The sequence below is a fragment of the Hyposmocoma kahamanoa genome, unplaced genomic scaffold (genome assembly GCF_003589595.1).
Source record: "Hyposmocoma kahamanoa isolate Upper Pololo Valley unplaced genomic scaffold, ASM358959v1 63, whole genome shotgun sequence".
Taxonomy (NCBI): Eukaryota; Metazoa; Arthropoda; class Insecta; order Lepidoptera; family Cosmopterigidae; genus Hyposmocoma; species Hyposmocoma kahamanoa.
Window position 1 is genome coordinate 7,086,418 of NW_020653851.1, and position 72,089 is coordinate 7,158,506.

At 36.1% G+C, this 72,089-nt stretch overlaps 3 protein-coding genes across 14 annotated transcripts; 1 reads left to right on the forward strand and 2 right to left on the reverse strand.

Annotated features, from left to right (window-relative positions):
- Positions 1 to 15,790: 15,790 nt before the first annotated feature.
- Positions 15,791 to 18,298, forward strand: LOC113229997 (peptide chain release factor 1). The gene is made up of 2 exons (XM_026463713.1): positions 15,791 to 16,838; positions 17,553 to 18,298. The coding sequence occupies exons 1-2, from the start codon at positions 15,876 to 15,878 to the stop codon at positions 17,796 to 17,798; spliced, it is 1,209 nt and encodes a 402-aa protein (XP_026319498.1). The 5' UTR covers positions 15,791 to 15,875; the 3' UTR covers positions 17,799 to 18,298.
- Positions 18,299 to 18,558: 260 nt separating this feature from the next.
- Positions 18,559 to 33,576, reverse strand: LOC113229995 (voltage-dependent calcium channel subunit alpha-2/delta-3). 11 transcript variants are annotated; one of them, XM_026463702.1, is made up of 29 exons: positions 33,266 to 33,576; positions 33,021 to 33,102; positions 32,450 to 32,825; positions 32,235 to 32,366; positions 31,888 to 32,147; positions 31,564 to 31,710; positions 31,366 to 31,479; positions 30,539 to 30,721; positions 30,182 to 30,316; positions 29,293 to 29,385; positions 28,832 to 28,888; positions 28,135 to 28,161; positions 27,232 to 27,312; positions 27,080 to 27,154; positions 26,899 to 27,003; positions 26,714 to 26,785; positions 26,429 to 26,634; positions 25,814 to 25,968; positions 25,096 to 25,158; positions 24,912 to 25,005; positions 24,498 to 24,530; positions 23,868 to 23,978; positions 22,835 to 23,102; positions 22,232 to 22,351; positions 22,017 to 22,142; positions 21,801 to 21,912; positions 21,074 to 21,091; positions 20,051 to 20,454; positions 18,559 to 19,087 (listed from the first exon to the last, which is right to left on the reverse strand). In XM_026463702.1, the coding sequence occupies exons 1-29, from the start codon at positions 33,367 to 33,369 to the stop codon at positions 18,989 to 18,991; spliced, it is 3,852 nt and encodes a 1,283-aa protein (XP_026319487.1). In that variant the 5' UTR covers positions 33,370 to 33,576; the 3' UTR covers positions 18,559 to 18,988. The 11 variants fall into 11 exon arrangements, with proteins under 11 accessions (XP_026319487.1, XP_026319486.1, XP_026319492.1 ...); XM_026463701.1 differs by having other exon boundaries at positions 31,360 to 31,479; XM_026463707.1 differs by lacking the exon at positions 28,832 to 28,888 and having other exon boundaries at positions 31,360 to 31,479.
- Positions 33,577 to 33,900: 324 nt separating this feature from the next.
- Positions 33,901 to 58,994, reverse strand: LOC113230126 (voltage-dependent calcium channel subunit alpha-2/delta-3). 2 transcript variants are annotated; one of them, XM_026463904.1, is made up of 19 exons: positions 58,341 to 58,994; positions 56,119 to 56,200; positions 50,002 to 50,112; positions 48,597 to 48,894; positions 47,692 to 48,233; positions 46,701 to 46,926; positions 44,204 to 44,340; positions 43,232 to 43,270; positions 41,503 to 41,649; positions 41,122 to 41,196; positions 40,773 to 40,954; positions 40,193 to 40,387; positions 39,311 to 39,471; positions 38,962 to 39,235; positions 38,570 to 38,870; positions 38,345 to 38,485; positions 36,034 to 36,142; positions 35,514 to 35,947; positions 33,901 to 34,082 (listed from the first exon to the last, which is right to left on the reverse strand). In XM_026463904.1, exons 1-19 carry the CDS (start codon positions 58,415 to 58,417, stop codon positions 33,978 to 33,980), a joined length of 3,636 nt encoding a protein of 1,211 aa, XP_026319689.1. In that variant the 5' UTR covers positions 58,418 to 58,994; the 3' UTR covers positions 33,901 to 33,977. The 2 variants fall into 2 exon arrangements, with proteins under 2 accessions (XP_026319689.1, XP_026319688.1); XM_026463903.1 differs by having other exon boundaries at positions 38,231 to 38,485.
- Between the last annotated feature and the right edge of the window lie 13,095 nt (positions 58,995 to 72,089).

Here is a 72,089-nt window from a genome sequence, read left to right on the forward strand (position 1 = left end):
ATCGTTTTAAGGAACGTTTAAATTGTTTACGAAAGTTAAACAATATTATGTATATTAAATTTCTGCACGCTAAGGTTGGCTTAAATTCTAATCACCAAATCCAGTAACAATAAAAAGGCTAAATGTGTAAGAAGAGATGGATAGCAAAAATGTGTGATGTTATGAATATACAATGGTAACAGGTACATAGTCTCTGCCTACCCTAGTAAGAGACAAGCGTATTACTGTGTCTATGATAAAGAGAGTGTAGTTGGTAGGTTGCTGCAGAGACGAGACGTTTACGGGAATCCAGGGTTGCTTCTCTAACTCTATATGTCTAACAGTTCCAGCACTTGCTGGTGTGCCACTTGTTCGCGAACCTGCACGAGGTAAGATCTCCACGCGACCATAGATAGTGCGATCACTGTGGCAACATACTACTCCAAGTCTATACCTATAGTCCTAAAATAAGAAAAACATTGACACAATAAGAAGAAGGTAGAGTACTATTTGTGGCTTATGTAAGTATAGCGTACCGCAAACTCCTGAGAGTTTTACATTTAAGTCTTTGAATAGTTCTTATCATAAGTAGCTTAGAGATGGTTTAAATTTTAATTATAACTTTGAGTGTGCTGTTGATTAGCCATAAACTGTAAAATACATCCTTGTGTAATGACTATAAAAACATTTTTTTTTAATTTACTTCATTTGCAGTAAAAGTAGTAAAACGCATTCATTCCCGTTACCTAAAAACATAAAATTACTATTCATAGAATGTTTGAGAATTTATTCGTCTTGGCTAACGATGCCCACGAACTTTTGCAGTCAGGTGTGAATGCCTTCTAACATTAATGACGCCCTATAACACGACGAATGAACGTATAATGTACTAATATTAAAATAATCATAATTGTTGATGTAGCTTAAATATAATGTGGCATTAAATAGGTATCAAAAAGGTATGAAACAGATCTAGTATTTCGTGATCGGGGCGGGGCCGTATTAATGCGCACGATACCATCTCGCTTTGAGCTCGCCGGCCCATTGTGAGAGAAAAGTAATTCTTAATAGACAATGAGAGCGGCGTTTAGTGGATTTATTTATGTATACGTTATTGGTGGTGTTTTCGATTAAGGTAAAATGTAATATGACCAAGGAGTTTGCATGTATACTTGAAAAGGTTGTAAACCATTATTTTTTTGATTTTTATTTTTATTTTAGTAATGAGGTTCATCAGCAATTGCTATATCGATGTATTATTTTACATTGGTAAGGGTGTTTAGTTAGATGCACAACTATTTAAAGATGAGACACAGCTTACATTAAATTGAGCAGAGTAGTCTTAATATTACAATGTATTCTACAAAGAAAAAAAACAAACTGAATATAACGTTAAAATATGATAATCATATATTAGGGGTTAAAGTATGAAATTGCCGTTTTATTGCAATAGGTTCTTTGAATTTTCATAGAATCTTCATGGTTTGAGGTTTTCGAATGAAACTTTTTTCAAATGGTTTCTGTGACTTTTTTTTTTAATTTGAAACCTTTGAATATCGACTTTCAATTGTTTTTGTTATTCAATTTAGACAAGAAAGATGGATACTGCGAAAATTCGAGTGATTTTTGAATACGAGTTCCGACGCGGAACTAACGCGGCAGAAACAGCCCGCAATGCGTTATTATTCTAAGCCCGCAATATCAATGCTGCGTTTGGAGAGGGGTCTACTAATGAACGCACCGTGCGATTTTGGTTTAAACGCTTTCGTGATGGAAATTTCGACTTAAAGAACGAGCCACGAGGAAGACCGCCCGCACAGGTGAATAACGATGAATTAAGAGAGATAGTGGAAGCCGATCCTAGTCAAACTACCCAGGAATTAGCGGCATGGTTTAACGTTACCTAGCCCACAATATTGACTCACTTGCGTCAAATCAATAAAATAAAAAAATACGAAAAATGGGTGCCTCATGATTTGACTGATCTGCAGAAAGAAACGCGTGTTGAAACTTGTGTTGCCTTGTTGAACCGGTACAGAAATGAAGGAATATTGGATCGAATTGTAACATGTGATGAAAAGTGGATTCTTTATGATAACCGGAAAAGAAAAATGCAATGGCTGACCCCAGGTCAAATGCCACAACAGTGTCCTAAAGCAAAACTTACCAATAAAAAGGTAATGGTAACTGTTTGGTGGTCTCAGCATGGTGTTATTCACTATAGTTTTCTCCGATCTGTTCAAGCAATAACGGCAGATGTCTATTGTGCCGAACTCCGAACCATATTGACAAAACCAGCAGTAAAACAGCCCCGACTCATGAATCGATCTTCACCATTATTGCTCCACGACAACGCGAGACCTCACACAGCACGAGAAACCATTTTGACCCTTCAGGAACTGCAGTTAGAAACCATTCGTCATCCTCCGTATTCACCAGACCTTGCTCCAACGGACTACCATTTTTTTCGTGATTTGGACAATTATCTACGTGACAAGAAGTTTTCTTCCCAGGAGGCAGTACAAAATGCTTTCACACAGTTTGTGCAGTCTAGATCGTCGGAGTTCTATCGCAAAGGCATTAATAACCTTCCCATTAGATGGCAGCAATGTATAGATAATAATGGCAACTATTGTGATTAAATAAATTTGTTAAAAATTTAAAAAATAAACAATTTAGATTTTCAGTACAAATCGGCAATTTCATACTTTAACCCCTATTACATCCTAAATGTAAAGGTTTAGTGTAATATAAATTATTGCAATTAATGCTAAGAATACTGGTAGTTTACTTGATAACGATTGCCTAACGTGCCGTGGCCAGGATCACTGCAATAAAATAGAATATACTTCGGCCCACAAAAATGTATTCCATAGTTAAAAGGTAAAGAAAGACTGTAACAAGAAAAAGTATATAAAATACAGGTATAACGCTACAAAACATAACGTACTTAAATACTAAACGTGAGACAGACTCACCCCGAAAGGGCCGAGTTATACAGAATTAGAGATTGGTATCAACATTAAAATTGGCACATGATTCAGGTTTAGAAGTATTTATGTGGTCTGTGTGCTTAGTACTGGTAAAAGGGTCAAAATTAGACGCAATTAATAATTACAACCAAACTGATCGCTACAGCGATTGAGCAGGGACTGACGACGGAACCAAACAAAATGAGAATGGAGAGGCAAAGGAATTAAAGAACGATTCAAAATTTGAAAACAAGGGACCAGGAGCCAGAGAAAAGGTGATAAAAAGGTGGGATGACGATGTAAGGAGGTCACATCGTCACTTACTTATACGTTTTTGTAGTAGTTGTGAATGAGTTCGTCCAAGAAAGTACTGCCACCTTACCTATTTCTGCTGCCGAGCAGTAATGAGAGCACTACCACGTTCCGGTTTGAAGGATGAGGGTGTAAGTTATATTACAAGCACATTGGGATCAACTTAAGCCACAGGGTTACGGGCGCTGAGTGCCACTGTTGCACTGTGCGCAGTTGTAGTCAACTGCTATGAATAGGCGGTGTCATTTACCACCAGTCGCACGGCTTGTTCGTCCCGTCACTTGGTGTCATAAAAAAACCAACACTATGGTTAATTATGAACTCTCGTAAAGCTAGCGACACTAAAATTTTAATAAACTATTGAAATTCTTATTTATGGCATTGGTTATTACAACTGTCCTAAGCATGAAGCTCAGCGTGCTGTTGACTGTACCTACTTAACTACTTTTCTTGTATGCCAACATCTTTTTTATAATATATGTAAGGAAACAATTCCCTAAATATATAAATAATAAACTCAAAATTGTGGAATTGAAAAAACACGATTTGAAGGTCCAAAAATTTACCGAATGAAACCAATAAATATTATTTATGTTCTCGTTTATAAATGAATAAGTAAATATTATGTATAAAATAAAAATAATCATATTATTCACAACAAGATCCCTATTCTTCACTATTTTTTTAAATTTTCAAATCGTTTTTTTTTCTATTCCACAATTTTGAGTTACGATATTTAGTATGTATGTAGTATTTGACTTAACGTGCGAAGTATTGGTAAAACTAAATGAGAAAAATTTGGTTATTTAGAGAATTCTTCGACTAAGTTTGAGTTACTAAGCTGTTGAGAAAAAAAAACAGTAATGAAATCTAACTCCGTGCTCTTTAATATCAGAAAGAAAGAAAGAATGAAAAGAAATTTATTCGGCCCAATTCATGTGTACGATTACAATATTATCATTACTATTTTATGACCAAAAGTGAAATATATATTACTGTGACGTAGTAAAGTAGTCTTTTTATGTGTAACACAGACAAAGTAAGCAAGCAATCATATTAAATAAATTATGTTCAGCATTCATGTAATAACATAAAAGTTATAGAAGGCGACACATTTTTGGAGGTTATCTGAAAACGACCTCTTCGCGCTCACTAAAACAATCGAATAAAGCGGTAAAAATGTATTACGTAACACTAGTTGCAAAAAAAAAGAAAAGAAAACGTCTTAACCTAGCGTTACTTCATAAAAAGGTTATTATTTTTTGCCGAATAAAGACGTAATAATCGTTTACAATTTAGGTAAACGTATAATTTTAAAATGAACAAAAAATTAATTCGTTTTTATTAAATATGTCTGTATACATGACAATTAAACAGACACATTATACCCGTTATTATTAAAATATTTGCCGCTTTTATTATTACCAAATCTTTAAAGTCGGTCTATAAAGCCATTATGCATGTTTAAAGTTTTGTCTTTAAAATTGTCAATTTGATAATACTTCTATTCGGCTTGGGTAGCGATATATAACATATCACACGGATAGAACCTACATATCTAGTCATGTTGCGACTTATCCAGTTTATGAGTTTACCCGTGGTCTATACACAATCCTCCAGGCCAAGATATATGAATCTTGGCGCTAAATCATGCGCAATGAAACCCCGAACCACTTAATACAGGCGCAGGCGCAGCGCAGGCGCAAAAACAACGCACGGTTTTTGCTCGTGAACGCCTCATTACGCGCCGTTTAAACGCTGCCTTTATTTATGATGCGATTACTCGTCATTAGCACTAATGACAGCTCCCGCCTTAGAAAATAAACCATAAATTGTTTTTTATTTCAAAGCACAGATGATACGCTATTATTTTCTATTTTCTTATTGGAATTGAAGCGCCGCCGCATTCATTTTCAAGTTCATATTATATTTATACATGTCGATAGGCATCTCCTATCGTAGCCACATGCACCTAAATATCGTACACGCTGTGTAAATACTTCAATTTATATGGGCAATACACAAAGTAAAACTTATTAACATCTCATGAATCTAGCCTAAGTATAGGCGTAAGCTAGTCACTAAACTTAATGTAGGTCTTTAAATTTTTTTCAAATAATAATCTTTCTTGTAAATCACCTTCAAAATGAAAGATTCACACGTCGTTTGTCGGCAAAATGGTCTTCTAGTTTATCACGCCAAGATCTCTATTACAAGTCACGATGACTATCAAATGTGTATTAAATTATATTGCATTTAATTCTAGCGTATTTCTACCGTCAATGTGAGAATAGTGTTGTGTTGATCTAGTCTCTTAGTCGATAAATGAGCCGCGAGCTGCCGCTAATCGCGCACAACACAAATATTTAATAACAATCCAAGATCCACTGAGACGACCACTTATCTCTGCAGCGGCACAGCGAAAATCATAGAGTCGCTTTGATCTATAATCCTATATGATGAAACAAACGAATTCAAGAATTGTAACCTATGTTGTAACAATTTTATTTGATATTCATTCTTTAATTCCATTTACAGGTTTGGGTTTCAATTTATAGGATCATGTTTCATATATGACCAAATTCTTAAAAGTACTCGTTGAAAGTTGTACATTATCTCATTTACATAGAGTTTAAATATACTCTTAAAAAAGTGAAACTGAATTAAAAAGTAGTGTACTTACTGTGTGCCACACTGTGCCCTATAAAATATTTTGTTAATTAGTACTAAAGACAACACATAAAATGTTTTGGCTGTCTCTATAATAGTCCCTGTTCGAATTATCGCTGCACGATTGTTAAACATTATTACGTCGGGTGTTGTTTAATAGAAACAAAAATATCTGGCGGCGCGCCTCGTGTTTGATCTCGAGGTGTTCGCCGTCGAGCGCGATTAGCCCGCTCTCAACGTATAATCAAATGTGCCTCGGGCTGCCAGTACCACGCACAAACTCGAACATAGCATTGACACGCTATTTCCATTGCTTCTTTGTCATTGAAGTCGATGATCCAAACTCGTATAGACCCAGTCATGAATACTGGTTTTATAGATCCTATGGGAGATCGATTTTAAAAAGGCGGCCACTTGAATGGAACGGCGGCCGGCAAGCCTCTCATTTGGCCGCCATTTGTCGGCCATTTCGGTGCACCGATCATAAATGGAGCCCGCTCCGGGTCACGTTAACATCTCGGGAGAAAACGTGAAAAATCACACTTCACCGCGTTAAATTATCAATAACCATCTACTTATAAGCCTAGGCGGTTTGAGTATATACAACATAATAATATACGTAAATACTACTTATGCACGCACTCCACTTTAAGAAACAATGAGTCATTATAGAGAATTCTGTGTTATATACATTTCATTACATGCAATTTCATGAGTATCAACTCTCTCGTAACAACCATTATGATACAAAATATATGTTTACTGTTTTTAATTCTCTGATAAACAAACGCAAACTCGCACACTTCCGTCTAAAATAAGTATCTGCGTATCTCAAACCATGAATCTCCGACTAACTATGGTAATACGTTAGGAGCCACAAACCGCACTGAGCGGGCGCGGGCGAGGCCTACGAGTTCAATTATCAGAGTTAACCGTCGGTACCTTCAAGTGTTATGAAAAACACCGCCTTGTAAACCTCTGTGGTGATCATCGCTTCGTCGGCACAGCGTCATGAAACCCTACTTAAGTCCCGCTCAAGGCGGGCTGTATATCAATCGGTTTGAAGGGGAATCTTTCAAAAATTACACAGCGCGGTGTTTCGCGGGCTCGCTAGTGGGCTAGTGATTTATTTATTTCACTTAAACGGCGTCGTAAACACTGGCTGAGCGGCGAGCGCCTAGCGTTGGCAGTGAGAGTCGCTAACGCTGCGTTGGACCATCTTGCCGGATATGACCAACCATCGTCACCACTAAACACTACCAAAGCGTTGCGGGTAACATTGCACCTTTTAACTATTACTTACGTTGCAATTAACGAAAGACTTTATTTCATATCAAGCTTGAGTAATTTGCATAAATATTGATTGTAAAATCCTTTCTTAATCATACATAATATTCATTTATACGAAAATCTAGCCCTCGCTTCGGAGGATTCTTAAGACTCAGTATTCCCTTTTCTCAAGCAACACTTTCTAACACGGTAATGCAAGAATGTCTAGTATAACTTTCAAAACCAAACACGCCTCAACTTCAGAAAGTACCGGCCACAAACTAATTTGCTTTGCCGTAATCTCCGCTAACTTGCAGATAATTAGTTTGGTGTTGAATCTCGCAGACGCCCCGGCGCAGCCAGAAAGGGACAGCCCTACGTGTAAAACACGGACAGGGCAACTTCATGAGAACCACATTTTTTGACTAAAGCTTTGAATTATTGTTTTAATAACTGACCATAACTGCGGTGTAATGAAAAACATGTGCGCCGACAAAAAGGAAAAAGAGGCGCGGAGTGCTTAAGTTAAGGGGAATGTTAGGAGTCGGAGATTCTTGATTTAAATAGTATGGATTTAATTCTTGTTGTATCTAATCTTGACCATGTTATGGGCCGGTGATGGGCGGTCTTTAAAGAAGTTCAGGCCATTGGGCCATTGGGCTGTTGCGATCGCCCTAATGAGCTTCTTGTAGATTAACGCCGCTTTGACGTGATGGATGAGATATGAAAATCTGTTTGATTAGCTGCGGCTTCTCCGGTCTCATTTGTATTAGGATTCTAATAGCCTTTTTACAACTGTTTTTATTCGATTAGTTTTTTTGAACATTCTACATTCTTGATCTGTATTTATCTTTAAGTACGGATAATTAGCAACTATTGTTAAGTTTCTTGTTCGTAACATACATGTATGCTTCAAATGCGATTGGTCAAGTGTAATTGCTACAAAATTACGAACTGCAATTCAATTACATATCAGTACGATGGCACTTTGATGGTTGGCAATTGCCCTGTTAATTTTGGAATAATTAAGGAACTAAATGCATTTGCGAGGAAAGGGAACGATTAGGAACGACTCTACCTTTGAACTAATTAAAAACTTAAATTGTAGTTAGCATTACTTTTTCATCCACTTGTTTCTCACGTAATTAAAATAGAATTTAATTATTATTTAAAATGAATAAAATTATTTAAAAAAACGTTGACATTGTAGAAGACACATAGTTTAGGAGATAAGATTGTAGCATTTAAACATTTTCCTGCGCCATCTAGTAGAGAGTAGTGATACCTTATATGTGTGTATGTGTTTCCTTTCATTATGTAGTCAATTAAAATAATTAATTATATATAAGAAGTTTTTCATTTAATTATTTAACTGTTACGCATGTGTAATAAAAATACGAATACCAATAATTGTAAAATACCAAAGAATAATTACGTGAATCCAGAACAAATCGTAACACAACTGCTTTTAAAAAGAAATTAATTTTGATTCAATTTGAGGTTGTTATACAACAGTCAATTTGCCACGTTGTTGCTATTCATGCTACCCCTTTCGCATTTTGTCCCCTGTCTGGCAACGACAATATGCTGACTGGGCTGCGACTTCTTGCTTAATGGTTAATCGGAGGGGACGTTATTTCACGTTTCTCATTCTACCCTATAATGCAACTTTTAGCTCTAAAAACACTTCTAAACTTTAGACGATAAGATCGAATATCAATGGTGATTATTTCGCAAGCATCATAAATTTTATAGCTTTTTAATACAGCCATAACAACACGACAATAATAGGGCAAATGTTTTGGTAAGTCATAAATAAATCGGACTGCGTCCCGCTGCTCCGCGACAAATTCAGTGACACGCATTGTTATATTGTTGTAAAAGATTGTGCGACTTTTTAGGGACAAATTTTACAACTAATTGACATTGGCACAAAGCATTATGGAGAATAAACTAATCATAAAGTGTATTGAAGTTATTTGACTTTTATATTTCTTCTTTCCTTTCCTGATTGCTTATTCGAATTCAGCAACGCCAAAGTGAATGAAGCTCCAATTACCGAAAATGCATAATTTTTCGTTAATTATTTGCATTTAGCAACTTCTAATAACAATTTTGTTTTGTATCAATCGTGCTAAATTAGTAATATATCTTAGTTGTGATAAAACGTGTATTTACATCGGCAATATGATGAATCTTCGATTCAACACTCAATTACGGAAATAATAGCAACAAAATCACTAAAATAATGCTAAAATAATAAATTTGTTTGCACAAACCATTTAGCTGTTTACTCTCTTAAAGTAATCACCCATTAGCTGCCTAAGTTTACTTTCACTGATCCCGACGTTTGGCAGACTCAACACGCGAATCTGTTTCGTTCACAATTATAGTTTTCAAATAGCTATCTTATTTCTAGAAAACATTCTTAATTTAAATAACCTAAATTTTGTTTAATTGAACGTAACATTATGTACGCGTAATAATTTATTGTTGAGTAGCAGTAGAGCTTTTGAAAGAGTTCGTCCAGAGAAGTACTGCCACCTTACCTATTTCTGCCGCCAAGTGGTAATGTTAGCATTACTACTTTCCGGTCTTGAAGGGTAAGGGTGAAATTACAGGCACTTGTCAACTTATGTCTCAGGGTGACGGGCGCAGTGGCAGTGCCCCTCACATCTTTGCGATTTAAAGCTCTGAGTGGCACTGCAACTGTTTTGGACAGGCGTGTAGCTTACCGTCAGGCGCACGACTTGTTCGTCCCGTTACTTGATATTATAAAAAAATATACAAAAGGTCTACTTGGGTAACTTCTTTTGAAATCCATGATTCGTTGCAGCTTGCTTAATTATTTTCTTGTATAAATATTTGCTTTTGCGTAATAACTATATAAATATACAACTTTAATACACTATTTTAGTAAAGCTATTCCTGTTTGCCTTTATTTGCATGAAACACCTAAAAATTTGTTGGCTTATCGAATTCTTATTTTCAAAAAATATATCTGAGTTTGTGTGAGCGCTATAAATCTCGTCGGTTAGAGTAAAGTGTGAAGTGTTGTTAGCGGTTATATTGCGTAAACGTGGGGTATTTATTTAAGAGCTGAGTGGTAGGTGCTGGGCAAACGGCACTCCGCGCGGCAATGGCCCAAAACTAATGTGGATTGCGGATTGTGGGCCCCACGTTCGCCATAAATCCACCCGCATGCTGTTAAGGAGATGACTGTCGATAAAACTACAATAAAATTGTAAATATAAAAACATTTTATGTGTCAATATGGGTTTATAAGTCTGTTTGTTGAAGATTTCTTCATAGATACAAACGCTTAATTATTTTACGCTTACTTTCCATTTTGCATTTGCAACATATTTAATAATAAGTACAAAATAATTTAGTATTATTATTCAAAACTACAAAGTTATTCACAACGTTGTTGTAATAAGGCCACATCTGCAAAATAAACTTTCAAAGATTCTATGAACGAAATTATTCGATAAATTTATTCTATTTAAATTGGAAAATATTATAAAACGTCACATATACATAATTTGTTCCATGTAATTTGTATTATTTTCATGCTTTTCATGTGATAAAAGCACTTTTGGCGTATGAACACAAATGGCTTTATTATATATAATATTATAAATTTAATCGTTATTACGTAGTTCAATCAAGAATTTTCGTCACTTACTATTATTGTATTCTTTCAGCCATGTTTAAAGTCTATTAAAGCGACTATATCTAAATTGCACAATAACTGCATATTTATCTTTATAAGATACGTGTAATAAGTATAATAAGTAATTAAGTATTCAACGGGAAGAGCTCTCTTGAAAATATATATGATATTATATAAAAAATATTTACACCGAAGATTCAATAATCTCTAACAATCACTTTTATCGTACCGGAATTTTCTCACTGCTATAATCTGAGCCTGAACAAAGGCGTCCACTTAGTTTTTACGAGGTTGTAGTGAATTTTAGTGAACCAATATTTGCGGCTGTTCTTGCGCGCGAAACCTTCCTTGAGGCAATTTACCCTGCTCCAATTCGAGTGAAATATTTGCCGCTATATGTTTGCATTCACTTCTTTGAAGTTCTTTACTCGATTTTAGGAAAATTACGACTCAAGGTTTGTTACAACTTTTGTAAGCTCGCTCAAATGTAGAAGTTGATATTTTTGCATTTATAACAAACGAATGATTGCAACAAAAAAAAATAAAGCACTGAACACCATCGTGACACCCATCTTGTCAAACGTGGTCTATAACAAAAGGAACAATATGCAAAAGCCAAGTCTTCCAGAGAGCGGTGGCAAGAAACATGGTAGGCATAAAAATAAAACAAAGAATAACTAGTGCAGATATTCAAAGACAAAAGAAGATAATAGACGCGGCAAAAAAGGCTTGTCGTCTTGACTTGAAATACCCACGACTCAACCATAGGCCGCCAGAGTGGCCGCGCCGACGCTCTGGAGGGACGATATCACCCAGGTGGGTAACCCTGACGAGACTGGCCGCGGAGATATCTTTCCAATAAAATGAGAATCGCATTTTTAAATTCGAAACTATAATTAGGTATTCTAATTTCATTTTAATTTAATTTTAATTTTGCATATTTGTATAAATGGAATGCTTTTTATATATTTTTTTGGAATAAAGGCTTATTATTATTAATAATTGCAAACCAATAAATCTATCTAATAGTTTACGACGTGTACAGCTGACCACAATTCGCCCGTTTGCCAGAACAACGTGTTATTTATATATGTCAATGTATTAGAGATAACACGTTGTTCTGGCAAGCGGGCGACATATATTTCACAGACTCTAGCCATAACAGCAGCAGCGCTCCTTGTGAAAGAGTTCGCCCAGAGCGTCCAACCTTACCTATTTCTGTCGCCAAGCAGTAATGTGAGCATTACTGCGTTCCTGTTTTGACGGGTAAGGGTGCTGGAGAAATCACAGACACGTGGGACTTGTCAACATATGTGTAGGGTGATAGGCATAGTGGCAGTGCCTCTCAGATCTTTGCGATTTAAGACCCTGAGTGGCACTGCAACTGTTATGGACAGGCGTTACGCTTCCCACCAGGCCCACGCTAGTTCGTCCCGCCACTTGATATCACAAAACTTTGTACTATGTTCCATCATAATCGAGTCACGTTACATTTTTTTAATAACAGAATAGTACACCTACACATCTTTTCATACAGGGTGTAACAAAAGTTCCGACTATACTGAAAAAAAAGAATGGATTCCAATAACGTCTCATTTGACGAATTCTTAATTGAATAAATCACAACAAGATAATGTCAAAATAAGGCGTTGATTGTAAACCAGCGATACGACTGTCCTGAACAAGAACAGCACCAACTGAAACACCTCCTTTCGCTTCCTGGCCTGTAAATGTTTAGTTATCTACTAACTTAAGTGTATGTAATTGTTTTTAAGGTTTTTATAGTTTTTGTTTTGTTTATAGTTGGAAGCAATTAAGAGAGATTTTATTTCATTATTCAATTCGTCATTTAACATTGTTACTGCAATAATTGTGATTGATAGGATTAGATGGAAACAAGTTACATTATCACCTAAAACAATATCTTGTTTTTTGTTTACTCATAACGGCAAACGTTATCAGCAAAAAATTATTTTGAATTTGCCAAAATTGGTTTGATTACCCAAAAAAAATGTGCGATCTGGATGTGAAATTTATACAGGCAACAAGAATTTACTTTGCGTAGATATTTAAAATATTTTATTCCTATATATATTATTGACGACTTTAACAGTGATGACCTAGTTTGCACGCGACTGTGGGAAGCTACTTATTAAATTATTTACTGCTGTACTCACTGCTTCACTGCTTCACTGCTTCTTTAGCAAAACTCAAGCAAACGCTTGAGTTTTGCTAAAGAAGCTATGATAGCATGTTGAGAGAAGGCTAGGTTCTTAAGTAGGTGGTTTCGAATACCATTTTGAGAACTGCACCGCAAAATCTTTTCAAATCATGTGCAATTTAGTTTATTAATTTATTACGCTTTTTACTTGAGCCTTTTCACGGTGTGAGGGAATAGGCATTAGGTATAAGAGTGCGCGCCCCATCTAGCAGGTAAAAACCGAAGTTAAATGTGCACTTATTTATTCTAAAATAAATATTTTAAGGCTAAGGAAGAACATCTTGATGAAACCTACACAATTCATAAAGTTTTGGAAAACGTATTAGTTCCCAAATTGCAATAGACCAGTGTGATGCACTGTGGCCTGAACGCTCTCCTGTTGTATGTTTGATCCCTTGCTACTTTGTTAAAAATATAAAAACCTCTATTAAGGTTTACAAAAAATATGTGGTTAAGTCGTTGCTTTTAATTCGCTAATGTAAAAAAGAAAATTATCACAAATGGCGCAAAGGAGTCGTGAGCTCATATAAATAGGTGGCAAGTTGGCAACCGCTCTAATTATTTAACAGCGGAATTGGATGAATGGGCCGCGGTCACTTCAACTGTATCCTAATTCTTTGGAAATTATAGAAAGTTTGGTGAAAACTAAAAGCGAGTCGCGATTATAGTAGCAACGAAATTCATGGCAGCTCATATCGAGCAGAATAAAATGATTTTTTATTTTTTTGAGTTATCATAAAAACAAGGTAAATTATAAAAAATCATTTAAGCTACATAAAAAGTTATTTCTGATCGCAAATGTAGTACTTATACGTAGAAATTTAAGGGGCTTAAAGTTCAAATGTTTTCTTTATTATTTCTTTGTTAAGTATGATACTAAATCATAGCATGTTTGCTCGCTTTTTATTATTGGAGACATTTTTGTACTTTTAGGGTTTACGGTTTAATTCATTTTTAGACTCTCATTAAATTGTTATCTTTTTCTTATGGTATCGATGGCATACACTATATTATATGACACTATGTACGGCCCAGAACTCAGCCGTAATCACGCCGCAAATGGCTGCCATGCTAAACTGTGCATGGGATATGTTTGCCATTGTCGTGAAAGGATTTTCCAATGCACGTAAGGTACTCGCCAATTATTGCCTAGGGTACTCAAGAAGTAGGTACTAGGCATACAATTCATACGTCATTGTATATTATATATTAACATTAAATGTTATCTATTTACATAACATGATTTTGTTTTTATCTGATAATATTTCCTTCGGTTACAAAGCTGCTACTCGAATCGCAACTTCTCACTCGAACTTTGTAAAAATGTAGGAAAATAGTATAAAATTGAAGTGCGTTTACATGTGCGTTTAAAGTGTACACCAGTCAGCTTTTGACTCTCACCTACAGTCGCTAAAGAAAAGGAAGCGATGCGGTCAAATGACGACAATAGCCTGTCCGACAGTCCGTAGTCATTAGCACTAATAACTCCATACGAGAGCTAAGCGTCCTTGCGGTCGACAGAGGAAGCTTCGAACCCTAATAATTCTATCAATAGGCTGCGGTCTGCGGCGAAGCCTATAGGAAATGTTTGAAATGCCTTCACTCGTCTATTCGTTACAATTGACACAGAAAGAGGGTGGCACGCGATTTTGTGTCTGTTATGTCATATAGTTAGAGATATTAGTAATTATATACGAAGGGCGGCTGAAAAGTAATCTCTTTTGATTATTTCCAAGTCAAAAACTATACTGGCTACTATAGTATTTAGATAGTATCTAGACGTATTTGCTATTAATTCTTTTTTCTCAAAATTAGCGTTACTCTTTTGTTTATTATGTTTCGCTTTGCAAGGACAGCATATCGGAAGAGAAAAGCAAAACGTTTAAAAATAGCAACTACTATTTTAATAGAATAATTAATGTCCTTTACGAACTATTATTATTATAATAGGTGCATTTTCCTAGGGATGTTGGGAAAAAAATTGCCGTGATCGTTTTTTTATTACATTCATAGATATAGTTCTATTAGCGACAGCTCGGAATTGCATATGTAGTGGTATTTGTGTGTTTACAGAAATTCTAAATATTGTGAATATTCATTTTCGTTGCAGGTACTATCAGCGAAGACGAGGTTATAGATTGATTATTTTTCAGCCGCCCCTCGTATATATATGTGTAGGTCTATATACGTACTTGCCACGGGGCGTATATTTAAAAAAGTATAGGTAAGGTATTTTCGAGTAAAAGAAATCAAAGAAACATATTTTTATGGCAAGTGTGAGTGGACAAGAAGGACCGGCTAAGTTTAACTTTGAGGACGTCCTACACAAAAGCAAGGCTAAGAGTGCAATACCTATACTGTTTGTTTTACTTTCTGTTTTAATTTTAAACTTATTTAATGAAAGGATGTCGAAGTAGTTCAATAATTCTATGGTGTGGATGAAATTTACATTTTTGGCGCCATCTAGTGTTGATTGCTTGTATTAAATTAAATAATTTTTTTTCGCTACTCGATAATAGATGCCGGTACAAAAAGCATGTATCCGAACTTGTTGCGTTTTATTTAAACGATATTAGCGAGATGTAATCTATTAATACGATAAAGGCTATTTGACGATTCAATTGTCATCTCTGTCCCACGATTAACTCGCCTTTTATTTATATTACGAAAAAATTTAAATTTGCAGCTGTTTTTCATAACCTTTATAAATTTTATTAGTTTTCTCAAAAATTACTATCAAAGAAATTGTCAAATATCGTCTGTAGTTTTAGTTATAATGTCTTTTGCACGGATATGTTACTTTCGAGCCTTGTGTAACGTTGAAAGGAATTCTCTGATATTTCGGAGATTCAACTCTCGAAAAACTGTAAATCTTCAGGATCCAGCGGTTCAGAAATATCTAGGATATTTAATGGTAGAACATGAAAATCTTTTGGTGAAGATGCGCGACGCGGAGCAGTCAAGGCGCCTGGTGGAGATTAAGCCCGTCGTTTCCGCGCTCGAACAGAGAATTTTCTTATATGACAGCATCGATTCGCTGAAAGAACTCAGTAAAAAGGAAGGTGACGATGAAATGAAAAAAATGGTAAAAGAGGAAGCCGAAATATATTTAAAACGTCTTAAGGAAATTGACCAAGAGTTACAAAACGTTCTTTTAGCACCGTTTTTAACGCAGGGCGGTGTTTTACTGGAAGTGACGGCAGGCGCAGGCGGCCAAGAAGCTATGCTATTCGCCAAAGAACTATTCGAAATGTATGAACACTACTCTAATTACAAAGAATGGGAAGTTACTATTGCGTCCCTTGAAAAGTCCGATATTGGGGGTATACGTAAAGCTTCAATGCTTATTGAGGGATTTGGCGTACCAGAGTTGATGCGGGTTGAAGCTGGTGTGCATAGAGTGCAGAGAATCCCTGCCACTGAGAAAAGTGGGCGCATTCACACTAGCACCGTGACTGTAGCCGTGTTGACACAACCTACAGATGTTGAAATTAACATACCTGATAAAGACCTGAGTATAGAAACAAAGCGGGCAAGTGGTGCCGGTGGGCAGCATGTTAACACAACTGACAGTGCAGTACGCATTACTCATATTCCTTCTGGCACTGTAGTGGAATGTCAAGAAGGAAGATCACAAATAAAGAATAAAGAAATAGCCATGCAGAAGTTAAGGACTCTTCTGTTAGAAAAGCAACATGAAGAACTGGCTTCAAAAATTAATAGTGAACGAAGATCACAGGTACCTTTACATATTTGTATATATTTCTTTTTTAATACCAAGTGACGGGGTTTACTAGTTGTGCCAGTGTGATGGACGAGCTACCAGGCGGTAGTTCGTTTATCACCCTGGTCACCCTGACACATAAATTGACATGTCCCATGTGCCTGTAAATATGTTTGTGTGTTATAATTCTTTTAGAACATTAGAATTTGTTTTCAGACACTCCCAATTACCTATTTGGAAATTACTAGAGAATTCACTATTCTATGATTACTAGAGCTATGGAAGTTACTCCATGGCACTACCCAGAACCCTCAAACCTGAACCAATTTAGAAAAGTCTTTTCTCAAATCTTGAACTCTCCTCAACCAGCTCTCACAATGCATAATTATTGGACTACCAATTGTCAAAATGTACTACTACTTAACGGTGACACTGTGGAAAAGGCTGTGAGGATAATACGGCTTACAAATTTAATTTTTCCAAATTCAACCACCTCTGTGGCCCCATCGTTATTAGTTACTTACTAAATAGTTCAACCAGTTTAAATAAATTTCTTGAAATTGGAGGAGAAGATCATTTTATTCTCTGGTATACATAATGCAGATCATTCTACTGTTCAAAACCTAAACCCTTTTCGTATCTTATTCTACTCCCTCTTCTGCTTCTCACTCCAACTTGCTGCAATTGTGAATCCAATTTATACTCTCAAACACTTCTCACATTTTCCAGGTGGGCAGAGGCAATAGAAATGAAAAGATCAGAACCTACAATTACCCTCAGGATAGAGTTACAGAACACAGGGAAGGTGGAGGCACGCAACACAGTCTGAAAACCTTCATGGAGGGTGGAGAACAGCTGGAGAAATTACAAGAGAACCTAATACGTGAACAACGGTTTCAAGACTTCATGGAAAATATAAAGGATTTCAATGCCAAGACAACACCAGAAAAAGATGGAAAAGCTGAAGTGGTTTAAAGTTAATGTGAGTAAAATTCTCGTGTAAATATTAATAGGTAACAGTTTAAATATTGTAAGAAAAGAAGACATTTTGTGGTTCCAAATATTTGTGTATAACATTTAAAATGTGTAAATATCAAATAGCAAAGTTTCATATAATATGTAGGTACATTACATGTTCAGCTGTTAACTCATTGATGGGCAGTAATGGCGTTTACCGTGAAATTAAATATCAAAATATTATAGTATGGAGTGCCCTGTCATGTATGGATCTTTAAAAGTAGTTGCCGCCTACAATGCCACATTACAGCACAAAAAAAATAGTAACAGTTTTGTGTATTTACTATTTACATACTGTCCATGAACGTGTTAAGACCATTCTAAATGTTCATTATTTTTTATGAAGTAAATGGAAACAAAATATTGATACAATAAATATTTTATTTTGTACCAAATAAATAAACACATTTTACAAGAAAGTAAATAGATCACATCTAAATTAAATAGACTATACTGTAATAATTATATACTGTAATACTGTAATAATTGAAAATGCGTGTGTTTTATATAACAATTAAGAAAAATCATTAAATTGTGTAACAACAACTAAATTCTCTTTAATTGTATAACATAGCTTTGTTTTAAATCCTCCACCCCAGTTGGATTAAATTATTTCCAGGACGGAATTAACATTAACCTTTTTCTGTAATATTTGAAATAATCGGTTACAATATCAATTATATATGTATTTTAATTTATTAGAATTTAAATTTATTACAATATGAAATTCAAAATGCCAATTGGTTATCGAAAGCTATCTAATTATTTTATTGAATTTTATATTTTACTGCTTGCCTGCCTTATAAAACTATGGAATTTAATAGAAAATATCTATCCAAATTGAATGTGTGATATGGATATCACATCTAATGCCTCACAATGTGGCACCTTAGGAGTTTTTTTCTAATCTAATAAAATAAATAATACATTTATGTCTGATATGTGGAAATGACATGTAGTTTACTAAGTCTACTATACCAACTAAGATTACGTCATGACAAAAGATTTCACAGACTAATAATAAACACAATCAAAGTCTTGTTGACTAGAACAGCAATTATATTATTTTAGTACCTATTACAAACTATCAAATTCCCGGGAACAAAATACATATCAAGCTTTAATTAAATTTTAAGACTCTTTAAAAGTTAAACCCAGTATTTGAACACGAAAAAAATGACAGATGATATCCAGAACAGATTGCCGGTTGGTAGAGTACCACGGCCGCACATATCGATGTTGCTTTCCTATAAAAAAGTGACAAACATATTCTTAAATATTGCAAATTGAGCATAAGTGTCATTAAAACCTGCACTACAGCAACCCATATACATAAAACTGCTGCAGAGTCATGAGTCTTTTCAGAGGTTCAGGTTGTATAATAGTATCACCGCGCATTGAATATGGGTCATTCAAGCAAAGTAATTTAGTATGACGAATAGAGGTGCTGCACGAAATATTAAATTTCCTTTTCCCTGTATAAACCGCACAGTATGCGAAATTACGGGAGGCATTACCGAGTTAAAGCTTCATCACTGGCCAGATGGGACTTTAACTCGGAACCTCCAATATGAAAGGTAAGCAGTAGAGCTCCTTATGAAAGAGTTCATCCAGGGTAGTACTGCCATCTTACCTATTTCTGCCGCCAAGCAGTAATGTCAGCATTACTGTGTTCCGGTTTTGAAGGATAAGTGTGCTAGTGAAATTACAGGCACACGGGACTTGTCAACATATGTCTCAGGGTGACGGGCGCAGTGGCAGTGCCCCTCTGATCTTTGCCATTTAAAGCTCTGAGTGGCACTGCAACTGTTACGGACAGGCGTGTAGCTTACCATCAGGCGCACGACTTGTTCGTCCCGTCATTTGATATTATTATAAAAAAAACATTCTCCTCACTTAGCTATCACTGTTTATTTACGAACGAACTACGATGATATTTCTAATCAGCCTTTAACAACTGCAGTGCCACTTCAAGCTTAAAATCGCAGTGATCAAGGGCACTGCCACTGCACCCGCCACACTGTGACAAAATTGACAAATTCCAAGTATAGTTTCACCAGCACTACTAAGAAATGCAACACAAAAAATGTATCCTGAACCAAGTTTCTCTAATGTGTAAAGTAACTCTGGTGTTCTGTGTATTTTCACTTACCTTTCAACACCATACTATTGCTGTCTTTTTTTATCTGTATTAAGTTTGATAGACTTACCTCAGTATGATTTCTGATACACGAAGCAGGCTGTTTTCTATACAGGGGTTTTGCATGTTTCAGACAGGGTAATGATTCATTATAGTTCACCTCCGTTGGTTCTACACCAGGTACTGTCACCTCTTCAACTGGGCACAATCCGTCCACTACCACCAATAACATATTCGTATAGTTGACCAGTTGGACGTAGAAAGGTCTTTTGCAATCGTTCAAAGGTTTATTCAATTTCTCGTCCAAATTGTTGTATTCTAACTGGTAAACATACATCTCTCTGTCACAGGGCGTCGGTCTAGTTCGATTGATAAGGACTAGCTTCTCAAAGTCGCGTTCAACAGCTTTAGATGCGGGCTTATTTGACATATCACCTTCATCTAAATCATCATCGCCCTCGTAATTCTGATAAGCTGGGGGAAAAAGGTGGATTTAGTATTGAAGAAAGAGCTGCTTTCACATGCACATAAAAAAAGAAATAGTTTAAGAAAAAGAGAAAAGTACATGCGAAGAGAAAAAGATAACATAAGAAACACACAATATGAAGATTGGTTGTAAAAATCAAGTAGATATAGCTGAAATTGAAAAACGTATACAGAACGTATTATGCCGCTTACTTCTAATAATTGACTATAAACAAACTATCTCGAGTAAACATAATTATTAGCTGTAGTCCCCAAACGTATCGAAGGATAAATATTTTAAAGCAGTCACAACATCAGGAGTTTAGTAGGCAATGTACAGTAACCATGCAGCATTACACTCCATTGCTATGTAAGAAATTATAAAATATACACATACTTAAAATGTTAAGTTATAGGTATCATACAATGAGTACTAAAATAATAATCGACAAGGTAGGAATGGCGTTAGTTATGCTAAAACGAGAACACTAGAGAACAAGAACGCTAAGGTACATGCACATTCCAGGGTTTAGTCTACGAGCTGGACAAAATCACTGACACGAAATTATTGATTAGTGCCAGTGCCAGGGAACGACACGTCTACAAGTGCTCGTACTATGAAACTCACCAGTGGGTGTTACATATTCTGAAAACAAGATGGAGCCGTTACTACTTTGAATACAGGTACAGCTACGTCCAATTATGACTCCATTGTGAAATTTTGATCACTATACTCGTTGTTTGTGAAATAATTGCTAATCGTGTATGGGTGAAAGTTTTTGTCACCCGCATGCATCTGATTAGGTACATTGAATACAGTCGTTTTTTTTCGTTTAGCTAAACGTTACGTAGATTTTAAGAACCTACAACTAGACAAAAACACGTTTTCTTTTACGAAATTAATCTTTTTTTTTTATGAAATTTATTTCTACTTATTGCTGTCGAAGGATTATTGATCCCTGGAAAGTTACGTGTGAGAGTTGTTGATAAATCTTGGAATCATTTATTATATAATTACAATAGTGTGAAGATTAGATATTGGCTGTTAGAACATTGATACATGCACAGAAACAGGGAAACACTGATTCTGACGTAAATACGGTTGCTTTTCTGCCTGAGAACATTGAGTGTTAAACATTAAAGTCGCAGAAAGCGATAGAAGATTATTCATCGCTATAAGTGCTCGTCGTCATGCAAAGTTGCACAGAACATGCTGACAACGCGCAAGGTAAACTAGAACAACATTGATTTCATATTAACAATTTTAACTAACATTTGATTGCAACGGACGATGCCAACACTGTCGAACTCAAGACCATGAAATATAGACAAAAAGATATTTTAAGTTAACTTACCATCGTCGAACGAATAGCTAGATGCTTGACCCGTGACTGTTGCTACAGAGTTCAAAAGCCAAGCAGTCGTCGTCAGGAACCATGTCACAATAAGCCGCAGATTTTCTAAAGGCTAAAATAATTTACAAACTCATAGATACAATTAGGAGAATTGTGTATTCTTTTACACATTTCTTTTAATTGCATCACGCAAATAATCAACAAAAATATAGGTACCGTTTTCAACATGGCTCCGAAATTTGTAGTTTTCTTTTCCCGGAAGCATACAGCCTGGTAGTCCACTACATGAACAGCTCTAAATACATCTTCATCTACTAGCTTTTTCAAGACATCTGGCCTTACCTGGAAAATTAGTTAATACATTAGGTATTTATTTATTTTATTAGTATGAAAATGGTCTGTACATCAAACCATTTCAACTGGCTACTCACTCTTCCGAAAAATTGACCTGTATGGTTTATATTTTTACTAACAACGACCCAAGCATTGCTGTCCACCAGGTAGCATTCCCAGTTAACCGAATCGCACGTTGTACAGACTTTGTGTTCACACTGAAATTAGTAAGCCCAAGTTAGGTAATTCTGAAAGTGGGCCTTTTTCCTGCCCATAGCAAATTAGACTAATACTGTAATATTAAGTTTATTGAATATCACGATGTTTTACTACCGTGATATTCAATAAACTTATTTTTTTTTATAATACCAAGTGACAAGTCGTGCGCCTGGTGGTAAGCCACACGCCTATCCATAACAATTATTAAAAGCTACATCTCTACTCAACCTGGCAGAGTGAAGAAAAATTTTCATAGATTTCTCACAGATGGCGCTACGGCAAACAAGTCGTTAAAAACCAACAACAAATACCTGCAACAAGCACATAGTAAAAATCGTAATGTCTGCTGGTTCGTTCGCTCAGTTCGGAAAGCGTCGGCACGGTATGCTGAAGACGCTGGCTCGCATTCAGCCGGATCGAAGGAATTTTTCTTAGTGTTCGATCTTTGTACTAATAATTGTATTGATACTTTTTGTACTTACTGAAGAAGTAATATTCTCGAACCATTCTTGAAGTCTCTCGTGTTTGAACTGAAACCCTACAACAGCAGCTGGGGCCTTCTTGTGGCTATCTCCATGAAACACAGCATGGGCTGCTGTAATCGTAGCCGTGTTCACGTTGAGAGGGAACTTATCAGTGTTCAGGTCAACGCTGTAAACGTAACTTAGAGGATCTATGTAGTGTTGTTCTACAGCTCGTCGGTACCAGACCTCGTCTATTGCTCGAGGATATTGCTTGCCGAATTCTGGTCTGTAACGTTAAATCAGTAGCTTACAAACCTAATTTTAGTTACTCGCATAGAAGTTTTTTTTTAATTTATACTTGTGTAAATTTTAATATAAAATATATTTTTAATCCGTTATCTTTTAATGAAGCAATTTTCGTTCGTAATAATCTCATGATATTCTGCAAAGTTAGTTCAAGAACAAATCGCTGCTTGTCAAGAATAGTGGCCCAATCCAGAATAGTTCCTGTTTTACTTATTTTAAATACATATATAATAGACACACGCTTGGTCACAATCTCACCTGATGTTAAGTGACGATGTGACCGACGATGGGGCGCGTTTGCCTAAAAAAATGCCTATTCACTCTAGCCTTGAATAGCCCCAAATTGTACTTTTCGGGAAATACAGATGCAGTAGAGCATTCCATTTCTTTGCCGTGCGCGTCAGAAAGGAGGAAGCAAAGCGCTTAGTGTGAATAGGTGGAATATTAACGACGTAGGAATGGAGTGCTCCAGACCTTCTAGCCGACCGAAGGAGGAACGGTGAGGGGACTTTTTTACTTATTACTTAGATTTGTTCAGAAAACGCAAAATTTTATTTAGAATGGTATACCGAGCTTTCTATTGGTTAAAATAATCACAGGACAACGTGGAGATGTGCTGTGATTTGATCTACGATATATCATTTTTGCGGGGCAGGCTCGGCTCAGGATTTATACACCTTCTTGGTGAAGTAGATGCTTTTGAGATAGGCCATGATTCTAGACACTCATCGAAATATTTTCTCACTTGTCATTTTCACTGCTATTTTCCTTTGGAGGATGGGTCTGCCACCTAGTTAGGCCACTGTGGGTAGCAAGGAACGCCACTATGTAACCGAACCTCTGGATGAACTCCGCCCTGCCAACAATATTTTCAGATGTAATAATTTGCATAATTCGTGGGGTTTTATATATAATACTAGTTTTAAAGGAAATTTGGATAGACATCTACAAATAAAATTTGTAAATAGTTCGTAATTAGTTCCAGGAAATGTTTTATTTTTTCTTTTTAATTTCCGCTACAAAATGTTAGGTAAACCTCTTTAAAGAAATTGAAACAAGTGGGTATCTCATTGTTGCTGTCGATGTCATGTCGATGAAAAATCTTTAATGTAATCATAGTTATAAATATATAAATGCTTACGGTTCCATCGGCTGCGAAATATCACACATCTAATACTTACCTAGCGTCTCCAGCTGCTTTATCGTTAATATAACACACATAGCAATAAAATACGAGAAATTTGAAGGAAGTTATTATTTGGATAATTCAAATTTTAGATTTTTTTTCTTGATTTGGATACATTTTTTCATAGTTAGACTCTTATACATTGACTTTTGGATTTAAAAAAAATGCATGGTCGAAGAAGTACTTTACCTCGGTAATAATCCAATCACTTTTGTCAATGGGCTATCCAGGACAATCAACATGAAATGGACGAAAATTATCAATTTCGGTAAAAAAAAAAAAATCTTTATCTCACAAAACCCAGCTGAATTCGTATAGGGAAAATACTTTTTTTATCAAGTTTCTAGGTAAATTCAAGACATACTAACTTGATATTCTTAATTAACTAACGAAATTTATATTTTGGTTATTATATGTAGTAATTAAAACTTGTAAAGAAAAAAGCTTTTTATTTATTTATGTAGGTATAGCTCTTTTTTCTTTTATTTTTCACCAGGTGACATTTTATGGCGATCCAGCTAATTAAATTTGTCACTCTGTATTTTGCGTAGAGAAATTCTTAATAATGGGTAAATACATAATTGTGTGTAAATTGGTACTTACGCCTTTTCCTCTGAAGCAGATTCCGAGATGCTCTTGTTGAACCATGCGGTGTTCCTGGCATCGTAAACTAATGCTTGCATCAATCCGTGGTCGCCTGTAAATGTAAGTACAATTCGTATTCGGAATCTTTGCCTTTTATATATCAGCCTATTTGTCAAATCGGCACTTATAGTCGTATACTTACAATAATACTCATTCCTTGGAGTGTTATTTAGTACCTTAGTGCGCTCCCGTGTCTCTGGCGTACCTGTAAAATATTCCTACATGAATTCTTGGATTCAGTGTCTTTGTTCATGCGGTCGTATAGTAATATACGACCGAATCAACAAAGAAACCATTATTATTATAATATGCATGAGGTAACTTCGTATGAACGCGCCGTGTAAGGATGCACATATTCTCATAATCTCGCTGTGCACTTGAATTGCACAATGCGAGTCGCACGCGCGATACATTATAAAATTGAAAATTTATTATTATTATTTTAATATTTTAAACATCGAGGGAACGCTTACGTTTAGGAAACTAGCGACGAGGAACTTAGGAAACGGGCGTTCCAGTTTCGGTGCTGGTGAAATTATAGACACATGGGACTTGTCAACTTATGTCTCAGTATATCGGGCGCAGTGACAGTGCCTCTCAGATATTTGTGGTTTAACGCTCTGAGTGGTACTACAACTGTTAAGGACAGGCATGTCGCTTACCACCAGGCGCACGACTTGTTCATCCCGTCACTTTACGTATTACAAAAATGACACTAATTTGCGATGCTGGTATAATATTTCAATATGTAAGTACCGGTTGTGATATGTATAAATATTGATGAGACGATATTTTATTAAAACCAAAACGATGGCAACTTTTTTTGACTATTTTGGTTAAGTGATTTTCGCAATAATTACCGTTGTTATGTCGCTCATGTCCCTTGTTTTTGTGGTGTTCCGGAGGACGTGGTTTGGCAGGCCAACGCCATCCTGGTTTCGCTACGCGCTCCAAAAAGTACGAAAGCTCTTCTTCAGGAGACTTAAAAGTGCGTTCGTAGTGACGACAGTATAACCTAAAACACGACAAAATTGTTATAAACTTAACACTTATGGCGCCTTTAAATTGTACGCTTATAGGAGCGTTGCAGTGGCGCTACTGCGGCGCCACTACTATTTTCAAATAACTTATTATATATACTATACTTATTATATTATATAATACTAAAAGCTGCTGCTAAAAGGAGCTCTACTGCTGCTACTACTAGCGGATGTATACTTCCATTTCTTTTACCGAACCTCTTTGTTCGAGTGGCTTGCACACCGGTTTTCATGGTGTCGCCATCGCCAAGGTCCCCGACCAAGTCAGTGTAGAAAAACTAACTTTTGTATAAAGTCACGGGTCTGGGTGTTTTTGTTTCCGATTTCCATAACACAAGTGCCTTAGTTACTTACATTGGGAGCAGGCACCACATATGGTGTCTAATATTTATTTATTTGTTTACACACTATAACATTTTCAAAATGTGAACTTACCAGTCAGGATGAATGCTCCATTTATCAGACAAGTATTGTTTCGCAGAAACGTTCTTTGACGTCAATGAAAGGCGGTGAATGTCGTCTGTAGGTGGAGGTGTGATTCGATGGCGGCCATAGTTCTCCGGAATTGCCACCACTAGAGTGAAGGGGGAATCACTGATACCCGTCCAAAAATAATGTCGTTTGGCACGCGATACTCTTCTCTGAAAAAAAAAATTGTAATTGTTCTTACTTTTTATTTAGTAAATAGTAAATAATAGAGCCATCTCTTCTGTTACTTACCATATCTTCCATGTGATATTTCACGTTCATAATCTTGTTACCCGTCTTCTGATCTATTATATCTTGACGCAGCTATGAAAACAATATGTTTTATATAATTTTTAAATGTCATAACTAATAGTAGTTGTACAACATCATTTGACTTTGAATAAAAAAGCTTAAAAATATTTTCAGGAAAAACTTACTGCTGTTAATTCTTTGCTGAATTCCCTGGGCTTTCTGTCGTCATCAAATAGTTCAACTTCTACCATATCGACGCTATTGTAACTCGGTTTCAAAATTCCTTGAAACTGTACAAAATAACACTAATCATATTTCTCTTTTATCACAAGCAGTATAAGGAAACAAACGTTCCATTACACTTACCACAGGCCTCAGATCAGGATGTATTAAAATGTAACCGTTATTTGTTACCATGAAGGCATACCCGTTTACTCCAATCTGAAAAAAGAAGTCCGATAAATAATACTCAACGAAAATTATTAAAAATTTTAGTGACTACAAATTAGGTAAGTTACCTTATATGGAGTCATTAAAGCCTGTATTTCAGACAAAGGAACATCCGTGCCGGCTACTCCCAACAATCTAGCTATACGCATCTGGAAATTGTATCAACGCTTTAGCAAAATGCGTATATTGTATTCCATAACATGTGATAATTAAAAGTACGTATGTGTAAAATCAAACAGCGTAAATATGTTAAATTCAAAATTATTAATATTCTACGTCTCACCAAAGTAAATATCTCACTATTTACTACGATAAATATGAAAAAAGTCTAAAGAAGTATTCAATCTATTTCAAAAATGTCTATGACAATATAAAAAATGCTTATTTCGTTGAGTTAGCTAGCTACTTAGTCTAGTCGTATTTGTGGCACTGTATTAGCCATCATCATCTACTGAAACGCAATTTTTGTAATCTCGCTTATAACTAGCTTATTTATTTATATTAGCAACTACGCCCCGTTAGGCAAGTCTTGTTACAGTATATAAAACTCATTAGTGTAACTAGTTAAATGGATCAAAATTACAGGTTCTAGCAAAGCTACGCAAAAAATATTTACCGTTACAATTTGTCTACTATTTATCTCTAGAAACCCACTACCGTCATGTTGGGCAAGTGACCTTTAATAGAGATCCGTACTTGTATCTGTAGACAGTATGAATTAACAATCCAAAAAGTTAATTTTATCACAAATAATGACATCAAGGCTTCAAAAGTTAAAATATTATTTAATTATCAAGAGTCTTAAAAACCCCAGTAAAGTATAAGAAGTCAATCTGAACGTGTATCAGAAAACTAAACCAAAACCTACTCCCTAACATTGACCTCTCTATAAGAAAAGAATGTTCATCCCTCCCCGCACATCCAATCCGCGCATACACCACAGAATAATAAGAATATGTCAGAATACCTACCTCTCTCTGGCCGTTCTCCTCTACGGACTGCGATTGGTTGTGGACGGAAGAATGCAATAAAATATAATAATATATAGTTGAATGCATTATAACAAATACCACTATGATCAAGAACTCTCATATCCAGTGAGTAAACTTTGCTGTACACTAAAACTTCCAAGATCAAAAACTTCTGAAGAAAATAAATCGAAACTGAATACTCAAAGTCGTAGCCCTTTTCGAGTCATGTGCCGGGCTACATTATACTCTCACTGCAAATATTTACATTTACTTTTCGTGAAACAAGTCAAACTTCAAAAATGTCTCTACGAAGACATCGCTAAATTCAGGCAAAAATGTTTACTTCTGTAGATAGTGTATGTAACATAGATCATAACTCTTGCAAAGAAATAATGAATCTGATAATCGATAGAAAAGTCGTTCATAACACCCTAGTGGTCTACGCCTACGAGCTAGGAGAAAACTACAAAACTACGTTAAGCCAAAGGGTCGAACAACACATTGATTGTGTGCGCGGCTGGCGAGTGGTCGCCGGCCGCCGCGCCGCTCGGCGCCGCCACATCTATCGAGGACAGATGCACGCTAACGGGGCCAAATAACACTTTACCGTTACTGAAATCCAAAATACTAAATCATAAAAACTCTTTTTCTTGCAAAAACTTTACATTAAATCATCCAAACTTTCTAAGTGTAGTACCTCTTTCGTAACTGATACCCAGTAAGCTTCATTTATCAGTACATTCTCTGTGATGTTCTGAGGGAAACCACCAAACAAACGTAGCATTATTATAAAGGTTACGCTTATGAAATCATAACAAATAAAATTTACAGCAGTGTTAGGCTATTGCTATAGGAAGGGCTTACATCCAATTAAAGAATTTCAATATAGACCAATCTGTAAATTTAAGACCATAGGACCGATTATGCTCATGCATAACGGACAATTTAGAATTTAGAACAATTATTGTAAACACTGATCGAAAAAGTAATAGTCGAGTAAAACTTTAAACTATTTCTCAATTTTTATTTATTGTATAATAAATCATCTATAAATATTAACTTTTTTGTAATTATGCTCGACTATTATTTTTAGTGAAACAAAAAATAAATACAGGTATACAAAGAAATTGCGGTTATGAAAATAAATTACGAATTTACCTCGTTGTGGCGTAGATCATAGACGGGCATCGACACTGACGTCATTAGCTGGTACACTGAGTTCCCAATCTCACTGTATTGTCCTTGTTTCATCTGCAATGACAAGCAATTTCAAAAATAAATCTTCATACATAGAAATCAGGTCAGAAATGTTTAATATCCATTAGTTAAGTTGTTTAAAGAACAAAATGGAATTGAAGCATTGGGTGTAACAAGGGCGTATCACGTAAAAGTGAGATTTGAGAAAATTGAAAACAAAGTTTTAATGTCTTATATCTTTTTAATATTTATAGTAGGACTCTTATATACTTTATTATTTATTTGTCCTATGATTTAGCTAAAACAATCTGGGGTTATTATTATTTTAAAACAATTTAAAAAATTAGAATTTTTTCCTTGTGTTATCCGCCCTTGTTGCACCATACCGGTAAATTAATGGGGCGTTTGTATTATTATTGATTTTTACGGAAATAAGTAATAATCGTGAATCAGTCTTATTTAAAAGTTACATTGAAATAAATTGAAACCTATTTTTAATCATTCATTAAATTCGCCTGATTGAAATGAATCCACAATATCATTCTTCAGTAGGTTTCACTGACCTCCTAGATGTTGAGGATGAAGTGGCCCGTTTCAGACGTTTTTTTACATTAAAATAAGGTTTCACAAACTTACCACCTGCAGTTCCGAAACACATGTCCGAAATTCAATCGTACATTTATAATCTATGCCACCTTCTAAATGAAAGAAACTTACGCCATCTAGAAGGGAGATCGAAATGAGTTTTTGTCACAAGATAATGTTTTTCATGTTTTGATGCTATAACATCAAAACGGGCTTTGGGTGCCGAACGCCCTTGTTGTTCCCAATGCTTCAATTTCTGTCTTACTTGAGTAATTTTCCAACGACGATCTTGTTCCTTCTCGGAGTTGAATAAAGCTTTATCTCTGCGCTGACTCATGAAGCGCTCTTTTTGCTCTGCTCTCTCCCTTTGTTCCCAAAGATAATCTGCTACTTTCGGGTCCTGAGATATCCAAATTTAATTAAGTACCTACTTTTGCTAACCTTTTTGCATTTTAAAAATTCAGTGCTTTAGGAATTTGCCGAAATGGTCTACATTTGAATAATTTTCTCTAAAGTGTACCCGCTGCACTTGCACGTCTTACAACGTTGGAAATCCTCAATGAGACCGGTCTCGTTAGTGGAGTATATTTGTAGGTAGTTAGTTACTTGATACAGTACTTACGGTAATATTAGCATAAACTGGTGTCCAAACTACAGGATGCTTTTCTCGCTGCAGCACGAGCGGTCTTGCCAGTACGTTAACGTGCTCCAGGACCTGTTCGCGCACTTCAGCCAGCGTGCTGAGATGCACATAATACCCCCGATTTGCGCACGCCATCCACTTAACCTCTCTTACATCCGCCACCTAAATCACCCTCAATCATTAACACCGTACTCCCAATAAGTTCAAACAGAGTGTGCTTTGCGTCCGATGGGTGTTAATTCTATAATTAATATGAAGTGAAATGTATTTGTTCTATAACATGTCATCGCCAGCGTAGTGGATGAATAATAGTAAGTTCTAATTAGGCTATGTAATTAAATTACATGTTACATATAATCATAAGCCAGATTTCTAAGGCAAATGTGCCCGCACATAGAATCTTATAAACGTATACAATTATCTATCGAATTATAAATATCTAATTAGAATACAATAAAATTACATTGCAACTTCGATGTAGGAGCACCATAAAAAAAGCAGAAAGAGTCTCTAAATTTAAGTACTCATTACAAAACGTCACAAAGTACACGCAAGACAAATCAACCAAATACACTACAATACTAAAAGCGAAAGCGACATGAAAATGGAAAAGGATCAGAAAGTTCGACAGTTACGAACGACAGGAACAGGTACACCATGCCATGCATGACTGTCGTAGAGGTAAAAAACAAAGACAGAAAGTACCACATTCTAGGTGTACTGGCAGAAGGTACGAGGGGAAGACATTATGCAGGTCGCACAATGACTACGACACGCAGTAATACCTGAAGTGGTACTACCTTTACCTCGCGACCTATCAGGTACGTGAACACTCGCACTGGGGTATCGTATTTCCAATTGAATTTTTCAAAGATCTCCTTGTAGTTATAGGGAACTCCATCCGTAACCAACATTATAGCCTATAAAAAAGAGTTCATAAAATACTTAGTATTGTTTACTTAAAAGAAAACTACGATAAAATTTTGAATTGTAACCGTAGTTACCTGATTACAATTTGCTCCACCACTGTTGTTTCTGTATATTTCCAAAAGTTCAAAAGCTTTCGTTAGCGCTGCAGAGAAATTTGCTATCTCGTTTGTTTCAAAACTGTCCAACGCCAATTTCAACTCTCGTAAATTACTGAGTGTAGCCTAGAATAGAAGCGGTTCTTTTAACACATTTTTATACCTACATTTATCTGTTATCATTGTTGAATATCTACAGATAACGGAATTCGTTCTTGCCTAGTTTTTGTTCCGTGTTCCCTATAAATAAGTGTTGGTGACATGTTACGCATAGCTACTCGTATATTAAAAATCGTAATTTACCTGTACTAGAGATTCAGCAAAACAGGGTACGATTTCTTCCACAGTATTAGCGAAAGTCAAGACGTTTACAAAATCATTGTTACCCAGAGTGTCTAAAATATTAGTGACGACATGCTTTGCTATATCTCGTCTCTGTCCGGTCATTGATCCACTACGATCTACAAGAATCACTACGTCTTTAGGACTAGCAGCAGCTTCCATGTACCAAGCTCTTGTACGACAATCGTAAATATCTACTGGTTCTGCTCGCCATTTCATTGCTGCAAAAAGAATAAATATCTCTTAGGTATTGTTCATTTGAACCATATTAAAATGAATCAGTTTATTGCTTTATATACTTTATTTACCTGGATAATGTCTCATGAAACCCGTAGAACTGCCGAAATATTGCCATGAAAGCGTCGGGTCACTTTGGTAATTATCTTTAAAGTGCGCATCCAAACCTTCAGACCAACGAATACCTTTAATAGTTTCATTTGCTGAAACGCACCAAATACTTATTGAGTTAAGCACGAAATAAATTACATAAATATTTGCATCATTACTTTATATTTTTACTCACCCCAAGCATACACATTACTGGGAACATGTACACTACTAAAGTTAACGTTCACAGGTATATTAGAGAAGTGTGCATTTTGAACCAGATGAGCGCTTTTCGACGGTGGCCGATTGATCCAATGTTCCATAACAAACTCAGGTTCCGCCGTCGTAGTAGTAAATGTAAAGTCATAAGGTTCATCCATTTCTTTGCTATTGTAAAATTGAAAGTCATCAGGTACGGGCTCATTTTGTTTGTCAAAAGCCATGTTTTCCGCCGCTTCCACTATTCTCTTCACCGCGCTCACCTTCAGTTCCATCATAGCTCGAATATCGTCTGCCATACTTTGAACTAACTTTTCGCCATCTCTCGATTCAATTTGTGCCGACTTATAACTCTGTCATATTAAATAAAAGATTAACAATAATGTTAATGTAATCAGTGACTATTAATTTGTTAAACTGCAATTTCGAACGCTACGTAAATGACACATGGCACAATTTTCAACATCGAATTTTAACATATTGTACACCTTGAAATGTGGGCTACATAGTACAAATTTATTCACAGTACTGAATACTTCTGTACTTACATCTTGGACTTCTTTCTTTCTTGTAATGAATTCCCCAAAATGATACACCTCAGTGCCGAGTTTGACTGCCCAGGCTTGCACCCTATCAAAAATAATTGTACATATCCAATATATGGTGAAAACCTCACTTCAAGACATATCTGGTCTTAGACTAGTCTTGCAATTATCGTATGTATTCTTTAAGCAGACGAGCACTATAGATCACTTTATGAACATACTTAGTTATATTTTATCAAGGTACTTACGAGGTAAGCGATATTTTTGGCTCATTTTGTGTACTGGACGAACAATATCTGGATTCCAATGCAAGAAGTAGTAAGAATACGAGGGTTCCAGCACGTTGGTACATCAGAGACAATAATCTAATTAGTTCACTATATTCCACTAAATTGATTAGACACTATAGCTATTGACAATCATGGTAATATCGCCTTACAAACTTTTGGTTGCAATGGTTTCTTTCTTATCGATGCTCTGAATAGATAACGTTAGGCGGTGGATGATGGAATGTACAGCAAAGCGCAGTCGCGGGATATGGCGGGCAGGACATGCGCATTGATTGCCCTGCGCGCCCCGACTGACACTGGCTTGGTTACCTTTTTACCTACTAGCTGCTTTCATTGTATGAGTGACATAAGTACGTGTACGTATTCAAAACTACGTTACTAAGAAGTCATCGATTTTTTATTACCATTTATTAAAAAATAAACTCGTAAGGTTAACGCTCGGAGGTTTGTTCCGTACATACTTCGTGAAACTATCATTTGAATTTGAAAATATTAATAACAGCGTTTAGACAATCTGCAGAAATAGGGCATTGCAAATAAAGGATTTAAAATAATAAAACTAGTCGTTATAAAAGTGCAACAACTTTTATTGCGGAAGTAACAAAGGTAAAAATCTAGTGGATGGTTAGTTGATTTAAAATAAGTATCTTATATTTGTATAAATAAATTATCAAGACAATATTGCTGCGATCAATGTCATTATTGTTGCGCTAAGGAACAGTAGTACATTGACTTGCGTCGTGCTGGCGATACCACATTCTTTTATATCTTTTTCCTGTGAACAAAAATTAATGTATAGATACGAGTATACTAATATACAGTTATAGTTAGATACGAGTATACTAATATACAGTTAGTATACTAATATACAGTTACGAGTATACTAATTAAGAACTAAAATAACTTTCTTGTACATAAATAACACAATGTTGCAAAGTCACTGGAGGAGAAGCGGGAAAAAACTGTTTTGCTAGATCTCAGTAATTTTCAGGTAAGTCCTACTCAATTTTGGTGACAATTTTTATTATTTATTTACTCGAATATATCATCGTGAAATTTTAAAGAATATTTCAGGTTACCACACTCGAATATTAAATAATACTTCATGTTGACATTCTATAAATATTTAAATAAAAAGAAATTGTCATCAAAATCGAGTACAAAAAACTTACCTGAAAATTACCCATCTAAAGGTTTAAGTTTTACTATTAAATAACGGTCTTTCTCTAACGGTCTAGGTTCTAAAATATACGATACATCTAAGGATACTGTCTAGAGAATGTGAATGCATGAATGCGAATGTAAATTACATCCTATCGTATAATTCGTTACACGATAGGATGTACTTTACCGATTTACGATCATATTTATTATCGATTATATCAATTATCTAAGAATAACTTTACACATAATTTTTATATGGAGATATTTATTTTTAATTACTACACAGAACCTGCAAAATTTTCGTTTCCGCCTTTTATATTTAACTTTAACTTAAACTTTTGAAATCTGAGTAATTTTGAAACGTCATTATAAGTAAATAAAATTATATAATATACTTAGCGGTAAAGTAACAAACCAATGATCTTATAGATATTACCATAGTATAATAAAACAATTAATCCAACTCCCGCCTGTTCGTCTCTAGCGTCAACATCTGCACGAGTCGTTTGGAGCGTAGGGTTGCTACATTATTATTTTACTTTCATCATTATGTTTTACCTACAGGTTGTAAAAATAACTTGAAAAAAAAAAGGTATTCATCACAGTATTCTCGCGCTATATTGAAATTATCTTTGCCAAATGCAGTACTTACATATTGATATTTTTATACCGGTATCGTGGATTGGTATCTCGATTATGGAGTATGATTACGAAATACTGAACAATTCTGAATTTGAGGTACTCTTGTCCAAACAATAATAAACATGTCAACTAATTGTTGACGTTTTTTAAACACTGAGTGAACACTTCGTTTCTATAATGAGTGGCGTGTTCGACAACACACACAAGCCGCGCTGCTAAGTTAGTATGACGTTATATTACTTGTCTTAGTATATAATAGTATCTACGGCATTGCTATTTAGGTTGTATATTCAAATTGAGGTTTAGTTCTATTACTTAAGTAATAGTGTCCAAAATTAAATCTAATTTTGTTCATATGAAATTTTCTTTTAAAAAGGGTCCAAGCTTGTCCAAATATTACCTTTTCATTATAAGTGAAACAGCCCTCTAGTCTTCGCCGTTCTAGCGCGCCCAAATCAAGCTTATGGCAAGGCTCTGAACTATTCGTGGAGCTCTCAGTAGGAATTGGTTGGGTTGATGGAGCTATTTCACATCCTTCATAATTTCCACCATCTTTCTCAACCATCACCAACAGCAAATTTGTCTGGGCCACATACGACGCCCAAAACTTTGGCGTACAACGGACTGAACAGTTCTCGTGCTCACGATCAATGGTTCGTGGCACACCGGTATTGGTCAGGAAATAGAGTTGCTCCAGTATGTACAATGTAATTGAATGATCGCAAGAAAATTCTCCTTCTGGGTCTTCATTTTCTGACGGTTCTGTATTAATGTCGCCTGGTGCTGATCCATTTTCGGTCTCATCAAAGAATGCCGGTGGCACCGTCGTGATGTCTGTAAAGGTAGTACAGATTACAGAGATAAAGATACTAATCAGAAAAAATCTGCTGATGCCCAAATAAATAAACTTGGAAACTTACCATCATAGTCAGTGGGCGCATAAGTATACGCATAATCATTCCAGTTGAATACAAGGAATACTATTTCCGTAAACAACCAACGTAGGAAATTCCCCACCATGTGGAACGGCTGTAAAAATACTTTTTTTAGTGAAACAAAGTAGAAAAATATAAAAATAATTTAGTTTTCGCACTTGTTACACATTACAACTCTGTAACTATTTTTTATAATTATTAATCATTGACTCACAATTATATTATTAATACAAAGATCGAACACTCAGAAAAAATTCCATCGATCCGGCCGGATTCGAACCGACATCTTCTAGCATACCGTGTCAGACGCTACCAACTAAGCCACGGAACGAACCAGCGGGCCTCACGAATCTTTTTATATGCTTATTGTCTGGAACTATTTTTCGGTTGGGGCAGCCGTAACATGGCCTAGACCAGGGCCCCAAATCTGCTAAATCAAAATCGTCTTAGTAGTCAGTAAATGGTAGGATTTTGTACGTTTGGTATTACTCTCATTGCAATTTTTTGGTATTCTGTTCTGTACTGTTCAATGGCGACTCAATGGCGATGACGTAGTCTACTAATTATTTGACATTAAAAAATGCACTTGAAGACTAAATTGCTGCTTAAACGAGATAAATATTAAGATATGCATGGTAATTTTCATCAGTTTTGGTAATTAGCCACATCGGCCGTTAGTGATTGAGTGAATTAATGCCATCACTGCCATTTCACAGACGCTCTATTGAGACTCAACTGTCATTGCAACTAGATTTTAGCAGAATAACAAATATTCTCATAATTGCCATATAATCTTAGTGGAGTCACACTGGAATTACAATGATTAATGGTTTCAAAAAATTTAGCAGACTTGAGTGAGTTGAATGTAAAGAGCTCGAAATTGTTAGATTAAGAGAAAAAACTATTATAATTTGTAAGAGAAAAAAATATTTTAGGTATTTCTTAAATACATATTAATAATAAAGTAAATAACGACTACCCTAGTAACAAAATAAATAACGAAACCCTGTGTCGCGGCTGCCATGGACACGCACATATACAACCACAAATGGCACCCAAACTCATGGTTACTTTTTTGTTCTCTGCTCAAGATAGAAAAAAGGAGGCCATGCAAATTTTTCTCCCGGCTCGGGAATCGAACCCGTGACCTCTGCGTGCCAGACCAGGATGGTAACCGTTCGGCCACGGAAGAAGTTAAAATATTGACTATACAATAAAGTGTAATACTTTACCTACAGTAAATTATAACTAAGCACATTAAGAATTTACTATACAAGTATGTTTTTTTGTCGAGTTCTTAGGTTTTCGCGATTGTTACACATAGGAAATGAAACTATTTTTCCGAATTTAAATCGCGTATATTTGTTTTTTCAAACAAACCGACGTTTCGGGCTCTTTACAGGTCCCATGGTCACGGTTGACTGAGGTGGTACAGTCTTCCACCAGTTATGTCTAATATTAATGCAAACCACCCTATTTTTTCACTATAGTTACAATAGTTATTAATTAAATACCTTATTTTTAATTTTACAAAGAAAACATTCCAATTTACGCTACATTAAGTTTTACAAATTATTTCATTGAATGAATTTTTATTAAGTTTAATTTATTATTAATTATTAATAGAAATTAGAATAAACTAAAACATATTATTTAGTACTGCAGTCTTATGTCTGTTTGGGATTTTTCATTAGAGGAAATACTGGATCCCAAACTGGTGGTACGGAGAAACCATCTTCTTTTAATGTAGCGTAAATTGGAATGTTTTCTTTGTAAAATTAAAAATAAGGTATTTAATTAATAACTATTGTAACTATAGTGAAAAAATAGGGTGGTTTGCATGTCTAATATAGACATAACTGGTTGAAGACTGTACCACCTCAGTCAACCGTGACCATGGGACCTGTAAAGGGCCCGAAACGTCGGTTTGTTTGAAAAAACAAATATACGCGATTTAAATCCGGAAAATAGTTTCATTTCCTATATGTTTTTTTATTTATTTATACAAGAAAATTCACGGTCTTATTAAACAATTATAGTTATACTGAAATATGATCAAACTTCATTTACGAATTACCACCTTTAGTAAACAATATGAAGTACATACAAAGCAAAAGATTTTTTTTAATAAGGAGCACGATTACACAAAAACTACTGAGTACTGATGATGAGTGATAATTACCGTTTGTAGTGACCAAGCACTTTTTGTTTCTAACATGCTAATTGGACACAATGCTTGATAGTTGTACACATTCACATTTTGGAAAACAGTTGCATCTAGGAAGCATTGCATTACATAGCCGTTGTTCTCAATGACGCCGAAGAACTGACCCACTCGATCAACTTCGTCACTCGATTCATCATTACTGCAATCCGTATAGAGCACCACGTAACCTGAGCTATCTATTAAATAATAACCGTATTCACCAGGATCCACCTGTAAATTATCACAGTAAAAGTCATTGATAAGCCTGGTAAGTCTATGTGTAAACTGACGACAATCTTTTTATAAATTACATACCTCATCATGGCAAACCAATATCTTAAATTGCTTGACAAAATTTTTATAAGAAAATTGGAAGCCCACAACCGATGCTGGAGTAGAAATATTGAGATCTTTGTAGAAAATAGCATAACTTGCAGTAACTGTGATATCACCGTCGTCGTTTTGTACCTTCGGTTTGTGTTTTATTATCTTGTCAAGTATTGGTAACGGGGTCGCTATAACCAGCGATTCTTTGCCCTGAGTTGCCATTCGCTGTAGCACAGCTGCTTTGTACCAAGTTTCTTCAATGGCGTTGAAATAGTCGTCACCAAATACACTGCAAAACATGGCATGTTTTCAAACTAATTTACCTTTTCTCTCTATATTTTTATGTGATTTTGAAATTATAGACATACGTAAGTACTTACTTCCCTTCATATTCCTTATTCCTCCACCCAGTATCATTAACCAGTTCATTCTTGTGTGTATCTTCGATATAGTCCCACCTCGTGAGCCCACCGGCTGTTGCTATGAATCTCACACTAACATTGTAGTCGCCTGCCATTTTTTTCTCTTTATCGCTTGCATTCCAAGTCTTGAAGTAAGGTGTCGATAATTTAGCATCAAATACTAATTGATGCACTAAATCTTCATTACAGTAATAATCATCTTTATCCAGCTGTGTAGCGTTTCCACAGTGCGCTAGTTGCAAAAAAAATACAAAAATTAATTTTATAAATGCCAATTTTTCACCTCTAAACCATTTAAATTACTCACTTTCAATATTGAACTTGCTTGTCTGCTCGTTCTGTTGCTCAGTGTATTGTTTCTTTTTAACATCGACTTCATTTTTAGAAAGGCCGACTAAGAAAGTCCAAATCTCCATTTCAGGATTTTCTGTTTCGTGACCTTCCAAGTAGTGGTACTTACAGTAAACCCTGGAAAAATTATTGTTACACACGTTTAGTGGACCATAAAAGTGAGAGTACGTAATAGAAACGTTTATTTTTAAATAAATAAGAATTAGACATAAATTAGCAACTCAATGAATATCTTTAATGGCGACGACTTTAGTACAGACTCAACCTCTAATGAAAACATCAAAATAAAACATAATGCATTTTTTTAAATTTTGAGACAAACCAAAAACTACTGAAAATTAAACAATTGAATAGTTTAACATTAATTACATCAAAGTTTAATAAGCAAAAAACTTTTTGAAATTTACAAATGCGTGGAATTACTTATATTTGCCAAGTTTTATTGAAATCTGTTACAGGAAAGGTTGCGAAGCCGGATTTATCCCCTAGTTTGCCACCCTTAGAGGTGGAATATTTTCTTCAAATTTAAATGGGACCACTAATGAGGTGCTCTTTTACCAAAAAACCGGAGTTATCGCGTAAAATACATACAGAAAAACATACAGTGGAATTAAGAACCACCTGTTTTTTTTAAGTCTGTTAAAGTTAAAGCAAATGACAGTCGACTTTCTTTTATTTTCAAATGAGATCTAAAATAAAAAAGTAAAATAACCAGGCACACTTTCAAAAAACACTTCATTATTTTGGTGATTTTATGAGTGTTCCGGTAAATGCCGGAAATTTAGAGGTGTGTCCCGTTTATCAGTTACGATAAAATATAAGACTTGACGTGACTTACCAATCTGGATGGACTCTATAGTTAAACCGAAAGTAGTCCGTGACGTTGATGCCTGTGTCTTTTCCAACCACAGCTTCTAACGTTTTCAGCTGAAGTTCGGTGTCACCATATTCATCTGGCAGAGAAATTCCCATGGAGAATGGGGTACCTTGTAATTCTTTGAAAAAGTAGTTGTGTGCAACTCGTGATATTCTCCTGAAAATAAAAATGTTTTAATACAAGAAAAATGTTAACTTGAAGGATACCATAGCAATAGAGTGCCTTATGAAAGAGTTCGTCCAGGGAAATTTGCCTGGATTTCTGCCGCCAAGCAGTCATGTGAGCATTACTGCGTTCCGGTTTGGAAGGGCCATGCGTGTTGGTGAAATTACAGGCTCATGGTACTTATCAACTTATATCTCAGAGTGACGGGTGCCGTGGCAGTGGCTTTCATGCGATTTAAAGCTCCGAGTGGAATTACAATTGCTAAGGACAGACGTGTCACTTATCGCCAGGCGCACGATCAGTTCGACCCGTCACTTGATATCATAAAAAAGGAATGGAAAATAATTTCGTATTGATTAAGCAATAACTAATATACCTCATGTTATCGTAATGAAACAGTACAGGAATTTTTGTCCTACTGCCATCTCGTCCATCCACCAACGATTGTCTGAGGTTTATAATATCGTCACCAAGCTGGCGGCTGTTCAAGTTGTCATCTACTTGTTCTACTTCTACGAAATCTACACTATTGTAATTCTCTTGAAGTTGGTCGTTTATCTGCCATTAAATAATAAAAAGTTTTCATGAGCGATCTTGTAAGTCTTCTATAGAAAATCGATTCCAAATACAACAAATTAAAAGGAAATTAACGCACATATTATATTCAGCAAGCTTAGGAATCCGAAGAGTATGATTCTACTGCTAACAAAATTCAATGAACTTACTGTAGCTATTAAGTACGGGTGCAGTAACAAATACCCATTATTGCTCACGATAAATGAATAACCATTTACTCCTAGCTGAAACAAAAGAAAAACTTAATTAATGACATTTACCGGTACCCAGTGTAAACCAGAAATAGTGCTTGGAAAAATTTTCAGAATACTTTGGTCACTTTTTATAAACATACCAAGACATAGTTTCATTACCTCGAAGGTAATGAAACTATGTCTCGGTATCTGACAGTCAGGCATAACCATGGACCTGTAAAGGGTTCCAAATTTTGGTTGGTTTGAAAAAATATACGCGATCTGGAGCCGAAAATATAGTTTCATTTCCTATGTGTAACAATCGCTCGATATACTTCCAGGTATTCTGTTGCTTACCTGATGAGGTTGGGCAAGCTTAGCAATGCTCTCCAATGGCACATCAGTTCCAGCTACGCCTAGGAGCACGGCATCTCCATGTTCTTCGTTGTACTTATAGTCAAATGCTGGTATTGCCACGGACGCAACCAGCTTATCCTCGTCATGCTGAATTGAAATTCAAAATATTGAACATATCCATAAGCTTATGTTAATAATAATATTTGCTAAGTTCCAATTTCAAACAAAAGAAATTGTTTTCGCACTGATACTAAGGTAAACGGCGCTTAAATTTAAGTTCACCTACCCTCATTTCCTTTTAACATTTATTTCGCTATCCTTTTTACTCCGCTGCAACGAGACTACTGTTCGTACTGTTTTCGCATTGTGTGAAATACCGCTTGTGTTTTGTACCCTTTATGTGTGTAGTGTACTGTACTGTTATACATGTTACGATATGCCGGAGAGGTCTACCTGTGCAGGAGTACCAGCGTAGATAGGTCGCTTGTCGTAGCGTATGTGGGATTATCTGGTATGCCGGAGAGGTCTTCAGTTAATTTCGATAAGGCATCGGTTGAAGACGACGACATACGATGATTCCTCATGTATTTTCTTATTAGTTGAATCGGATGTTGCAATTTTTTATTACGCACTGTAGTACGATGTGAACGACGACTACCCTACACCGTAACTAGAAATCAAATGGCGCGACCTGCGCAGGCGACCTTATTGTACACATGCACAGGTTCACCGTACGGTACCACTCAAAAGAATTGTTTTCGATTTAGCACCAGTCGCCTGAGCAGGTACGCATAACTGTACAGATCTGTTCCAACACACGTTCCGGTCTGCCAGCTCAGGTACACCTGCATAGGTAGACTTCTGCAGTATATCGTAGCGTGTATAGCCGGTATTAAAAGGTGATAAAGCGATCGTAGTAATTGATAGTCTCCTCTGACCGCCATCGCATCAGCGGAAGTGCCACGCGTTCCACTGTACAACGTACGAGCACGAAACCCACCTCTAAGGTAGCATAGTTCAGTTGTTCAGCACTCACTTTACCTACCGATCCATCCCTCTCCAGACATTTCTTGGCCATACCTCTCTTCTGAAAACGAACCATCCAACCCGTTCGTATTCGGCGTGTACGATCATACAGCTTAACTGCCGCGCTGGTCCAAATGATTTATTAAGTAAAATTTCAAACTATACGATCATATATAGGCAGACATTTTTTTCCAAATTTGATTCACTGTTAACGGCAGCACCCGTATGTATAGTATTTCATTTTGTTTCATATCTACGTACCCTTGAGTGCTTTTATGTAATGAAAGTCAAAAAATAATAAGAGTTGCGGAAACAAATTATGTATATGCGATATATTATAACTCTCTCTATTTATGCATAAAAAGTTCTCGACTAATTTCATGTCGAAGAAAAGAACCTTTAAACCTCTCTATAGAAGAATTAGGATTTCGAAGGCGTGCACTTTTTGCTCCAGGGGTACGTGTTTGTGACCTCCCAAAAATTGGTCCGGACACATTTGTATTTCAGTCATATTATTCACAGGTGATATTCACAAATTGTAAAAATACTTAACTAAGTGTCTCAGGAGGTTTTTTCTATCCTTTCTCTCATTGCTCACTGATGATAAGCTTCCTGACGACTGGTGCAAACCAGCCTTAAATGGATATTGATAGTCATTCTTCTTTATAACAGGATAAAATACAAGATACACTAAGTTACTTACCTTATTAACATCTTTACTGACATTCCATCTCTTGGTTCTCTGTAATGTAAAAGTGACAATATTTATGCGACTTTAGTATTCTTTGTGGTTATCAGTGGTGCCTAACTATGTTCTGGAATTATGTCTAATTTATTTGTAGAATATGTTCCCACAAGTATCTACAGACGACAAAAGATGGTGATTCTGAAGTTATCTTAAAGCATTATTCAATTTTTTTTTACAATTCACATTTTTCTTGTCCATTAAATGTTTTATACTAAATATTGCGCATATTCATTACACAGGTTCATTAAATTATGCCTTGTTGTGTTAAAAAATATACAAAACTCCATGAAACCAGTAAATAAAAAGCCCAGTAATAAAATTCCATCGATCATAAGTTATGAATAAGTTATGATTATGCAATCATCAGAATCTCTTTTTAGAATGTGACTAATTCAGCGAAAGTGCCCTTTTATTCAATAAATTCACAGCAGCATTTGCTCCCAATGCACCTGTCGATTATCTTTAATGTCTATATTATAGAAAGGCCACAACGTTCCGAAAAAACATTACTATAGTGATCTTTGGATCCAAAAACATCTATTAACTAGGGCCTCCAAGCGCTTAATTATTAGATATCCTTTCTGATTGACGACCTCCGTGGTCGAGTGGTTAATACATCGGTTTTCATGGTGTCGCCGTCGCTGAGATCCCGGGTTCGATCCCCAGCTGGATATTGATCCATCTGCATTGGCAGAAAACTAACATTTTTCTAAATTGTCTCGAGTATGGGTGTTTGGGTACCGTCGTTGTTTTCAATTCCGTAACACAAATGCTTTAGTTACTTAGTTTGCGATTATAGCAATGTGTAAATATGGAATCCTTTCATCCACGTACTTAACAGTTTTTCGTAGCCAATTACGAAACGACGATTAGTAATATCGTCTAATATTTACTCGGAATATTGAAATGAGTGAGTAAAAAACTTACGGTATCGTCGATATTGGCGTGGGTCCACGTGGGTGGCGGCTCGGACCCGTCGAGGATCATGGGACGGGCGATGACGTTAATGTACTTGAGCACCTGCTGCTGCACTTCCTCCACCGAGTGTATGTGCACGAAGAAACCTGTATTATTCAAAACAAATGTATCGAGTGTCAGTAGAATTAATCATGGCTAATTATGTTTTAGTAGCAGTAGAGCTCTTTGCGAATTTTTTATTGTAACATTAAGTGACGGGGCGAACAAGTCGTGCGCCTGATGGTAAGCTACACGCCTGTCCGTAACAGTTACAGTGCCACTCAGAGCTTTAAATTGCAAAGATCTGAGAGGTACTACCACTGCATCCGTCACGCTGTGACATAAGTTGACAAGTCCCATGTGCCTGTAATTTCACCAGCACCCTTACCCTTCAAAATTGGAACACAGTAATGCTGACATTACTTAATGGCGGAAGAAATAGGTAAGATGGCAAGGAGCTCTACTGCTACTAAAGTTCGCCCAGGAATGTACTGCCACCGTACCTATTTCTGCTGCCAATCAGTAATGTCATGTATGTGTCAGTAGCATTACTGCGTTTCAGTTTTTGAAGGGTTAGGTGGCTGGTGATGGCGTGTCAGTTACCACCAGACGCACAACTTGTTTGTTCCGTCACTTGGTACCATACAAAAATTTCTCAGCACTTTAAATAAGAACTTTACGTGTCTGGCAGTCCGGCAAGGTAAGCGTCCGGTCATGAAGTCAGTTTAAATTTAATAATATGGTGCCTCCTTTTTCGTCCCCTCTTTACCTAAAGTCGGCCACTATTAAGGTCACGTGGGCGAGCGTTCGTTCGAACTTAGCAATTTTTTTCTAATATTCTAAAGAAGTATCGTTATGTCAAAGGTGATCAAATTACACTTAAAATACGCTTAAATTTGACCATACTCATTCTCTTGAGAATTCTAGGAATAGCACATTGTAAATGGAGATTAGTTTCCAAACAATCATTTCAAAATCTCACAGGTACATATAAACAACTTAAACAAGCTAAAGAAATTACTTTCACAATTATATTCCTGTCGTCCAAACAAGTAACTACAGTTAACAAGAAGACTGGATAAAGTTTAGATATAACATTAGTTATAAACTTCACAAATGGCAAACCTGAAAAGAAATAAGGGATAAGGGTCTTATTATAGAAACGTAAACATTTCCCGTTAAATAATTTCTGCCTTTGTGAAGACGACTGTCAATAACAGACAGATTTTTTTTTTAGTTTTATATACAATTGATTTTTCCTGAGAATTCTTCTTAACATTAGATAATCAAATACACTGTAGCACTTCTGTATGATTTTTTTTTTTAATTATCTCTTACGCTCAGGAGTCCAGCTTCCAAATTTCCCGAACCGCACTTCTTGTTATCTGGCTACGCAATTGTAGGCACCACGACGAGGTTGTGGACGTGGTGGTACCCGAGAGCATTGCTAAGTTATCTCGGCATTGGCAAAAGAATTTTGACTATTTTTAGGTAAAGTACATATTGTTTTTATAGTACGCACCTTTACCTTTTTTAACTGGCCTCTGTGGCCGAACAGTTAAGATGCTGGTCTGTCACACAGAGGTTTGATTCCCGTGCCGGGAGCAATATTTAGCCTATATTTATTTCTCGTGAGTTTGGGTGTAATTTGTGGTTGTCTATGTGTGTGTACACGGCAATCGCGACACTGGGTTTCCCTAATGCGGGGATGCTGAGTGTGTGCGTTACGTATTTATTAGTTATTTTTAAGGTTTGTGTTACATCACTTGTAACGAGGACGTTTACTACACCGTGAAACCATTATTTAAACGTCTGGTTTACTGTAAAATAAAATTAATAAGATATTGTATTTCTTGGAATAATTTAAGACAATGTGAATTAGAAATAAAATTAGCGTCTTACCTAATTTACTCATATTCTTACATAGAGTTTGAAATAAACAATTAGGAAGAATTTCGCAGATCCGTGCAGAATATTGAACATAGTAATACCAGCACGAGAGTGAAAGCTTTAATTAAGAAACAAAGTTATACGAAAGTGGTAATTTAAATAAACTCTCCAAGCCTTCATTTTCTGTTGAAGCTTGCTCGTAATGAAGGAGAAAATCCATTAACATTTTGAGCCTTTGTAATAAATTGTTTACAGCTTATTAACAAAAAAGTGTATAACGTATATGTGATACGAGTGCCGAGTTTAAGGTCGACGTGTAATTTAATTACATTAATTAATTTGGTGATAGACATTATCCAATTTGCGCACTAAACAAAAAGTTACGCGTCATTTGTTTTTGCTGGTTACACAGAAACATCGGTATAAAGAAATAAGTGATTTTAATCGACTCAAACATCACAAAATAACACTTCCAAAGTGGGTTGCAAATTATTATTAATTCTGCCCTGATTGACGTCCCTGTCTAAACCCGTAATGAGAAACATGGAAAATCATCGTTGACAAAAAGTAAACCTACCTCTGTTTAAACATGCCATCCATTGAATCTCCCTGATGTTAGTAACTTCTTTGCCGATGAGATAAGTAAATACTCTTACAGGAATATAGGTCTTGTTATCGATAGTCTCACGGTTGTGCTCCTCGAAAACTTCAGTTAGATTACCCGGAACATAGTCAGTTATCAACATCACTTGCTGATTGCATCCCTGCTCACTGTTCACCGTGCAATTCGTCTTTTGCCGCCTCTGTACAAAATTAATAACACCGTGTAACACGATTTTTGTTTCTGCGTTATCAATATCAGTAGATCTGGCATGACAGGGCGCGACTTGCCCAAGTACGATATAAAGCGCGAAACTTTGTTATTCTCCCTAGAGATCTCACGCAAGTTGCGCCAGTTTCTAATTGGTTCTATAATAAAAATATGAAAAGCTTTATTTCCCAGCAAGAACTTTCGTTGTGTAGTCAGGACAACTAAAAGTTGAAATTTGCATATAATTCAGAAAAGGTACATAATTTTCGGGTTTTTCATTATCTAAAGACCAAAAGGTAACATTATATTTCAAATCAATAATATAATTTCAAAGAAAATTGATGACAAAGACTTAGAAATGTGTAGATTTCGAAGATAATGTAAATACGACTATTTTATCTATGTAAATAGGCAGCTATGTAAATACCACTGTAACAGCCACAAACGCGAAGTTTCAGGGGTATAGTTACTCTTTTCTACATACTGCTCAATTACATACCAATACTGTCAAACCAACAACAGGACCTGTTTGAAAACTTGTTACATGGTGAATTTACAGTTACTACGACGTTTTGATTTTTTGTAAGTGTAGACTTGTTCAAATGCAAAAATGCCTTCAACACATTGGTCAACTAGTCTGTTAACACCTTCTGTAATGTTATTTTAAAAAATGCTTCATTCGAAACCTAAATTCAACAATGTTTAAAAATAAAATTAAATAAACATAGACGATAATAAACATCGTAATACAACTTACCTCTCTGAGTAGTTCAAACGCTTGTGTATACGCTTCTACTAAATTAGCGTTGCCATCTAACTCTAAACCTTTCTTATGAACTTTGACTTTATTTATCTCTTTAGGTTCTAGAGCATCACTAAGAGTTTTTATATTTTCTGGAGTTGCTTGTACGAGTCCTTTGAAACAATTAACCACTAAACCGGTTTCTTTTTTAAAATATAACACGTTTACGTAATCGTTATTAGACAGCGTAGATAAAATTGATGCCAGCGTTCTTCTTGCGACGTAATTTTTGAATCCAGTCATAGATCCTGAGAGATCAAATAAAATTACAGCATCCTTAGAACACGTAGCCGCCTCTATGTACCAAGATTTAACCCTACAATCGTAGGTATCTACGTAACCTTTCTGCACATTCCATTGCATGCCTGGGTAGAACCTCATGATTCCATGTGAGCTTCCAAAATATTGCCATGATAAAGAGGGATCCGACTTATAGTTTCTTGTAAATACTTCATTAAGTTTTTCTGACCACAATATTGCTGGCAAGGCTTTTTCTTCTGCAAAAAATACAACCAGTAATGAAAAATATCGTCCTACATATTAAAATCACGGAGAGTGCGCGATGAAATTGCGCTATTTAATTCCGCCTTCACCTTTCCATTACCGGGGGCTAGATGTAGGCTGGGGTTCCACCCTTATATTGTAGATATTCCAAAAATCGCACGAAGCGTTACGCTTCCACATTCAAATGGCAAACGAGTGTGGAGTGGAATTCTTTGCCTGGCCTTTACAAGTCGAGAGTAAACAGGCATTGTTTGGGTCCATCGTCGATCTCATCGTCACTTTCCATCAGGTGAGTTGTAGGCGAAATGCGCACTTATTTTATATTAAATCTGACAAGAATTATAACATAACATTACCTTTAAAATATATATTTGTAGGCACATGTACACAACTTATATTAGTGTTCACCCTGATGTCGTAAAAATGAGAATCTCTTTCTAAAGTTACATTTGAGTAATGTTTCTTGTTTTTTTCTTTCTCTGGTATATCATCAGGGATTTGCAGAGGCTCTTCACCGGGTTCTTCTTCCAGAGAACTAAATTCGGAATATTTTGCATCGCAGTATTCGAATTCGAGGTGGTCTCGAAATTTAGCATCATCAAAATTTGTGTAATTGAATTCTTTCGCTAATTTCTCAGCAGTTGCATGAATACACTAAAATAGAAAATATCATGAGCATAATGTTATCTGAAGATGTTGTGATGTAGTGTTTCAGTGTTTTTGCGGTATGTTTTATAATTTAATTAAATCATGAAAAAATTGCAATGCGCACATGGTAAACTAAATATTTTTCGTTAGTCATTTGTTATCGTAAATACTACCTGCAGTCGAAATATAGTCGAACGGTATTGTTACAGCCTATAAATATATAGTTCTATAGTAGAAAACGTCTCCTATGAATAATTATAACTGTTTTATAAATAAAAATCGACCGCAAATGTTTGTGGAACCACACCTATTTTTAAAGTTTTATTGAAATCGGTTAACGAAAAGCGGGTGAAATCCAATAAACCGTATTCACCGCCTAATTTGCCACCCTTAGAGGTGGAATATTTTCTTCAAATTTGAAAGGGACCATTACTGAGGTAGATACCCCCTTTCCATCAAAAAAAGAATCATCGAAATCGGTTCATAAAATATGTCGGAGTAATCGCGTAGCATCCAAAAAAAATACAGTGGAATAGGGAAACTTCTAATTACAAAAATAATTCTTACGAAATAAATACAAAGCGTTAATTTTGACTTGAATAGTCTTGTGTACACAAAGAAAACTTTAAAAAAATGTAATTAGAAAATATTTATTTATATATTTTTTTAAATGCCTAAGGGTCGAAACACAAAACTGCGAATCGGCGCGATGCGAATAGCTGCGATGCGATTTCTTGCGGCAAGGCATCTCACTGCCACGGTTCGGGTAACCATTCCTTCGACGATCCTCAATCGTACTGAACGTATTTTTTAAACTAGGTAGCGACATGGATCGTAAAAAAAAGAGTATTGCACTGCAGTTATTCATAAGAAAATATGGGAAAAACACACGAAGAAGATTGACATCGCAGGAATGCGCGATGCGGAACAATTCGCAAATTCTTGCGAGCTTGTAGATTTCTGCGACTATGTCGCATCGCAGTTTTGTGTGCCGACCTTTATGTAAAGTATAGCATTTTTTGCAGTGTTTTGTTGCTCATACCAATAATGTTACGCATTATTGATTCACTTAATAGGCAATACGTTTGTACATACTGTGCTTTGCCAGCTTACCTTGACAGCATTGATTTTTCTGTTAAGCATCGTGCTCACGGAACGTAGCGAAGATTCCAATATCGATCCTCCATTTTTCTTCTTTACTCCTGCGTTCATTTTATTGTATTTCTGTAAATAATATTCATGTACTCAATGTACTACAACTATAACATAATATAAGGTCTAATAAAAAATAATATTTTAAAGGCAAGTACTCTATATGAAACCCAAGATCTTGTACTATAAACACCCCTAAAATTAAAAAGCTGTCTATATTTTAGATGTGAAACATTTTTTTAAACTAAATCGCGTGTAGGTATTTGTTTTTTCAAAGAAACCAACGTTTGGCGCTCTTTACTAGTAACATGGTTAAGACTGTTGGCCATACACGCTACGGTATACCGGAGAGGTCTACCTGTGTAAGCATACCTGTGCGGGTAGGCCGCTTGTCGTAGCTTATGTAGGACTATCCGGTATGGTAGCCGGAGAGGTCTTCAGTTAATTTCGATATGGCATCGGTTGAAGACGACGACGATGCGCTGGATTTGCGTTAATCATAAAAAATAAAAATACAAAACCGGTGGTTAGTTGAATCGGATGTTGTCATTTTTTATTATGCACTGCAGTACGATGCGAACGATGACTATAGAATATCAAGTAGAGCGACCTGCGCAGGCGACTGTAGTACACACACACATGCACAGCTGCACCATACGGTATCACTCAAAAGAATTGATTTTCGATACTTCACAAAACTGCACAGGTCTATTCTAACACACGTTCCGGTCTGCCTGCACAGGTAAGTCTCTCCGGTATACCGTAGCGTGTATTGCAAAAAAACATTAGGTAAATTAAAAATTAGTTGTTTGAATTAATAACTTTTGTAAATATAGTTTAGAATATACATAGAAGAAGAAGAATAGAATGGTCTACATTTATTTTTCTCGTGAGTATGGGTGTGATTTGTGGTTGTCTATATGTGTCCATGGCACCCGCGATACAGGGATTCCCTAGTGCGGGGCTATGAATATGTGCGCGTAAAGAAAAGTTGGTTTGTTTAAAAAAACAAATATACCCGATTTGGATCTGAAATAAAGAGTTTCATTTCCAATATGTAGTAATTGCAAAAACCTAATCCTCGATCTGCTATCTATATCTTTCCCATACTAATTGTTCATATCTACTTCACCGAAATGTATGCAACCGCTCAATTTGCGAATTTAGATAAGAGTGAGCAGTGCGTCATTATGAACTATCTCTGCAGGGGTATCTGGGTTTAACCTCAATCGATGTGCATACCAAATTTTAGCATTAATATCACTCCAACTCTATCCTAGTAACAGTAGCGCTCCTTGTGAAAGAGTTCATCAAGGGAAGCAATGGCACCTTACCTATTTTTGCCGTCAAGCATTAACGGGAGCACTACTGAACCGGTTTTGAAGGGTAAGTGTGCTGGTGAAATTACAAGCCTCAAGGTGACGGGCGCAGAGGTAGTGCCCCTTAGTTCTTTGTTATTTAAGCTCTGAGTGGCACTGCAACTGTTATGAACAGCCGTGTCGCTTACCGTGAGGAACATGACTTATTCGTCCTGTTACCTGGTATCATAAAAAAATCTATTGGCATGCTACGTGGAGTTACCCCATATGACTAAAAAGTACTACGTCAACGAATGGAAATCCAAAATAGACGATGTGGTCATATCGTTACATTGAAGAGAAATTTTAGCTTACGCTACGCAAACACGGCATCAGTCAATGTATTATTCAGTTTGTTGATATAGCACTTTCAGTTAAGATTAAAGTCCTCGAGTTCTCGTAATAAACAATGTACCGCTTCGTGTACAGAACTTAACATAATTTTGTGAAATCTTGTATAATTTGTTAATATTCGTGTTTACTACTTTAATCTTGTATAATTTATTACTATATTTGTTTACGTGATGCGAAACTATTTTTGAAAGAGAAATCTTTCGAAATTATTTTAATGGTCATACTAGCGGCAAACGCGTAGAAAGCGCTTCTTAAGAAATTTCATTAATTCTGGGTGTTTGTATTAGTCGTCAGCTAAATAAAAGTGATTAGGGTTTCTGTTTACATGCAGTTTGCGGACCACACAGGCACAGATCAATCGTAATATTTGAAGACTACTTGTACAAAGTGTGCATTGCATATGTTGGGAACCTCTTTGTAGGTATATCAACATTATAATGCTACTTGTGAGCATACGTATTTCTGCCGCGAAGCAGTAATGTGATCGTTACTGCGTTCCGGTTTTCAAAGGTAGGGGTGCTGGAATTATATAATGTTAAATAACTATATAAATTAAATAATTATATGATGGGCGCAGTGGCAGTGCTTCTCAGATCTTTGAGATTTAAAGCTCTAAGTGGCACTGCAACTGTTATGGACAGGCGTGTCGCTTGCCATCGGGCGCACGACTTGTTCGTCCCGTCACTTAGTATCATAAATAAATAAAAAATACGTCAAAAGTGCTTATATCACATGAAAGTCATCAAAATAATACGAACAACATGAAACAAATGGAGTACATAATGTGAAATTTCGTAAACCCTATTTAAGCATACAAAATTATCTACTACGTGTGGCGCACTATAAGTTTCCGGAATGAATAAGAAAAAAATACTATAAATGGTCAGAAATTAATTTATTGTTTCTCAAAATATTCTCCGTTAGCGTTAATGCACTTTTTCATACGAATGAACCAATTTTGAAAAACATTTATGCCACTCCTCCGTGACAATCTTTGAAACATATTTTTCATACTCTGCGACAGCCTGTTCAAAATGTGATGAAAATCGTTGACCACGTAACTGGTTCTTAATTTTTGGAAATAAATAAGTCACAAGGTCCCAGGTCGGGACTGCATGCGAGATGGCTCATAAGGTCAACGTCGTTCACCTTCAAAAATTCATTTGTCTGTATGGCCATGTGAGAACTGGCATTATCCTGATGCAAGATAATACGGCGTTTACAGTTAGTTTTACGGAGTTTGTCAATAACTTCCGGCAAACAAATGGACGTGTACCAATCATTATTCACGGTACGTTGTACCGTGAATAATGAATAATTCTCCAAAGCAACAGTAGCCACGTGTCCAGTTTTATTTAAAAAAGAAGCAATCGTCCGCTTAGAGGCACTTTGCACGCGCGCCACTTTGGTTGGTTTCGGCTCATCTTGAAAGACCCATACTCTCGATTGCTGCTTTGTTTTGGGATCGTAACTATAAATCCACGTTTTGTCACCTATTACGATGTCCCAGACCAAATTTGACGCCCCTTCGTTGAATCTGGTAAGTATGGCATTGCACAAAGTGACGCGTCCGTTTTTTGAGCCTCAGTCAAATTGTGTAGGATCCACCGAGAGCACAGTTCTTTCACACCCAAATGTTTGTGTAGTATTGATTGTATTTGACTCATGCCTAGACCTAAAGATGCCCGAATCTCATGATATGTCACATGCCTGTCTGTTTTGGTCATACGGCGCACAGCATGACTGTTTTTGTTGTTCACAGCAGTGGACGCGCGATCATCGTGTAATTCGTCACTGAGATTCACACGAACGCGTTTGAATTCTGCAAACCAGCTATAAATAGTCGTCTCGTCGTAATAGTCGTCGAGCGAAGCTCCGCTGAGCTGTTAAATTACACTAAAGTTCTAGAAAATCAGACTACGAAAATTTTCACGAGTTAAATCCATGGTGATACAGACAATCAATTTGTAAAATGACGCCACAATGTAAAAACAAGTGACAGTCACATGAAACAAACTATTCTACAGCCAAAGAGTTCCATTTTTAAATGTTGGAATTACTTTTTAAATATTGTTTATGTAAGTGGCCAGTTCCGGAAACTTATAGTGCGCCCGATGTAATATCGGAATAGAATAGAGTATAATTTATTTCTTTTCAATATGGTACAATAAAATTAGACGTTGCAACATAATAAATATTATAAAATATGCTGAATTTATATTAAATATATAAATTCAGCATATTTTGCCAACAAGCGATGGAGACATTTTAAAATAATACTAATATCATTAAAATGTTAATATTAACTGTCAAAAATACAATGACACATGTCAGATGTTAGTAAAAACATTAAACCAAAAATATAATCCAATTCAATTAAGTAACTAAAAGTTGTCATGTAGATATTCATTCATTTTATAAAATTTATTGACCAATGTCGATGTCAGTTTCTTTTTGAATAATACTAATGACAATGATTTTAGACCTTCTGGTTCTTTAAACCCCTCTCCTGAAACGTAGTATTTTGCAGATGTGGCCTTATTACACCAAGGGGTTTAACTTATAAGACCAAGTGATGGGACGGACAAGTCGCCCACCTAATGGTGCGAATTTGAGACGTTAAATTTTGTAGTCTGATATTTGAAACGCTACTTTTTGTGCCTATTTCCTCATTCATTACATTCCAGATTTCCTTCGACTTAATTTTGCTTTCTGCCAATCTTTTCTCAAGTAGATTTGCCAGACACGTAACGTCTTAGATTGCATAAGATAATATACTCCGATATTATGGGGTTATTTTGGCCGCTGACACCTGATTTCGTACAGTATAGTTCTTTGTGAAAGAGTTTGTCCAGAGAATGGAAAATGAGATTTCTGCCCCCAAGTAGTAATGTGAACGTCCGTCCTGTGTGAATGTGTCCGGTTTTCAAGGGTAAGGGTAAAACTCGACACATGAAACTTGTCAACTTATGTCTCAGGGTGACGGGCGCAGTGGCAGTGCCCCTCAGATATTTGTGATTTAAAGCTCGGAGTGGACTGTAACTGTCATGGACAGGCGTATCGCTTACCACTAGGCGCACAACTTGTTCGTGAAGAATAGAATAGAATAGAATACGTTTATTTGCCAGAATACAGTAATTACAAAGGTCTTATGTAAAATTAGGTACATTATATTCAACCTGCAAGCAGATGTGCAAATATTAATGGGATTCAATGTTTCTTTAGTCTCTATAGTTTCTAATTAATGTAATGAATTTGTAAATTCTAAGTAGGTATTCTTTATTACTATAGAAGCAATGTGTCAAAAGCCATTTTGTCAATTTTAATTTAAAAGTATGTCCTTGCAACAATTTAATTTTGTTTGGTAATTTATTGTAAATAATTATACACATGTTGAAGCAGTTATTCTTATAAATTACTTTATGGCAACGAGGTTGGTATAAGAGATTCATAATTTTTGCTCTAGTTTGCCTTTGAATGACTTCACCGCGTGTTTTAAAATATTGAGGATGAGAGTTGACAAATACGCAGATATCCCTAATGTACATGCATGGCAAAGGTAATATGTTCAGCCTTTTAAACAAAAAAAAAGACGCTTGATATTATAAAAAAAAATTACTTTCTTAACTTTGAAATATATGTAATACAATATATCAAGATAACATTATACATGTTATCTTGTAAAGTGTAGTGTTAATGTCAATAGTGTGTTTGTCCCTTTTTATTAGTCACACAAGTCAAATTAATATATAGATTTGTTTGTATATATATTTATTAACATGCTCCAACAACGAGGTCCTGCCTGAATATGACATATATACATACTTGAATTTTGTTAGGAGAGCCCAATCCGCACTTACGTCAAACGGCTCATAAGGCCTAGCCCTTACAAACTTGCGTTCAAATTCGATAGTTGTGCGGGCGGCCCTAGCAACCGTTCGTCACTAATAGCTACTTACGTTATTCCGTATAATAAATAAAAACGGTAATTTGTTTGAAAAAACAAATATACGCTATTTAAATCCGAAAAAGTAGTAGTATCATGTCCTACGTGCAACAATCGCAAAAATCTAAGAATCTGACACTAACAAGTCGTCGCCTTACCTTCTTGAACTCGTATCTTATAAAGAGTGATTATTCAGTCGATGGCAAAACTATACTTCTATTTATTTTCAATTTCTTATCAAGGGTTTCAATTTTGATGCATTACTTTAAGAATAGGTAAAAGCTAGCATGTAAATACGAAGGAAATGTGATGTGAAATCGGCTTGCAACATTTGTATATGCAATCCATTGTTTACATATCAGTAACTTTATGCTAGATACGAGTTTAAAAAGGTAATATGCTTAAATTAAAAAACAATACCTGTTTAAGTTCCTCGGGTCTTGTGAGCGCCGAGTTGAGATCCCACAGCTGATCACCTAGCTTCACAGACCATCTTTTGACTCTGCAACAAAATATTTGTTTTTTTTTTTTAATTTAGTTTAATTATTATTACCTTCGTGTAGAACAACACAATCAAAATTTGATTTCATTAGAGCTGCTTGTACTCTGACATATTAGAAGTACCCAGGACACTGGAGATCTTTAGCCAAAATATATAAATTTGTCAAGTTTCATTCTCTTATTGCAAAATCTATGAAAGTTACAAAATGTGTTAGCAAATGAACATTTCATTGCATTTGTTAAGTGCAAAGACACAGCTTTTGTTACACCCTGATCATGACTCTTGTGTGAAAATGTCATATTTGTCATATAATGTCATATTCACCTTTTCAGGTCCAAATTATTCAGTACCGTAGTTTAAACGACCGCGGCACGTGAGGGTTGTTACCACTGGGTGTCGTGCGGTGGCAATCTGCTCACTGCGCACGTGGGCGTGTATAATTTCTATGTTATGCTTTTGTCTTTATAATATTTTACAGTGAATGTAAAAATTATAATTTTTAACATGTGTAACCATAAATATGGTTTCAATTTGCATTGCACTTTAGTGTCTACCCATATTAAAAACATAAGTTTTTACAATTTTATCTGACAAAAATTTTATTTAAGTGAAAAGTCTTTAGCTCGAATTAAGCCACCATTTTTTAAATTAGTTAAGTTGCCTTGGTAGGTTGTATACACTGACCCTCTTTAGAAAACTGACCATCCTTTTTAGGAAAGGAAGGAATATCCATGATAACATATCATCAGAAAATAGGTGTACCTAAGCAATGTATGCTCAAAGTTCAAATGAATGAAAATGAAATTCAAATGAAGTGAACTTTTGGTGAGTACAATTTCATGAACTATCCATTGTAGCTACTGTAATGTAGGTATAATTTTATTCCATTTGTTAATTTTTTGTTGATTAAAATTGTAGAAAAGATAATTTAAAAAAAAGTAATTCTGCCCGAAATAGTTCTAAGGCAGTACAGGCAAGCGCTTTTAGAGCTTTTCAAATGTTAAATATCTAGAAGTGCTTTTTTCTTAATCAGATTCATTTCAATCACTATATAAACTTTTCTGAATGATTCTTGGCGTGTGAGCGAAAAAAATGTTAACATTGGTGGCATCTTATACATAAAAAAGGATTGGTGGCAAAATACTGCCGCGCCACGAAGAAGTCTAGGGATGAAATCACATTTTTTTCTTCTTAAATAGGTATGTATAAATCTTTGTTTTTATAACTAATATCTATAATATCTGAAATAAAATGTTTTGATTTGATTTTGATTATATATATAATCTGAACTGGCAATACGGTTTGACATAAAACTAGAAAGACAACCAAACAAATTGTCCGAACTACAATGAGCAACATGTAAACCTTGCACTTAGTTAATTATCCGCTTAATTAATTGACACATAGATGTGGGAGTTTTTGGCCGTGTCATTACTTGTGATGAAAAGTGGTTTCTTTATTAATTAATTAGGAACAAAGCATCTTCACTTCACCGGAATTGCCGATTAATATAGTTTAGCACTCTCTACAGTCGGGTGAGTTAAATGAAAATGGTAGGCATAATCAGGTGATTTACCGACTACCACTTTTGACTAAAAGGAAAACAATTTGGTTCCCGGAAATCATACGAAAATGAGGTCCAAGACTATGTGAGTTTTGTAATAGTCTATAAAGGAATACATAAGTTTCCAAGAAAGTGGCAAAAATATATTGATAGCAAGAGTGCTTGTTCATCATCATAAGTGCTTATTTTAATCAAATAAATATATTTTATTGGAATTTTCTTATATAAAACAGCAATTTCATATTTATTATAAAAATTACTAGATGGTGCCCGCGACTTCACCTGCGTAAAATAAGTAGTTTAAGTAGCATACGGTACTATATACTAAAATTAATAGTTTTATTGGTTCTCCATACAAACTTTCACCCCCTTTAAGATTTATTTTTGTGACAAAAGGTAGCCTATATCCTTTTCCTAGATCCCACCTATCTCTTACCAAAATTCATCAATATTGGTTCAGTGGTTTAGGCTTGAAAACGTAACAGACAGAGTCACTTTCACATTTATAATATTAGTTAACTATACTATAATTTTAAAAAATGTGATTCTGACAACAACGTAAGAAAAACGTCTTACAAAACGTCGTGATTTTTAGCAGGTACTGGTTCCGGCAGCAAGAATGACAGCAGCACCGCCAATTTGAAGCACTGCATAGCTTGAAGACTCTCCCGGCAATTCACACTCTGTATTTAAATAGTTGCACGAAGCAACAACTCAAACATAAGCTATAAGGCACATTGTTACTGTTATATTTTTTCCTATAAGGCTATTTTCATCACTTATTTAAATATCACACATCTATTCCACTAGTCAAACATAACAACGTATAAACTTTATTAGAGGCAAATACACGTAAATTTTGACAAAAGAGTAACAAGAGCTCGGAGCGGTATGAGATAACGAACAAGGCCACTACGATAGCAAAGCACACAGTGAGTAAACAGTCGACGAATACTTTAACCTCACGAGTTATTAATAGTTTACAACTTTGGAATAAACAGTCCGCCAGTGACAAAGGTGGTACAAGGCTAGACGCTTGGGTACGAGTTTACGTTAGAAGTTTTTGGATCTATAAAGTTGGGTTGGATGGAGGGTTGATTTGTGTGAAGACCGGTCGCGATATACGTCGGAGTGGTTACGGCACGAAACGGGCGGCGTAACGTGCGGCGGAACGAGGTGCGGCGCGACTTGTGCCGCGGCCGACGCACGTGCTGCGTCTATTCTGGGCGGGCGACTGGCGCGACGGGCGGGCAGCGCCGCAGGCGGCATCGAGCGGGCACGAACTAGGTCGGCCGGCAAACTCATCATTCGCCGGTACTTTTTCCCGTAAAATATGCACGTCTGTACTGGAACGACCCTGAATTATTAACGCCGTCATAAGCGACGAAGTGTTACATGTGTGCCTGAACAATTCAAACAATATTATTTAATTCAGTCGGTATTTGTCAACTATACTGTACTTATTTATGTTTTTACGAACAACGACTTTCACAATATAATTATATTACATTCTATAAAGAACATATTATTTCAGAATATTACTTGTATAATTACTAGGTGTCTAGAACCCCGTTAAAATAAATGTACAAATGTGTACTGAGCCGTAATGAATTAAGAATTTCTTGTATGAGAAATCTCTTGTTATAAATAAATTATGAAATATTAGTTTATTAATGTAACGCTAAATACCAACTGAAAATTAAATCAGAATGTAAATACTATTTATTTTTGTATTATATTTTATACCATAATGTAGATACATAGTAGATAATTTTGCACGTGTCAGGCAGTTCTGCGATAAACGTGTTAACCAACCGTCGCGTTTCCCTCACATCCTAGTCACCCTTGAACATTACATGGGCAAACAAGATTTTTTTGGACAGTGAATTGAATGTTTTAACTATTCAGTTTGTTGAACTTTTAAACAATAGCTATCTAACCTGTATTTGAATTTGATATGAGGCGTTGTGACTCTTTACGTCGATAGCTAAGAAATTTATTTCACAGTTAGTAACTATATTTAAGACAGTTTAAAATGACAAACTTTTATAGCGGTCATGGGTGATGAGACGACGAGAAACTTTAGTAAACTTGGCTGGTCCAATAAAAAACAATCGACTCTGTCAGCGCTAGCGGATTGTTACGGATTCAGACAATGCAGAGACAAATAACATAAGATTGGCAGGTATTTTGCTAAATTAAAATAGGAATTTCGACACACTTTGACGAAAATTAGCGCCATCAGTTTCTGTTCATAGAGTGATATTATTAGAGAAAAACGGTAGACGATTGGTTAACGTATGAAAGTAGCTGAACGCAGTGGTGGCTGCAGCGCGAACAGCAAGCATCAGCCAGGGGCCAATGAAGGTTAGGTTAGGGGGTTTAGGCAACCTTTTGCGCAGAGGTTATGTCGCAAAAGGAGGCCGCGGAGCGGGTGCGCGAGGACGCGGCGGACGCGCACCCGCTCCGGCGCTGACGTACGGGGAGAAGGCGAAGGCAGTTCGCTGCTCGCCTGATCCCCTAGTGAGACCAGCGGGCTCTGGACAGGGACTCCGGAGCCTGCACTGCACAGCCTCACTCGTCTGGGGGGCGGGTCGGAGGACAACCGACTCGCCCCTCCGTTGGCGCGGGAGCCCTGGCGTAAGCTAGGGCGGCCGGGCGGCGTCGTGGTGAATGTTCACTGATCCCACGGCGCCGACTCAACCGGCGAGAGGGAAACCCGGGGGGGTTTTAGTGGGGTAGTCACTCCAGTTTGGAGGGAGAGTCCCCACATAACTCCTGAGTCTCCCTGGGCTCAGGGGTATCCATAAAGACCTCTTTTTAGTAGCAGTAGAGTTTAGTAGCAGTAGAGTTCTTTGTGAAAGAGTTCGTCCACGGAAGTACTACCACCTTACTTATTTCTGCCATCAAATGCTCACATTACTACGTTCCAGTTTTAAAGGGTAAAGTGAAATTGCAGGCACGTGGACATGTTAATTCATGTCTCAGGATGACGGGTGCAGTGGCAGTATCGTGCCTCTCAGATCTTTGTGATTAGAGGGCATTAAGCCCTGAGTGGCACTGCAACCATCAACTATTATGGACGGCATGTCGCTTATCACCAAGCACACGACTTGCTCGTCTCGTCACTTGATATCATAAAAATAATATTCACAAATTTGTAACGAAGCTCTAGCGACCACATTTGTATGCCCGACACATTGACGTAAGTCAATGGCCCGACATCATAAACCTCTTTATTCGATACTTGAACCGCATACGTATATCGTTCTCTTAGAGTGAAAACCTCGTATGTGAGATCTATGTAATTTTTCAGGACGAAGAGAAAAATGTAGTAAACGCAATAATGTTTGTAGTTATCATTTTAATTAGTTAAATTATACCTCTTTCAGATACTAATATATTTAAGCAAGAAGTTTATAAGTTTTTCTTCAACAAAAATCAGTAAAAACAAACTGTGAAAACGCGTATGCGAGCGAGGTTTTCAATCTAAGGCGACGATATGGTCGCTAGCTGTATGCAAATTTGGGCTATTATTTTATCTGCCTACACATTCAGATTGAATACGTTAGATCGGATAATAATGGGGCGGACGTAAAATCACGTTCACCGCGTCGGCTATTAAAAAATAAGTCACGTGCTTCGCAAGAAAAGTTAGTCATATTTTATACGACAAGCATTATTATTACATTACAATTAAATTAAATATCAGGCAAGGCGGGATTCGTTGTTATCGAAAGTATAGAGCTGTGTACAGGACGGATGTCTTTCCACTTGTGAGATATTAGGTATGCAATAATATAATAATGTAGCATTGAATAATATCATAAGAACTTGGATTCGTTATGTGGGGAGCACAGCTTAATGACCCCTAAAAAAAATTTTAAAAATTGTAAACAGAAGGTGTTACAATTGCTCTACGAAGCTGAAACGGGAGTAGTAAAATCGAAATCGATGGCCTGTAGTTATGTATGATGGAGCTCATTCGCCACGATTGTGTGGTGTGCAAGCGAATACCGACCGACGCGGCCGACGTTGGCCGACGCGGCCAGTTTCACCCCAATGGCCGTGACCTAAGAAGCCGTGGTTTAGGATACTTCTACATTTCATAGGTCCGGTACAAGGTAAATCGTATCTAGTAGTCGTAGATATAACTTAAGTAGAAATGGATGTAAATATTTTCATTACTACGATGGGAGTTTTAGTAGCAGTAGCGCTCCTTGTGAAAGAGTTCGCCCAGAGCTTACCTATAAAATGAAGATTATTTGAGTTTGACTTAGAGAAGAAGTAAAAATATAGCAATAAGTCACCCGACTTATCATCGGTATGGGAAAAATTTGTAACGTGTCTTAAGAGTTGTATTAAATGGATTCAGTTCAAGACCTTTTTTTGTAGGCAGGAGGGTGGAGGTGGCTAGTGCAGTGAGGATTTCATCGCTGCACTAGGGTCCTTCGCGTTTGGATACCACTTTCCACTTAACATCAGGTGGAGTGGAGTCATTTGCCTGTCATGTATAAAAAAAAAAAAAAAAAAAAAAAAGACCGTACGAGGCATCATCTGGCATTCCACAGGCATCTCATTTGGGACCTTACTTATTCAATCTTTCATTAATGACGTGGAACAATGTTTTCTTTATTCTGATCTGTACATGTTCGCTGACAACCTAAAAGCTATTAAATCGATTAGGAACGATACTGATTCTATCTTGTTTCAGCAGGATTTAGATAGATTAACTGTTTTGTGTAATCGGAATAAAACGACGCTCAATATAAAAAAGTGCAAACGTATTGAAGTCTCTCGCAACCGCAATATTAAACAAACACAGTATAAGTAGTGTGACGAAGTTCAGGAAATTTGCGATTTAGGCATCCAAATAGATTCTCTACTAAGATTTGATAAACATATCAATATATGTGTACTAAAGACTACTAAAATGCACGTATTCGTATTAAGGGAGTGTAGAAATTTCAAAAAATCTCATACTAAGATAGTCATGTATAACTATCTAGTAAGAAGTTACTTGGAATATTAGGAACAGACATTCACCGCGGTGAAAAGTTCCAGAAAAGGTTTATGTGGCATTGAACCTACTCTTGCAAATTAGCTGCAAAACTTGCATCATATGAAAATCGTTTAAAACATTTAAAGACGGCTACACTAGAAACCCGTAGAAAAGTGATTGATCTGACCTTTATCAAAAGAATTATCTCAGGCATTATTGATTGCCCTGGTCTGCTCTCTAAAATAGAACTCCTTATCGCGCAACAATTACCGAAGTCTGGTAGTAATAGGCTCTTCCATAAACCAATGTCGCACAAATTTTAGGCTACATTGCTTCTTACCACGAGCTACAACGCTGTATAAGGAGTATCAGAGTGAAATTGATCTAAATTTTACTTCCGATTCTATGATAAAGAAAGTGAAGTGAGAAGTTTATGGTTAAGTTTATAATGATTGTACTTTTGTATCATCATGCCTAACCAAATATTATTGTACTTGTTTTATTATTATTATTATATTATTATATTATTACCTGTAACCCCCTGTGGTTTTCGATGGTCTGTGTTCCTATTTGGATACAGTCGGGAATTTGGGAGTAACTTTTCTGACTTGGAAGCCGCACGTTCGTGAGGTTAGCAGGAAGGTGTTTGGTGCGCATTTCTCTCTGAGAAGGCTTAAAAACTTTTTGCCGAGTAAAACAAAAATTACTCTGGCCCAGAGCATTCTCCACCTGATACTGGACATTGCAGATGTTTGCTACCCGGATTTGTCAGTCACTCTGCTCAATAATTGGAACGGCTCCAAAACATGTGTGTTAGATTCATCTTCGGACTTCGTAAATTTGACCATGTCTTCCAATTTCGCGCACAACTTAAATGGCTGCCCATCCATCGGCGTAGAGATCTTCATATTCTTTCACTTCTCTACTCAATTATATTCTATCCCTTTACGCCTTCTTATCTTAAAGATTGCTTTACTTTCCACTCTTCTACACTCTGCCGTCCCCTTCGCTCCTCTGATACTCTCATACTAAATTTGCCCTCTCATACCTCTTAACTTTTATTCTAACTCTTTTACCACTTCTGCGATCAGATTGTGGAATTCTCTCCCTGAATCGATTCGACGATCCCCTTCTCTTGATTCCTTCAAACAACGTGTCAAGGATCACTTCCTCAATTCCTAAATTTCGTCTGTCCTCTACTATTCTTTCATTTATTTCCTATATTTATACATTATTTTTCTTTTTCTTTTAAAAGTATATAACCATTTAATATTATTGTGTATTTATTGTTATGTATGTATTAATATTAATATTATTAGTATGTATATTCATCTACGGGTATGTATATATTTTTATTATTACTTATTGTACTTATAATGATATTCTTTGGTTGCACCCCTTTTTGCATATCCGAAATGTCTATCCTAAGGTTGCCTGGAAGAAATTGCTACATAGCAATAAAGCCGCCTGTTGCACATTAACTTACTACTACTATTATACTTAAGCTATTGTATTGTATTTTAATTGTAATTTTATGTGCGATAAAGAATATTTCATTCATTCGTTCATTCATTCAATTATTTTCTTAGATTTCGACTAACATTTGATTTATACTCTATAATAGTACAATAGACAATTAATTATCCTTTAATGGTCGACAGTCGATAATACTCAATGTTAAAGAAATGGACGTACCTACATAGAACAGTTAACCCTTTCAAGAGTGGCTTTGTCTGCACAAAACAGTAAATAAATAGGGAAGTAGCGCTACGTAAACACTGACAACACGCTCGTTTACCGAATTATTAATTGGTACAACACGGTAGGTAGCACAGAAAGCTAAGGTTGTTTTATTCATAAACCCCCACCCCCCACCCCATCCCGCCTACCCACACCACCTACGTAACGAGTAATATCTATTAAAATTTAATATCAAAGCAACAGGAGACTGACGCCAAGGGTTTATTACCTCTCCTCTTACACATATTTGTAAGTATAATTCGTGCCTATAGAAGGCTAACGTAGGCATTTTACGAGCTTTTTCTAGAATGTACCCAATAATAAGGATGTTACAGTATTCTTCAGTTTACAAAACGATTTTGTAGGAAGTAATACATATTTCATCTCGAAATAAGTGCTTTATCTCAAAAGAATTAAATGTTTCGGTGCGAAATTGAGAATTAATTTAGCTTTATTTCGTTGGGTTTACTGCGCAATTTAAGATTATGCCCGGAAGAAAATAAAGGAATTAAATCGAAGGAAATATAGGTGTTCAGTGAAAGAGATACAAGTTCTTACGTCTCGGTATTGAAGCCTGCACTGTTGTCATTGTTGTTAGGAATCAAAAGTCCACATACATATGTATTCCCACGTACTCGTATCTGTATGTGTCACTTATCGCAACTATGAACACTTTGTAATAAGATTATGGGATGTAGTAACGTTTTTGCTGAAAAATCTATCCTGATCAACTCATCGAGTCTAGGCTATGGAGCTGTTACTAATGACAATTTGAAAATTAATGATTAGGTGCTGGGTGAGAACCCCAAATCCGTATAACCCTTTAAACATAGTATAGAGAGTATCAATAATGTGCGGGTCATTATTATAAAACCGACCCACTCTCGGCCTTCAATAGATTAATAGGTTTGGCGAGGCTTGTCTACCTTCGTAATGTCTACAGTGCGTTTCTGAGGTCTAGAGGATTCGAAATTAAAGCCAAAGAGGTTTACTGATTTATAGATAAATAAATCTAAACAGGTATGTAGGTAGGCTGTGCTCGCACCCCTGAGAAATTTAATTTGAAATTTACCATGAACTTTTCGGTGAAGGAAAATATAATAATCAAACATGCACGTCGAAGAAGGTTCACAAGCCTCGGAAAACGTACGTAGTCCCCAGACTGCATTGAGCCAGCGTGACGGAAGGCGGACGGATGGCCTAAAACCCTCGGCTATATTTTATATATAGGCGATGAATTTTATAATATACATTTTTTTCACGAACGAAAGTCGTATATAAAGTCCTTTGTTTTCACACCATTTATTGTAGACACCCTGTATACAATTGGGATTAGACGAGTGCCTTCGACAGATGTTACCCTATGAAGATACTTTGTAGGCACCTACAAATAAGAGTAAGGTCAAAGACGATCCTTTGTCTATTACACAAATAGATCGATTTGGGCAAATTCTGGCATTTCACGGGTGAATAATTTTTTCCAACCTTTTTTCTGGTTCGACGCATTCTATCATACTTTCAATTTTTCTACTTTAAAACGTGTTTCATCTATTCCAATTAAAAAACCAGCTTGTTATAATTCGTACCCTTGGTATAATAAAGTCACATGTGATCTTAGGTATATTACAGTAGCAGTAGAGCTCCTTGTGAAAGTTCGTCCAGGGAAGTACTGCCACCTTACCTATTTCTGCCGCCAAGCAGTAATATGAGCATTGCTGTGTTTCGGTTTTTACGGGTAAAGGACTATTCACATTAGACCGTGCCGGGTGCGAGCCGAGCCACGTACAAGACTGGGATTGGAAATGCTGCGCACATTTTATATGAAGTGATTGACATTACAATGTGCCGGGTCCTTGGCACGGACGAGAGACGCCCGAGTTGCCGGATGCGGCCCGTCCCGCCTCAGCTCGTTGTAATGTGAACACTCTCCAGTGCGTCGTACGCGCCCCGCACTCTGATTACACGTGAAATTTTATTACTTTTCCTAATTATTTATGCATAAAAAAAAAATATTTTGTTTGTGAAATCATGAAACAAGTATCAGATGTTTTATTTATTTATTAAAAACAAAATGTGGTTTCCTTTAACTACTAAATAATAACCAATTCGGAATTCTTAAAAAAAATAACACTTACTGTGTACATACTAATATAGCAATATAAGTTAGGAATACCTAATTGAAGCTGTAAAGTTAGCAAGTTCCTTTATGATGGCAAGATCAGTTATTTAGTAGCTAAAGGAAACTAAATTGTGTAAATGTACTACGTTTTTATAAAATAAATAAAACATCAGAACCTCCCTTCATTATTTCAGATGAAAGACGTCCGCTGCTGGACATTAGTTCATGCGTCAGCAGGAGGGTGGCCTGTTCCTGGCATTGTGGTAATCTGGCATTTTGCTAATCTGACATTCTGCGAACCTGGCATTATGCTAATCTGACATTCTGCCCGTTTGGTATTTTGTAATGCTGACATAACTGCTTGGCGGCAGAGATAAGTAACGTGGAAGTACTACTCTGGACGAGCTGTTTCTCAAGGAGCTCTACTGCTATTAAAATTGCATAAACATGTATGGAAGTTCTCGTCAAAACGAATCATATGACCAGGAAGCTGCTACTGAAGAGTTCCTCTCATCTTTCTGCCACTTCAAAACCGATAGGGCTAGCACGATAGGGCGCGACTAGCGCGAGAGCGACATACAGCTCGAGATACTGCTATTCTTGCATAGAGATCTCGCGCTTTTTGTCGCTCTCGCGCTAGTCGCGCTCTATCGTGCTAGGCCTGTAGGTCACCGTAACATTTTATTTTCATTCGAATTACATCAACGTGGCAAGTTTTATTGAAATCGGTCAAAGGAAAGTGGGTGAAATTCAATAAACCAGATTCATTCCCTAATTTGCCTCCCTTAGAAGTGGAATATTTTCTTTCGATTTGATTGGGATCACTGCTGAGATACACCCTTTCGAACAACATAATAGTCATCGCCATCGGTTCACAAATGTTGCCGTAATACACACAGAAAAAAACAGTCGAATTGAGAACCTACTCCTTTTTTTAAGTCGGTTAACAATCAGAACACACGTGTAAAATGTTTCTGTACTATGTTTCCGATGACATGAAACCACTATAAATAACTTAAATTTTATTTTTGCTTAATAAATTCGCAAACTTGAAGTGTGTTAGATACACGTTTTATTTCATTATTACAGTTTACGCTTTCAATTTATTCTCGGTATGAGCATGAACGAGAAGACACTAGTATGAAATATTGTAATATCAACTTTTGAAACTTCAATATAAAAATAATATCGCAAATAGAGATTTGAAACTTTTATTTCATTTCAAATTAGAGTCGAATTTAATTTGCTCCAAGTAATTACTGAACGGTAGTTCATATAATTTTAAAAAGTACGACGAGACAAAATCAAGGCGTGTGGCGACGCCGTATATTTACGCCGAATAAGCAGTATATTTTTTTAATTATTTTTCTTTTCCTACTTTTAGAGCGTTTCTCACAAACGTTGAGCTGTGAGATTATTGAACTTACGCGGAATAATTCCTATTTATCCAGTGTCCTTGCATTGCTCTACATTCACGTGGCATTGAAACCTAAAGGACTTAACAAGGCCAAGACGGCGTCAGGGCGTGGCGCCGGCGCGGCGGTGGCGGCGGCGGCTCGAATATGCTACCTACAAATCTTCACCCCTTCCTATAGAAATTACGCTGAATACGTACAGTGGCCATTGCGTTATTTTTATAAGACATTGATCCTCTTGCTATTACTTTTCTACTTTTTTAAACTCATTGAAAATTTTGATTCATTGCATATTTGTTTTTTGTTCTATTAATTTACCATTAATAAACAAAAAACAAATTATATTGTTTTTATTTCTGTGAGCCGAAATTGCGCTATGACGAAATTCTATTGCATTTTAAATATAATACAAATTAGTTTCATTCAGAGATTTAAATAATGAATAATAATTGCTCAAGGCTCGCTCGAGGCGATGTCTGTACTTTTCAAATCAAAAAAGATAGGACGTCTGACAAACGAGATTTCTTATAACTTTGACGAAAACCGGCACTAAGTCCTTCATTAACGAACTATCTACATCTTCAATCTACTCACACACTGTATACTTGTGTATATAACAGTAGTGTCAGCCACTATTATTAACTAATTATACCAGATACTGTCCTGAAGTTGTTCGAGTCATTCCTGTCAGTGTTTTGTATTCAATCTTTAATATACAACACGTGTGTTATGTATTACACCTCATATTACTCGTATAAATTTGGGTAAATGAATATTGATGTTTGTAGAAATGTATAGGTATTTTTTGATTTTGTTGCTCAAAATGTCAAGTAGAATTTTCCTGCCTGAGCAACGGGACCGTTATACATATTGTCTTTCTTACGTATTACCAGTGTGACCTATTATAATGTTTTCACAATAGTATTACCTACCCTTGGTATGGTAAATGCGATCATACGCCAAAAATGCTTTAAACATAAAAGTCATAAAAATTCTACGAACTATAAATAAGTCGTTAAAAAAACAAAACAACGATCTGCAACAGGCAAAAAGAAAAAATTGCAAAGTCCGATGGTTCGTTCCGTGGCTTAGTTGGCAAAGCGTCTGGCACGGTTTGTGAGAAGACTTTGATTCGAATTCAGCCGGATCGAAGGATTTTTTCTAAGTGATTAATAATTATAACAAACTAGTGGAGTAATAATTGAATATCATCGTAATGAAACATCCTGATATTCAAAATGAAATTTTAAAACTCTCCTTTTTAAGCATAAAAGTTATCGACTAACGACGTAATATCTTTAAACCTGAAAAGTTGTATTTTTGCAGATATGGCCTTTTCACAAGCGTGCGATTAATATTGAAGTGTTTATTGTTGTATATTATATTCGTTATTATTAAATTATTGAGACCATTCTATATTTTAGTGTTCAGTACTTACAAAGCATCTCATCGGTTTTGAAGACGTTTTGAGAAAAATAATATATTACCATATACACGACTTTCGTTACTTTGAAAACTCATGCATATTTGAATACCTAAACACACGTCACACGATGATATAACCACGATCCTCGTCGTCTTCCACGATTTCTGCACTCATGATTATTCGGTAATCCAAAAATTGCTAATTTTATGCACCTTCGAAATCACACAACAATAAATACAGTAGAAGTGCTTAGTGGGCGTGTCACGTGTGCCAACAGTACGTGGAGTTCCACTTACTTGAGCTCAGTCCGCCATTATCGCATTGTACACTAAGGTCGTGTCCATTATCTCACGCAAAACCTCGATAATCGTGGAATAATGCCTTACTTTGCTACGTTGGAGTGCAAAAATTATAGTCGCACCTGTAATATTATCCATGGTGGTGTTTTATATCATCGTTAATTCTTATATTATTTATTGAAAAAAAAAATATATATATTAGGGGTTAAAGTATGAAATTGCCGTTTTATTGCAATAGGTTCTTTGAATTTTCATAGAATCTTCATGGTTTGAGGTTTTCGAATGAAACTTTTTTCAAATGGTTTCTGTGATTTTTTTTTTTTTTAAATTTGAAACATTTGAATATCGACTTTCAATTGTTTTTGTTATTCAATTTAGACAAGAAAGATGGATACTGCGAAAATTCGAGTGATTTTTGAATACGAGTTCCGACGCGGAACTAACGCGGCAGAAACAGCCCGCAATATCAATGCTGCGTTCGGAGAGGGGTCTACTAATGAACGCACCGTGCGATTTTGGTTTAAACGCTTTCGTGATGGAAATTTCGACTTAAAGAACGAGTCACGAGGAAGACCGCCCACACAGGTGAATAACGATGAATTAAGAGAGATAGTGGAAGCCGATCCTAGTCAAACTACCCAGGAATTAGCGGCATGGTTTAACGTTACCTTACCCACAATATTGACTCACTTGCGTCAAATCAATAAAATAAAAAAATACGAAAAATGGGTGCCTCATGATTTGACTGATCTGCAGAAAGAAACGCGTGTTGAAACTTGTGTTGCCTTGTTGAACCGGTACAGAAATGAAGGAATATTGGATCGAATTGTAACATGTGATGAAAAGTGGATTCTTTATGATAACCGGAAAAGAAAAATGCAATGCCTGACCCCAGGTGAAATGCCACAACAGTGTCCTAAATCAAAACTTACCAATAAAAAGGTAATGGTAACTGTTTGGTGGTCTCAGCATGGTGTTATTCACTATAGTTTTCTCCGATCTGTTCAAGCAATAACGGCAGATGTCTATTGTGCCGAACTCCGAACCATATTGACAAAACCAGCAGTAAAACAGCCCCGACTCATGAATCGATCTTCACCATTATTGCTCCACGACAACGCGAGACCTCACACAGCACGAGAAACCATTTTGACCCTTCAGGAACTGCAGTTAGAAACCATTCGTCATCCTCCGTATTCACCAGACCTTGCTCCAACGGACTACCATTTTTTTCGTGATTTGGACAATTATCTACGTGACAAGAAGTTTTCTTCCCAGGAGGCAGTACAAAATGCTTTCACACAGTTTGTGCAGTCTAGATCGTCGGAGTTCTATCGCAAAGGCATTAATAACCTTCCCATTAGATGGCAGCAATGTATAGATAATAATGGCAACTATTTTGATTAAATAAATTTGTTAAAAATTTAATAAATAAACAATTTAGATTTTCAGTACAAATCGGCAATTTCATACTTTAACCCCTATTATATTCTGTTTATCGTAAAGGATTTTTTTTATTGTAAGAAACGAAAGTAAACTGTATACCACTGCAATATGTACGACTTTTTTGAAGAACATTAATACGTTCGGTTGTCGTTCAGCTATTGCCTCTAGATGGCAGCACATCGAACGAAATTTCAATATAAAATCGAACATCGTAACTTGGAATAATAGGTATCGAACTTTCAACGTTACGCCAACTGGGTAAAGTTTAATTGATATTAACAATTGAATTTGTTACGTCTTATTAAATTAGAATCTACGACCAATCGTTGTCAAGAATTCCTAGTGCTTAACATTATAATAGTGTGAGTTTTGGCCACAGCAGTTCTGATAGTAATCGAGGCTTAAGGTCATTCTATTGTTTTTTAACCAACTTCAAAAAAGGAGGAGGCTTTTAATTCGACTGTACTTTTTTTGTATTTATGTTACGTGATTACTCCGCCATTTGTGAACCGATTTTGATGATTCTCCTTTTTTTTGGAAATTCAGTATTGATCCCATTTAAATTTGAAGAAAATATTCCACCTCTAAGGGTGGCAAACTAAGGGATGAATTCGGTTTCGCACACTTTCCTGTAACCGATTTCAATAAACCTTGGCAAGTAGATGTAATTCCACGAACTTCTGAGGTCGGATTTTCTTATAAAAAGTTATTTCTTCCATGTTCGAAACCATCGGTCGGTTTTCCCGATCGGTCCACATTCACAAAGTTAAGCAATTTTAACTAATTTTCACCAAATGTAGCTTCAGTTATTTTCTTCTCGGTCAAAGTACACGGTATGTATAGTAATTAATTTTCATGTTAGACTTAACGATATAATA

What these genes read in the sequence shown, in the direction of transcription:
- LOC113229995 (XM_026463701.1), bottom strand. Translation starts at nt 33,369, where the DNA reads ATGTACCAACGTGCTGGAACCCTCGTATTCTTACTACTTCTTGCATTG. An exon ending in TCGGAGCCATGTTGAAAACG is followed by an intron (nt 21,913 to 22,016) that starts GTACCTATATTT and finishes AAATTATTTTAG; the next exon opens with CCTTTAGAAAATCTGCGGCT. An exon ending in GTATCAGAAATCATACTGAG is followed by an intron (nt 19,088 to 20,050) that starts GTAAGTCTATCA and finishes ACTTTTTTATAG; the next exon opens with GAAAGCAACATCGATATGTG.
- LOC113229997 (XM_026463713.1), top strand. Translation starts at nt 15,876, where the DNA reads ATGTCTTTTGCACGGATATGTTACTTTCGAGCCTTGTGTAACGTTGAA. An exon ending in ATAGTGAACGAAGATCACAG is followed by an intron (nt 16,839 to 17,552) that starts GTACCTTTACAT and finishes CACATTTTCCAG; the next exon opens with GTGGGCAGAGGCAATAGAAA.
- LOC113230126 (XM_026463903.1), bottom strand. Translation starts at nt 58,417, where the DNA reads ATGCAGTGCTTCAAATTGGCGGTGCTGCTGTCATTCTTGCTGCCGGAA. An exon ending in CGTTTGAACTACTCAGAGAG is followed by an intron (nt 46,927 to 47,691) that starts GTAAGTTGTATT and finishes AATTTTGTACAG; the next exon opens with AGGCGGCAAAAGACGAATTG. An exon ending in ACCCGTACTTAATAGCTACA is followed by an intron (nt 40,955 to 41,121) that starts GTAAGTTCATTG and finishes ATTTAATGGCAG; the next exon opens with ATAAACGACCAACTTCAAGA.